We start from the raw sequence: 72,089 nt of genomic DNA on the forward strand, positions 1-72,089 counted from the left end.
TCAACAAAAAATTTGATCTTCAAGTACAAGATTCAAGAGAGACATAAAAAGGTAAATGGGACAGAAAGATACAATATGTTGTTAATAAGGGCAAAATGTTTACATCCCTACAAGAGAAGATAACACTTGAAACTCTTGAGAACTGTATTGTTATTATACCATGTTAAAGGAGTATACATAAAGGGGGTGGATATAAGTTGACTTTGATGTAATGATAAAAAAAAATGTAATCAAGTGGGTTAAATGGATCCAAGTAAGTGGATTAGTCTGAGCTAAGAAAATGTACTGAGAAAGGAGGACAAGGGTAAATTACATTACAGGAAAAGACACAAAAACCTATTAGAGCAGAGGTAAAGAAGGGAGGTGGATGAGCATTGTTTGAACCTTACTCTCATCAGATTTGGCTCAAGAAGGGAATAACATAATCAGTTAGGTATAGAAATCTAACTTGCACTATAGGCAGTAGAAGGGGAAAGGGAAAAGAAAAGGGAGGGGGGATAGAAGGGAGGGAAGAAGCAATAAGGGTAAAAGGGAAGAAAAGGGAAAGGATAATAGAAGGGAGGTGGGACCCAAGGAGGCACTGGTCAAAAGCAAAACACTAGTGAGGGGGGGAAAGAAGAAAGGAGAAAGAAAAGCATAAATGGGGGCAGGGGGAAGGATGGAGAAAAAGACACAGATAGTAATCATAACTGTAAATGTAAATGGGATGAACTCTCCCATAAAACAGAAGCATATAGCAGATTGGATTAAAAACCATAATCCTACAATATGTTGTTTACAGGAAACACATTTGAAAAAGAGTGACACATACAGGGTAAAGGTAAAAGACTGGAGCAAAATATATTATGCTTCAGCTGAAGTAAAAAAAGCAGGGGTAGCAATCCTGATCTCAGACAAAGCAAAAGCAAAATTAGATTTTATCAAAAGAGATAAGGAAGGAAACTACATCCTGCTAAAAGGCACCATAGACAACGAAGTAATATCATTACTAAACATATATGCACCAAATGGCATAGCATCCAAATTTTTAGAGGAGAAATTCAGGGAGTTACAGGAAAAAATAAACAGCAAAACTATACTGGTGGGGAACCTCAACCTCCCACTCTCTGAACTACATAAATCTAACCACAAAATAAACAAAAAAGAAGGTAAGGAGATGAATAGAACATTAGGAAAGTTAGGTATGATAGACCTCTGGAGAAAAGTGAATGGGATAGAAAAGACTATACTTTTTTCTCAGCGGTACATGGCATATACACAAAAATTGACCATGTAGTAGGGCATAAAAACCTCACAATCCAATGCAGAAAGGCAGAACTATTAAATGCATCCTTTTCAGATCATGATGCAATAAAAATTATATGTAACAAAGGGCCATGGAAAGATAGACTAAAAAATAATTGGAAACTAAATAATCTAATCCTAAAAAATGATTGAGTCAAAGAACAAATCATAGAAACAATCAATAATTTCATTCAAGAGGATGACAATAATGAGACAACACACCAAAACTTATGGGATGCAGAAAAAGCAGTTCTTAGGGGAAGTTTTATATCTCTAACTGCTTACATAAATAAAATAGAAAAAGAGGAAATCAATGAATTGGGCATACAACTAAAAAACCTAGAAAAAGAACAAATTAAAAATCCTCAATTAAACACCAAATTAGAAATATTGAAAACCAAAGGAAAAATTAATAAAATTGAAATTAAGAAAACTATTGAACTAATAAATAAAACTAAGAGCTGGTTTTATGAAAAAACCAATAAAATAGATAAACCTTTGGTTAATCTAATTTAAAAAAAAGAAAGAAGAAAACCAAATTACTAGTATCAAGAATGAAAAGGGTGAAACTACCACCAAGGAAGAGGAAATTAAAACAACAATTAGGAATTATTTTGTTCAACTATATGCCAACAAATTTGACAATATTAGTGAAATGGATATATATTTACAAAAATACAAATTGCCCAGATTAACAGAAGAGGAAGTAAAATACTTAAATAACCCCATCTCAGAAAAAGAAATTGAACAAGTCATTGGTGAACTCCCTAGGAAAAAATCTCCAGGGCCAGATGGATTTACATGCGAATTCTATCAAACATTTAAAGAACAATTAATTCCAATACTATATAAACTATTTGGGAAAATAGGTAAAGAAGGAATCTTACCAAATTCTTTTTATGATACAAATATGGTGCTGATACCTAAACCAGGAAGAGTCAAAACAGAGAAAAGAAAATTATAGACCAATTTCTCTAATGAATATAGATGCAAAAATTTTAAACAAAATATTAGCAAATAGATTACAGCAACTTATCACACAAATAATAGACTATGACCAGGTAGGATTTATACCAGAAATGCAGGGCTGGTTCAGTATAAGGAAAACTATCAGCATAATCCATCATATCAACACCAAAACTAACAGAAACCACATGATCATCTCAATAGATGCAGAAAAAGCTTTTAACAAAATACAACACCCATTCCTATTAAAAACACTAGAGAGCATAGGTATAAATGGAGTCTTCCTTAAAATAATAAATAGCATCTATCCAAACCTTCAGCAAGCATAATATGTAATGGGGACAAGCTAGAAGCATTTCCAATAAGATCAGGGGTGAAACAAGGATGTCCATTATCACCACTGTTATTCAACATCGTACTGGAAATGTTAGCTTTAACAATAAGAGAAAAAAAAGACATTGAAGGCATTAGAATAGGCAAAGAAGAAACAAAGCTATCACTCTTTGCAGATGACATGATGTTATACTTGGAGAATCCCAGAGAATTAAGTAAAAAACTACTTGAAATGATAAACAACTTTAGCAAAGTTGCAGGCTATAAAATAAACCCACATAAATCATCGGCATTTCTATATATTACCAACAAAGCCCAGCAGCAAGAGATAGAAAGAGAAATTCCATTTAAACTTACCGCAGACATTATAAAATATTTAGGAGTCTACCTCCCGAAACAAACCCAGGAATTCTATGAACACAATTACAAAACACTTTTCACGCAAATAAAATCAGATCTAAATACTTGGAAAAACACCAGTTGCTCATGGGTAGGCCAAGCTAATATAATAAAAATGACAATTTGACCTAAGCTAATTTACTTATTTTATTCAGTGCCATACTAATCAAACTACCAAAAAATTATTTTATAGAGTTAGAAAAAATAATAACAAGATTCATTTGGAAGAACAAAAGGTCCAGAATATCAAGAGAACTAATGAAAAGAAATGCAGGGGAAGGTGGCCTAGCCATTCCAGATCTTAAATTGTATTATAAAGCAGCAATCATCAAAACTGCTTGGTACTGGCTAAGAAATAGAGTGGTGGATCAGTGGAATAGGTTAAGTATGCAAGACACAATAGTCAATGACTATAGTAATATATTATTTGATAAACCCAAAGACCCCAGCTTCTGGGATAAGAACCCACTCTTTGAAAAAAACTGCTGGGAAAACTGGAAAAGAGTATGACAGAAACTAGGCATAGACCAAAATCTTACACCATATACCAAAATAAAGTCAAAATGGGTACATGATTTAGATATAAAGGCTGATACTATAAGCAAACGGAGAGAGCAATAGTTTACCTGCCAGATCTATGGAGAACAGAAGAATTCATGACCAACAGGAGATAGAGAACATTACGAAAAGCAAAATAGATAATTTTGATTACATTAAATTGAAAAGTTTTTGCACAGACAAAGCCAATGCAACTAAGATTAGAAGGAAGGTAGAAAATTGGGAAAGAATTTTTACAACCAGTCTCTCTGATAAGGGCTTCATTTCTAAAATATATAGAGAATAAAGTCAAATGTATAAGAATATGAGCCATTCCCCAATTGATAAGTGGTCAAAGGATATGAACAGACAGTTCTCAGATGAAGAAATTAAAGCCATCTATAGTCATATGAAAAAATGCTCTAAATCACTATTGATTAGAGAAATGCAAATCAAAACAACTCTGAGGTACCACATCATACCTATCAGACTGGCCAACATGACAAAACAGGAAAATGATAAATGTTGGAGAGGATGTGGTAAATTGGAACACTAATGCATTGTTGGTGGAGTTGTGAAATGATCTAACCATTTTGGAAAGCAATTTGGAACTATGCCCAAAGGGCTATAAAAATGTGCATACCCTTTGACCCAGCAATAGCACTTCTAGGGCTATATCCCAAAGAGATCACACAAATGGGAAAAGGACCTACATATACAAAAATATTTATAGCAGCTCTTTTTGTGGTGGCAAAGAATTGGAAATTGAGAGGATGCCCATCAATTGGGGAATGGCTGAGCAAGCTGTGGTATATGAATGTGATGGAATACTATTGTGCTATAAGAAATGATGAACAGGTTGACTTCAGAAAAACCTGGAAAGACTTGTATGGTCTGATGCTGAGTGAAGTGAGCAGAACCAAGAGAATGTTGTACACAATAACAGCCACGTTGTGTGATGACTAATATTGATAAACTTAACCCTTCCTGGCAAGACAAGGATCTAAGACAGCTCCAGAGGCCTTGTGATGGAAAATGCTATCCACACTCAAACAAAGGACTATGGAAGCCAAATTGTTATTTTTTTTCTCTTCTGTTGAGTTTTGTTTCCTCTTTCTGATGGTTCCTCCTATTGGTTTTAATTTCTACTTACAACATCACTAATGTGAAAATATGTTTAATATGAATGTAAATGTATAGCCTATATCAGATTGTGCGCCGTCTTGGGGAGGGTGGTGGGGTAGAAGAGGGAGAAAAATTTTAAACTCAAAAGCATATGGAAGTGATTATTGATAAATCAAAAGAAATTAATAAAAAAAATTTTAAAAAGAAAGTAAAAAAAATCATAGCAGCTCTTTTGTAGCGGCAAAGAATAGGAAACTAAGGGTGTGCTAATCAATTGGGGAACAGCTGACAAATTATAGTAGATGACTATAGTGGAATACTGTTGTGCTATAAGAAGTTATAAAAGAGACAATTTAAGAAAACTTGGAAAGGATTATGTATGGACTGATGCAGAGTAGAATGATCAGAACCACATTATTGATTAACAGTCAGAATGAGACACGCTTTTGGATACGACCAGTATGGGAATTTGTACTATTTGACTATGCATATTTGTTACAGGGTTTCTTTTTTTTTCCCCAGGGGTAGGAGAGCAAAAGAGGAAAATAAATGCTTAATAATTGAAAATATATATATTTTTAAAAGTAGAGGATATTATAAAACCAGCAGAATTGCCCTAATATAAGAGCTTGCATCAGGCATAAAAACTTGGAAAAAGAGGAGATGAGAGGTTGCTTGTGGAGGGGACGTGAGAGAGGACTATCTTCAGCATGCAGAAAGACAAAGGGTATTTCTGAACAATTGTGAGCAAAGAGTTGAACTTGTAGATAGAAGTAAGAAAAATAGTAATGCCAGAACCATAGGAGTGAACAAAGATTGAAACCTGGTGGAATCCCGATGACCCCAGATGTAAGATAAAATATTTCAAACTTCAGATTGCTCCCCATGAGGTTGGCAAATCTTCATATTGGGCACTGAGAGCATAGTGGAAAATGGACCCAGTTGATGGTTCCTTTAGCCTATCCATGCCTATATACTGAGGGATGGTTTCTCCATCTCCTAATAGGTTTTTCCTAAGAATTTTCGACCTCATACCTCCGTTTTGGAAAGACAAAGGGATTATGCTCATTTGTGTTTGAGTGTAGGGCAAAGAATATCCCTGTTACTTGATTGCTTTCTAGTTATACATGTTTATTTCCTATCTTAATTAAATTATTTTTGCTCTTGAATTTCTGTGTCTCTTATAAGGTCTAGTAACAGATAAATAAACTGGAAGGGGCTCAGGCCATGAGTTCAAATCAGTTGTACTGATGGAGCATCAAGGGATTCCAGTCATATGAGACTCAAAATACATTTCATTCTGCAATAAAAGATAAAATGTAAGTACCATTGAGAGAGGTAATATATGGACTTAAATTACTATTAGGGTTAAAATGACATATCAAATACTTCAAGACTGCTAGTTTTAATGGAAGGAAGGAGTTTAAGATCAGGTGTATTGGCTCCCTAAGCACTGTTGAGGTTGAGGAGACAGTGACTCACATGAAGGGAATAAAGACCCAAGAAAATAAGAGACAAGAAAACAGGAAATAATCTTTGCCTTTTTTACAATTTTACCTAAAGCCCCACCCTGGATTTTTGAGTCTATGCCAATTGCCCGACAGGATATGCTTTCTGAAATTACAGTCCTTCTCAGAGAAGACACATCACTACCAGAAGAAACCACCAGGAAGATATCAAACTGAAGCCCAAGTCCTGTCCCAACTAGCCAGGACATCTGGAGTTGTGAGCTGAGCAGACAAAGAAGGTCAAAGGTGAAAGGAAAATATCTGTCAGTAGTTCCACAAAGTGGAACTTTACCTTTTAGGGAGAAGTATAATAGGTCAGGACAAATGTTCTGTCATGACTTAATCAGGTTCTCTCCAACTCAGCCTGTCCTGGGGTCTGAAACAGTATAGTATGCCACTGTTGTTACATATCTCAGAACAGAAAAGAAGAATTGGAGCAACAACTTTTTAACATTAGAGGAAAAATATAAATTTGCCTACCTCTGAATTAAAGTCCAAACTAAAGTCTAAACTACTGATCAATTATCTAGATCATAGCCAAAGAAAGCAAAAAAAAAAAATTCAAAATAATATCATCTCTCTCATTCATATAGCAATTTGCCATTCACAACATGCTTTCCTCACAACTTTGTGAGGTAAATAGTATGGGTATTATTAACTCTGTTTTACAGATGAGAAAATTTGGGCTTAAGAGGCCTTGTCCGTTGCCACAGATCTCAAAAGTGTCAAAGCCTAGACCCAGGTCATCTAATTCCAAATACAATACTCTTGCCATTACAGTTTTTTATAATATAATCCATATAATAAAATGAATACACCTTAGTTACAGGAGAACCCCTCAGATCTTCATCTAGTCCAGAGGTTTTTAATCTGGTATCTGTGAACTTCTAAAAAATATCTACTGTACTTCAATATAATTAATTTCCTTTGTGCTCCTATGTATTTTATTTTATTTTATTTTATTTCATTTTATGAATTTAAAAAACATTATTCTGGAATCCATAGGCTTCTTCAGACTGCCAAAGGGGATCAGGACACAACAAAGTTAAAAACTACTGATCTAGTCCAACCCCCATCTGAAGTATGAATGCATTCTACAGTATCCCATACAAGTGGTTACCTATTCTAAAGATCTCTGGTCATAGAGAACCCACTATCTCTTCCATTTTAGGACAGCTTACAAAGGTTTTTGTGAGGAAATTGCTTTATAAACTTTAAAGAGCCATAAAAATGTAGGGTTTTTTTTTTCCCATATACTAAGGCAAAATCTATGTCCCTGTTCCTCTAGAAGCTAGGTATGGATAGAATGTGGTACTCGGAGTCAGGAAGACCTGAGATCAAATCCTGCCTCAGACACTTAGCAACTGTGTGACCCAGGGCAAGTGTCTTACTCTCACTCAACCTCAGTTTCCTCATCGGTAAAATGTAGATACTAGTACCTATCTGACAAGGTTATGGTGAGGATCAAATGAGTTGAACATGTAAAGTTCTTTGCAAACCTTAAAACACTACATAAATACTAGCTATTATTGCACCTATTTCTTCTAGTTCTCTCTTCTTCAGCCAAGTAGAACAACACCCCTTTCCCAAGTAATGACCCTTCAAAAATTTGAAGAGAATTATCAGCTTCTCCCTGTGTCTTCTCTTCACACCCTTATGATATATTATACTCTCTGGACCCATCATCATTTTCTGTTAGGGTCTCATAACTTTCCAAAACAGGAACGGCAGAAAAACAAATGAGGAAAGATTCAGAAGGTTGGCAAGAACTTAGCTCCTGGTGACATTATGAAAGGGTTATTATTATTCTAAATGTTCATGATCTCTATGTTCAAAACCTTGGAAGCTTGCAGGATGATCTCGTACATGAGACCTTCTCAAAGGTACGGACACATACTGAACCAAAGATACACAGGAAGGAAAAGACACTTAGAAACATCAGCCTTCCTGGACCTGCACTATTCTGCCATGAAGGAGTCTCACTTGGCACTCTCATTCCCCTCACCCCTTCAAACACAAGCTGCCACCCAAAGTACATTAGGCCGATCTATGAGAGTCCACCCTATTCCTTGGAGCCACGTATGGAAAGGTTGAAATATCACACAACCTTCTTCCATTTAAAAAAGATTGGAATAGTCACAATGTTGAATCCTATGATACCTGCCTTATTCTCCATAATTTCCCATAGATCACCACTAATGGTTTTGTCCTCTTCTGGCTCAAGGACTGATGCTCAAATCAATAGTAAGTACCTCTGCTACTGGTAAGAGAGTAACAATTTACTCCCTTATGGCTTCACTCAGCATCCTTGTGATTCAACCTACTCTGCCTAAGCAGAGAGTTCCCTTTCCTCATTTTTTTTCTCCCTAACTTTCCCCTCCAACCCTTTTACTAACTGTCCCATTTCTCTTGAAAGCACCATCATCCTTTCAGTCACAGAGATCCACTACTTAGGAATTATTCTCAACTCTTCCCTATCCCTCACCCTTCACATCCAATAAATCGTCAAATCTTTTCTATTCTACCACCACAATAAATCTCTTATCCTTCTCCTTCCCTCAGCTCACATAGTGTTACCCTAGTAAAGGCCCTCATAAACTGTTGCCTTTTCTGTTGCAGAGGCTTCGTAACTGGTCCCCCTTCAGCCTCCCCTCTCTCCAAATCATCTTCCACACAACAGACAAATTGATATTCCTTAAGTACAAGTCTGACCATGTCACTCCCTTGCTCAAGAATGTCTAGTGTCTCCCACTTGTCTCCAGGAGAAAAATGCAAACTCTTCTTCCATTTGGCTTTTAAAGCTCTTCAAAATCTGGTTCCAGCCCACCTTCCCAGTATTATTACACATTCCTCTCCTCACCGCACTTTACATTCCAGCCAAACCAACCTACCTGTTGTTTCCTCTACATGACATTTGTCTCCTGTCTCTGTGACTTTGAACAAGTTGTTCTCTTATTAGCTGTCCAGTAAAAGGGTCAGGGGCTATGCCTGGAATGTATTTCCTCCTTGTCTCTAGCTCAAATTATTCACAGCTTCCTTCAAGGTTCAGCTTAAGGGCCACCTCCTACGTGATTACTATCACGATCTACCCTACCACCCCTTGTTTTTTGTTTTGGTTTTTGGTAAGGCAATTGGGGTTAAGTGACTTGCCCAGAGTCACACAGTTAGTAAGTGTCTGAGTATGTGTCTGAGGACAGATTTGAACTCAGGTCCTCCTGACTCCAGGGCTGGTGCTCTATCTACTTCACCACCCTTTGTTAAAGCTCTCCTCCATAAAATTACTTTGTGTGTGCATGTATATTATTTAATTTTCTATGTGAATGTTGTTTTTCCTCCAATAGATTGATAGAATATTAATCTTTATATCCCTAGAACATAGGGTAGTACCTATAATAATAATAGCTAGCAACTGTGTGAGAAGGAGATGAAGTGTTGAGTTAGGAAAAACAGCAAGGCCAATGTCATTGGATCATAAAGAATATAAAGGGAATGAAAGTATAAAACTGAAAACATAGAAGAGGACTAGCTCATGAAGAACTTTTTTTTTTTAAGGCAATTAGGGTTAAATCACTTGGCCAGGGTCACACAGCTAGTAAGTGTTGTGTGTTTGGTCTGAGGCTGGATTTGAACTCAGGTCCTCCTGACTTCAGAGCTGGTGCTCTATCCACCGCACCACCTAGCTGCCCCAATGAAGGGCTTCAAAAGACAAAGAGACAATTTAATATGGATAGTAAATTTCAATTTCAATTTACTATGTGTCAGGCACTGTACTAAGCACTCTACAAATATTTCATTTGATCCTCACAACAACCTGGAAGGTAGGTGCTATTATCATACTCATTTTACAGCTGAAGAAACTGAGGCAGACAGTGGTTAAGTGACTTGCCCAAGATTATAGTGCTAAAGGACAGATTTGAACTCAGGTCTTCCTGACTCCAGACCCAGCACTCTATCTACTGCACCCTCTAATTGTCATAGCACATAGAAACTATTTAACAAATACTTGTTGACTTAATTGTTGGGAGCATAAAAGAAGCGGGGTTAGAATAGGAGAGGAGTTCTCCTGTACACACACATCTGCCTTGGCTGTTGTTTACCCTTGCCGCATACATGAGCATTGCCCCCCTGCCCCTCTTACTGGGCAGTGAATGTGAGGAACGTGAGAAGTAACCAATAAGAGTAGAATAAAGGAAAGACTTCCAAGTAGCCTTAAAGGCCCAGCTGAGTAGATGAGTATTAGCACCATAACTATATAGTGAATGGAATCAGTTTGGCTTGGTGATTTTTTCCAGTGAAATTTGGTGCCTGGCTCAAGGTCTTTCCTCTGTTCTGTTCTGTCCCATCAGCCTGAGAGGCTTCAATATTCATGTTGATAACTCCTCTCCTACCTTCTCCACCTAATTCTTCAAATAGCTCAATTCTATCCCATTTCAGCCACATGTCTGCATGACCAAACTTTACCATCTCACAGAAACTTTGAGATTTTCTTTTATGACTATAACTTCCTCTACTCTCACATCTCAGGCTCCTCCTTCATGAACACTTAACCTGCTCTGTGCCCATATTGTGAGCTCTACACTGTCCTCTGACCTACTCTTATAGTCTCTTGCCTGCTCTGCTGATAGTCCTGAAATGACCCTCAATACCCACTTAATAAAACCATGGTATAGAAGAAAGACCACTGAATTCAGATTCAAAAGACCTGTGTTGGAATCCTGGCCTTGATACTACCTGTGTGATTTTGTGCAAGTAGTTTCATCTCTCTGCATCTCAGTTTCCTCATCTGTACAAAAAATGGGTCAGGGTGTTTAGGGATGGATTAGAGCATCTTTAAGGTCCCTTCAGTAGCTAGATCCTATAAGCCTATGAAAGTCTGAGCTCCTTGACTAGAATTCAAAGTCTTCCACATTCTGACACTACCACACTAATCATCATCAGTAGCATTTATTAAGAACTTGCTTAAGGATAGAGAATCAGGAAAGGCTTCCCTGATATAGAAGGTAAGATTTAAGCTAAGTCTTGAAGGCAGCCAGGACAGCCAGGAGGAGAGAGTAAGGAAAGAGAGTATTCGATATAGAGTAGACAGCTAATGAAAAAAAAAAGTCAGGAGATGAAGTGTTGAGTTAGGAAAAACAGCAAGGCCAATGTCATTGGATCATAAAGAATATAAAGGGAATGAAAGTATAAAACTGAAAACATAGAAAAGGACTAGCTGATGAAGGACTTTTTTTTTAAGGCAATTAGGGTTAAGTGACTTGCCCAGGGTCACACAGCTAGTAAGTGTTGTGTGTTTGGTCTGAGGCTGGATTTGAACTCAGGTCCTCCTGACTTCAGAGCTGGTGCTCTATCCACCGCACCACCTAGCTGCCCCAATGAAGGGCTTCAAAAGACAAAGAGACAATTTAACTTTTGGTCATGGAATTAACAGGAAGCCACTGAAGTTTATTGGGGGGGATGAAGGGGAGGGAAGTGAAATGGTCAAGCTAGTACTTTAGGAAGATCATTTATCCAGCCTTATCTCACACTACTCCCTACACTCTTAACTATATTGGCCTTATTTCTCTTCCCTTTATTCATATAACATTCTCTAGTATCTATGCCTTTTTCCAATTTCCTATACTTAGAATGCTCTTCACCTCATCCTTACTTGTTGAAAATATTTTCAGCCTTTAAAAGCTATCTCAAATGACCCCTGTTGCATGAAATCTTCCAAGATTCTTCCTCATTACTCATTCAGAAGTTTTGGGGCTTTTTTTAAATTATCTTTACTTGCACAAAACATTTTCTACTTTATTTTATAATTATTTTTGAATGAGTTGGATCTCCCACTAAATTTTAAGTTCCGTAGGAGCAGGAATTTCATCTCTCCCTCCCACACTCCACCCCAACACACACTAGTAGAGCACTATGTGCATAGTAGGTAACTAATGAATTGAATTAATGAATTAAGAAGAGACACTAGTTAGACGTATGCTCAGCAGTCCACTGTCCCGTGGGGAAATGTTATATTCTTATTCTCAGGTCATGCTACTCACTCACCTTAACTCCCTTCTTGTCTCTATCTTTATCCTAGGTACTCCAGATTTTTCTACATATAGAACTTCCTAAACTTCTACAATTCTGGATTTCTAGAGTCAATACTCCTACACCCTTATCAGAATACTGAGATCTGTATACTTCTAACCACATGAAAACTATTCTGAATTCACTGGTAAAACAGGAACAGATAACATTATTGACATCTGTAGAAATAATTATATTAATAATTGTAGTGAAACACCACTTAAAAATCTCAATTCATGTTTATTCAATAACATGGAGGCAGTATGCATTTGTTGCTTTAAAAAAACAACTTTGGGTTTTGATATTTGCACCAAGAATTTTATTTGTTATTGATAATAGCTGTCCAAAATACACAATTCATATATACGCCTGTCATGCGATAAAATTCCCCCCGGGATTTTATTTCCAGTTGGGGGGGGGAGAAGAGAGAGGAGAGAATATTTGACAGTCTTCCAGGTTTTGCAACTTTTAATGGGGTGAAAATCAACTGAGTGACAGGCAGATGTTCTTGGGCTGCTCAAGAGGTGACAAGACCATAATAGGAATCATTGAGATTGACAAAACAGTCCCTTTAATAATCAAAAGCCTTTCTCTTTAGAATGATTCCTACCCATTGGCTCCTGATATGGAGATACTATTCCAGCTGCCTGGCTGCAGACCTAGTCATTTATTATGACAGCACTATCATATTAATCCTGAAGCCACTGATCATCGCTTAGAAAGGAGAAATCATCCTGAAAATTTGCCTTTGAATAGTCGATGAGTGGCACATTATAGAGTCCACTAGGCTAAACTCTGTGGCTATGTTTTTATACTCAAATGAATGGAGCATTTGCAGGTCAATCTTTGAGTTATGAATGTATCTCATCACTAAACACCTGATACAATTTGGTTGGTAAGATGCCTGAAACAACCAGAGAAAAAACACTCTAAATCTGATCAAGTATTTGGCAGTTCTATATACTTCTCAGTGAATGACCATTCTGGCAGAAAAATTTACCAAGCAGGTTTTGATTGATTTAATGATTTATGTAGCAAGAGTGAGGAGTTAACAGATGGCTAGACTGAGTATGGCACTGGTATCCACAAATTACTAAAAGACCTAGAGAAAGGCCTCCAACACAGTGGAGAGATCCTCTTTGTAGGGATTTATGGGAAGACATGTACAAGAACCGTAGAGGATGAGGAGGCAAGGATAGCTTGTGCACATGTAAGAGCACCCACACTGATGAGATCACAGATTCATTAAAGCATCAAGGTAACAATTAAAACACTTTGATTTTCTTGCCCGTCCTGCTATTGCTCTGTGATATTAGGTATTTATTGTCTCTCTCCTTTCAAAAATGCCAATGGCAGGTATGTCTCTATTTAAGAAAAGTCAACATTTAAAAAAAAAAACTTTAACAAAACAAATAAGTATTCATTACTCCCTTTACAAAAGAGTTTTCTTTTTTACTTTAAAAAGTAATTCACCATAGGTTTACATCAAATAGCCTCTTCTTGTAGTACATTTAAAATATTATTTAATTAATCAGAGAAATGCCAATCAAAACAACTATGAGCTTTTTTTATCTCACATTCACACAATGAAAAGGATTTTTAAAAAAGAAACTTCAGAGGACTAAGGTGACACATGCTTTGGATCTCTCAAGAGAGGAAGGTAATTGTCAAATGCGTATTTTCAGATACAGCCAATTTGTTTATTTCAGCTGACTGCATTTTTTTCCTGCAAGGAAGAGTTAAATTAAATGACCAGTTTTGACTCCAAAGGACTGCTTGATGAAATAAACTCTGTAGTAATGAACTTCATTTCAGTTCAGCAGTGAAATTAAACATATACTGTCAAATATGTTCAGTCAGTGAATAAAAATTAATTGTGCACCTATTATGTTCCAGGTATCCTGGTAAGCATGGGGATACAAATACAAATTTAAAAAAAGATAGTCCTTGATTGTAAAAGCCAGAGGATTTTATATCTGATCTTAGAAGTAATAGGGAGTGATTGGAATACCTCAGGAAAGGGAAAGACACAGTCGGACCTTCATTTTAGGAAAATTACATTGGAAAACAAAAAGAGAAAATTCCTGTCTCAAGAAGCATACATTTTATTATAGGGATAGAATATGTACATTTGTAGGTATAAAATAAGGTAATTTGAGGATCAATATTGTAATACATTTTTGTTCTCTAATGTAGCGAATAAGAATTCTTTAGATAATAGACTCTGGAGTCCTTTAATTGAAAAGTCCAAGAGTTACACAACATTCTCCGCACAGTATTCTTCACAGTCATAAATACCTACAGTATCTATTTCACAGAGTTGTTCTGAGGCTTAAATGAGACAGTTTATGTAAAGTGCTTTGCAAACTTTTAAAGTGCTACATAAATCACTTATTATAATATAATTATCAGTATGAAATTTATTCACAGAATAAAGATAGCTTTCTGATTTTATTTGCTGCAATCTCTTCATTCTACTTTTTATGGATAAATTTCATGTACATCATTAAATGATTACGTTCATGTGTTGAAACATAGAATAAGGAACAGATTCTATTTACTGAAATAAAGAGCAAAAGATAGAGAAATGGTACAGGACTCACCACTAGATGGCAACAATGTAAATACATCAGTCATGTTCAGGACTTGTTAGCAAAAATCTGACAGGCAACCAGGAAGAAGATGACTGCAAATATAGCAAAATGGAAACAAGGACCTCGTGAGATAGAATCAAACAATAATTCTTTGAAACATAGTTATGATAGAAACAAAATTAAGATTAACAGTCAGGGAGAAATCAGAGGTAATTCTGAAGAGGGTGAAATCAGTAATTCTGAAGAGGGACAAAAAGAAGATATGATAGAAGAAAAAGATGCATAATCCAAAGAATGGATAAGAGAAACACGCCCCAATGAACTACAGACTTGGAGAACAACGGCCCAGGTTCCTGACCTCCAAGCAGAACTTTCCAAGGGCTCTATTCCCTCTAACCTACTTCCCTTTACACATTCCCTGACCTCTCCAGTTGCTGTGTAATTCAAATGAGATAAAGGAAAACCAACTGGATTTGTCCATTGACTAAATTCTAAACAAAATATAGCTATTTTGTTGCTGGCAAATATTTTTAAGGCAGAAATTATTGACCTACCCGTTTTATTCTTGCCCCTGTATTATTTATATGGTATCCAGGGACATTATGAGTCTTTGAGCCTCATCATCCTTGGCCTACACAATTATTTGGGTTTGTTGAATGAAGTCCTAAAATTGTTGAAACAGATACCGACTGAAAAAATAGGGATTTGAAAAGAGCTCTAAGGAATTTCTAATCCAAACTCAGATAATTGCTGGGGACCAGGGACTTTCGAGCATCAGTTAGAGAAGAGAAAAGAATAGTAAGATTTGATATTTGTACTTCAGATTTTTTCTGGTTCTCTAGCTGGGTTCAGATCAGAGCTATGCAAATTTACAGATTTTTTAACCCTGTTTTAAACATTAAAGTTACCAAGAGTTGCAACCCTAGCTAAAAGTAACACAGAGCTGGTAATGGCCCCAAGAGGCTGAATAACTGAATACCAGCAGATGGCAGCAGAAAGCAGCCCAGCAAATACCCCAGCCTAAAACTAGTAGAGCCATGAAGCAGAAATGACACAATGCCCAGCAAAGAAGCTATAACACCCCAAGAGGAGCAGCAGAGAATAACATGATGATATCATAAGAAGAAATTGATGGTTCTGCATCATCAAAGGTATGAATTATTCCAGCTTTGTGTGTCTCTTCCTCACATGTGCTCCTATAACCAAGCTACATGTTTACCCAATGTGTGCCCTTTGCATGTGTTCTCTGACCATATATGTTCTGTATATGTAACTTCTACACGAACACTCCCTGGCCACGTCTGTTCTCTGCATTTGTGTACTCTCTCACCAGGGCTGTAGAAATGTATGACAGAAAGTAGGAACTGAGTCTCAGTGTGTGTGTGTGTGTGTGTGTGTGTGTGTGTGTGTGTGTGTGTATTAACTAACTGTATCAACCAGTGAATCAGAGACCACGTGAATGCTTACTATGTGCCTCGTGTTACGTTAGGAATTATAGGGAAGAAGGATGGTGTCATTAAAATGATATGTTTCCTATTACAATAAACAAGGAGAAGCAGTTTAAAGGATATCATCAAAGAAATGTATAATTTTAAAAGAAAATGGAGCAAGAATAAGGAACTGATGCATTGGCCATGCCCTTTACTGACATTCTCATCAGATCAAGAAAAAGGGAATGAGGCCACTGGATCATGGGGTTAACACCTTGTGTTGTGAACTTGTGGAAAGATACAAATAAAAATTAACTAAAATAAACAAGTATGGATAGGTGGTGATGTGCATTGTTGGAGGGAAAACCTGAATCAATGAGATTATAGATCCATTGGAGTATGATAGTACATTTCAAATATAAAATAAATGTTTTTAAAAAAACACATGTTACTAATAAAAAATTTTATAGTACTGTCCAATTAGGATAAATAATGAATCCTGTGAAGTGGTCAAATTATTCAGATTTGCACTACATTCTTCCATTGGGCTGGAACCAATTACCATATTTTACATAATTATAACTTCAAATAATAAAAATTGGAATATACATGATCACTTAGGGGAATTCATTATTCATACTAATCAGGACCTACCTAGCTGTATTTCACACCAATTTATAAGAATAAATTACAAATAATGAAGAAGTCCTATATTTTTGTACAAAGCCATAATCTCATCAATGTGGATACTCCATTCAATGACACGGATTGCAATCCATCTATACCTGACCATCTTGTGCAATCCTAATCCTTGTCCTCTGGTAAATCCTCCACAGGGGCTGTCCCCAATGTGCTCGAGGCCTTCCTCAAGAACTCATGATATAGAGCATCTGACTGATTGTTGGAAGAGTTCAAATTATTCTAGAGTTTTCAATTAATTACACAACACTACACCTTTGATGATGGATATCATCATTATGTTTCATTTCATTGTTATTTTATAGCGGCTATTAACCACCATGAGAAACACATAGCAGTAACTATATAAGAAAACGTTACAGAGTATTAGCCATGGTCATTATCCAATACTTGAGAAGTAGGGCAGCAGTTTTTTAAAGCCCACCAAATAACATTAGTAATTAAAGACACTCAAAATACCACTGCATAATTGAAATGCTATAGGTCTGAGATGTCTTCAGCTGATTACTACAAATACAGCTATTTTACCACCCAGGGAAAAGAGTGCATGAAAAATAAATGGGATTGAATGTTTTACTCTTTACCGGAAAAAATGAAAAACTTCTACAAATGAAATGGGTTTATTAAAAAAATTCTGTTTCTTATAGAGAGGATCATGGGGAGTAAAATGGACAATTTAGATTTTTGTTGTTGTTGTTCAGCCATGTACAACTCTTTATGATCCCATTTGGAGTTTTCTTGGTAATGATACTGGAATGGTTTTCCATTTCCTTCTCCAGCTCATTTTACAGATGAAAAAACTAAGCAAACAAGATTAAGTGACTTCCTCAGAGTGACACAGCTAGTAATTGTCTGAAGCTGAATTTGAACTTAGGTCTTCCTGACTCCAGGCCTGGCTTTCTATCCACTGTGCTACCTAGCTGCCCTAATTTTGATGACATGAAATTAAAAAGGTTTTACACAAATAAAATCAATTCATTCAAAATTAGAAGGAAACCGAAGATTTTTTTTACAACAAATTTCTTTCATAAAGGTCTCATTTCTCAAATATATAGGGAACTGAGTCAATTGTTTTAAAAAGAGCCATTTCCCAATTGAGAAATTATCAAAGGATATGAATAGACAGTTCTCAGAAGAAGAAATCAATGCTTTCTATAATCATATGGGAAAAAAATGCTCAAAATCACGAGGGATTAGAGAAGTGCTCATTAAAACAAGTCTGAGGCAACATCTCACACCTATCAGATTGGCTAACTGACGGAAAAGGAAAATAACACATGCTAGAGGGTATGTGGGAAAATAGAGACACTTATGCACTGTTGGTGAAGTTGTGAACTGGTCCAACCATTCCAGAAAACAATTTGGAACTATACCCAAAGGACTATTAAACTGTGCATACCCTTTGACCCAGCAATACTACTAGTAAATCTGTATCTCAAAGAGATCAAATAAAAAGGAAAAGGACCTATATATACAAAAATATTTGTAACAACTCTTTTTGTGGTGTTAAGGAATCAGAAATTGAGGGGACGCCCATCAATTGGAGACTGGCTAAACAAGTTGTGGTATGAGATTGTGATGGAATACTATTGTACTATAAAAACCATGAGCAGGATGGTTTCAGAAAAACCTGGGAAGACTTAAATGAATTGATACAAAGTGAAGTGAGCAGAACCAGGAGAAGATTGTACACAGTAACAGCAGTATTGTAGAGATACTAATCAACCATGAAAAACTTAGCTAGTCTGATCAAAACAATGATTCAAGACAATTCCAAAGGACCCATAATGAAAAATGCTATCTACCTCCAGAGAGAGAACTGATGAACTCTGAATATAGATTGAAGCATAGTTTTTTTACTTTATTTTTTTTTTTAGTTTGTGTGTGTGTTTTGTTTTGCAACATAGCTAATATGGAAACATGTTTTGCATGATCACGTGTAGAATCAATATCATATCACTTGCCTTCTGAATAGGTGAAGGAAAGGCTAGAGGAAGTGAGAGAATTTGGAACTCATTTCTAAAAATGAATATTAATTTTTTAACATGTAATTGGGAAATATTTAATGAATTCTTATATATACATATTGTGTTTCATATGTATGTGTGTATATATCAAATGACAAGGGGGATAGTTTCAGAAAAACCTGGAAAGACCTGTATAAACTGATGCAGAATGAAGTGAGCAGACCCAGATCATTGTATACAATTAACAGCAATAGTGTAACAACGATCAACTGTGAAAGACTTAGCAACTCTGATCAATACAATGATCCAAGACAATTAGGAAGGAGTCATGATGAAAAATGCTATCCACCTCCAGTGAGAAAACTGATGAACTCTGAGTGCAAATTAAAGTGAAATTTTTTCAATTTCTTTATTTTTCTTGCTTTTATGTTTGCAACATGGCTAATAGAGAAATATGTTTTGTATGATTTCACATGTATAATTGATATATTGCTAGTCTTCTCAATGGGTGGGGGAGGGGCTTGAGGAAGGTAATTTGAAACTCAAAAATGTTTTTAAAATGAATGTTAAACATGATTGTACCCGTATAACCTATATCAGATTGCTAGCGGTCTTTGGGAGGGGGGAGGGGAGAGAGGGAGGGAGAAAAATTTGGAACTCAAAAATCTATAAAAATGAATGTTGAAAACTATCTCTATATGTAATTGGAAAAAATAAAATACAATTAAGTGAAAAAAATGAATGTTAAAAATAAATTAAAAATTGTAAAAGAAAATGTGTCTTGGAATGCCGTTGGGAAGGAGGGGGGCTGGGGGGTTCCACGTGTACATGCGCGCGTGCATGCGTGCGTGTGGGTGTGGGTGTTTTACAGAGGGCACAAGGAAAGGAAGTGCGTAATGCAGCAAACTGCACGAGTTCCAGACACTAGGGGGCAGCAGCTCGTCTCTTTCCAGAGTTCCCTCACGGGTTGCTGCAGAACGATCTTTTCCCCAGCAACAGGTCACATGACCTGGGCTGGGAAGGAGAAGAAGGGGAAGAATGGCGTCTGTTACCCTTGGGAGGAGGCAAGAAGAGGAAAACAAAAACAAAAACCTACCATTTCCGTCTAGCCCAGTTGTTATTATTATCGGGATTTCTCTTAAGTAGCCAATGCTTATAGAGGCAATGCAGATTCTGTAAAATAACCCTGTCTTCGTGAAGCTTTTTTCAAAGGACGACATGCTGTATAAAATGAGAGCGAGAAGGGAGGGCGAGTGAATTGGACAGATAATGGAGTGATGAGTAGCTGAGGAAGTCTCGTTTGTAACCTTTTATTAAACATAGCCCTTAGCCTTTCTCAGTCCTGCCACCCACTCGGGTTCACCAGTTAATTCTCTATGTAACATGTAGCCCCTGGAGCTGTCGTCTCTGGCCAGCCCACACTTGACCTAGCCTCTGTTCCACCCCAGGAAAAAAGTGCTTCATGAACTTGGTTTCCTGTGCCTTATATTTTATATCTCTCTCCCTTCCTCCTAATCAGGATCCTTTCCTTTTTCCTTTTATTACTGCTTCCTACCACTTCTATAGAAACACCACTGACTAATGCATCTATCCTGGGGTTTTTATCCTGCAACTGAGGGGGCAGGGATCCATTCACCAATGAACAGAGCTGGCATATAGTTCCTATGTGGATCAAAAGCATGCCTTTTTTCTCTTTCGTGCAATTTTAGTTACATTATAGATGTAATACATACTTTTCTACTGAAGGTTAATAACCACATTTCCAATATGTAGATTAATTCCTTCAAGTAGATACTGACATAAGATAGAGTTAGAAATAATATTTTGAGTTTCAAATGGGTTAAGTACTCCTATTATGTTCACGAGAGTAAAAGGCGGTTTTTTGGGTTTGTTTTTTTATTAAGTTTGTCTCTTAATAAGCAGGGCTAGATTTAGGAACCAGACTTTGACAGTCATTGGTTTTAATTCACTCCCAAAATAAAGGTAGGTTCCAGAAATGTCAGAGCTGTGACATAAATTATTTTAAGCAGAAAATATAAACCTGCCTCAGCCACATAAATAAAATGAGCAAAGGCAAAATTAATCTAGGGTCCATGTTAATGTGGCATTAACCAAAATCAAAGCTGCTCTCTGTGGCTTGTGTGCCAAATTCCTGCTCTGTGAATGGAGTAGGAAGAATGTGTCCATTGATGATAGCCTGAGAATTTTTCCCACCCCTATTTTCATTGCTCTCAACCTTTTAGGTAGGGGAATAGCTGGAATTTGTGAAACAGTAGAATCAATCAGTATGAAAGTTTCAATAAACCAGATTGTTCTAACTGCAGTGGTGTGTCTGGAATAAAAGAAATGCTGCAGATTGGATATATGTTTGTGGTATTGAATGTAGTTAGAACTGGAGCTAACAGCCAAGGCTTTCTCTTTCTGTAAGTCTGTTTAGGTTCCTGCCTACTCACTGGTGAGACCTTAGGCAAGTCAATGAAATAATCTATGATTGCCCAGTGTTCAACCTGTTTCTCAGAGGTTTCCTGAGCTTTAATTAATGACTGTTTACAAAAATACAGTGAGGTTCCAAGATGAAAGAGGCTATAAAATGACAAAGCCACATGGAGAGAATGATGCTTTTTCTCAAAGACTTTTTTCAGGGGGCTAAGTTTAAAAGGAGTGTCTTTGGTTCCCACCCTCCAATAGGTATTTTTAACTCCTATGCCACAATCAAAACTACATAGCTCTTCTTTTCCCTGGCAGACAATAAAACTATCATGTGAACAGAATTAGATAAATGAAGACTTTTCAGAAGTCTAAAACATAGGTCTTTGACCCAAAAGCAAGGAGCTTAGAAAATTCCCCTTCTCCTTTATTATCTTTCTCTTTTAAGGTCCCATGTAAAACTCCATCCATTATGTGTCAAAGGTCAGGACCGTATTTACAAAAAGGGAAGTCCACCTAGGGTGGTCAAAGATGTTCCCTTCCCCCAACAAGGAAGATAACTTAATGTCTTCAAACTATTGTCTAGCAAGGAACCTACCCTTTATTGTCCTTATGTCATCCCTGACTATCTTCTTTAGTCATGGGTGCCTTAGCTTTTACTTAATTTTGGCTAAAACACCTGGGAAGTTTTTCTTCATGTTCAACTAAAGCACAGAAACACAAGCACTTTTGATTGCGTCTTCATCCATATTTTTCCCAAGTTAAACTATTTCTGATTTTGGGTACTATAGGGCTAACAATGCTGCCTATTATATTTATTAAAACTCTTTCCTGCCAGAACTTTTTTATTATAGCCCTATCCAAATCTCATCCTTCTTGCTTTTGAGCCTCTGCATTCTTTGGTTTTGCTTGTGCACAATAAAGAATATTCTACTTGATCTTATGTTCTCAAATCTGTGTATAATAAATATTTTAGCTAGGAATTAACATTTAGTCAATAAATTTAAAAGTATAATCCCACAAAAATTCCTTTAACTTTTAAAAATTTAACAAAAAAGTCTTTACTTTTTTATTTAGCACAATGCCCCAGTCTGATATGTGATAAACAAAATACATTTTATTATAGAGTATATTTCCAAATTGCATAACACTATACAAACGGTGTATAGTGCCAAGCACATAGTAGGAGCTTAATACTGCTGTTGTCTGACTTACAAACCCTACTGTAGCTTCCACAATCTAATTGTTAAAACTGATGAAATAATTCCACTACCAGTCAAATAACTCTAAATACATTTTTTCATGCTTGAGAATAATTTGATAGCTATTTTTGACACCTAAAAAAAATTAGTATGGAGATGCTGATATAATTTTACTAACATGAATGGGAAGAGTGACATTGTTGAAGAGAAAAAAATAGGACAACTCTAAGGTTTCCTCCATGACCTAGTGAGGACCAACCAGAAAACTGGTTAATGTATTTTTTTTTGTTCTGACCTGTGATTTCATCAATAGAGAAAACTACCATTAAAGAAATTCCAAATGCCAACTTAAATATGCAATTTTTCTGCAATTTATCCTTTTAGAGAATTATCTATAGAACTAGGAAGTTAAGTGACTTACCCAATGTCACCCTGCTAGTACATGTCAGAGATGAGATTTCAACACAGGTACAATTCCAGTGCTGGCTCTCTATCCACTGTTTAGGTTGCCTCAACATACTTAGTTGATCCCAAAATTGACCCGAAATTACTGTTACAACTTAAAAAAAGTTTTTTGTTATTCTGAACTTGAAAAACATTAACAAATGAATGTTTCCACATATACAGAATAGAAAAAGACCGAAGCTCTGAATCCATCATGTACAATTTGCATTTTCAAAATTCAACATACAAGTTTCAAAGCTGTCATTTTTGTCTTTGTTTCCTACTAAACCTCCTTCTGTTTTCTTCTGTGTATTTTTAAAATGCTCTATTACCCTCTTTTTTTTTTTTTTTGGCATCACTGTCACTAGTCTCCCTCTACCTCCTAAAGTAAGCAAAACAAATCCACACATCATCCATGTCCAAAATGCATATTTCAATCTAGGCCTCCAGTCTCCCATCTTTCTGTCAGATGTCAAGTGAAATGTTTTGTCATTGGTCCTCTAGAATTGTGGTTGGCCATTTCATTGATAAGTCTTTCAAAATTTATTTTCTTTACAATATTGTTATAGTAGAAATAGTTCTGTTTCTACTCATTTCATATATTTTTTCCCAAGTTTCTCTGAAATAATCCTTTTTATCATTTCTTATGGCACAATAGTATTACATCACAATTCACATATCATATTTTTTCAGCCATTCCCCAATTAATGAGTATCTCTTTATTACCTATTGTTTAGCAACTATTTGCTAATTTAAGATCACTACTGCTACAAATGATTTCTTAAAGTATACTAAACCTGACTGAATACTCAAGGGGAATAAAATAGACTGGAGGGTTGCCAAAATGTATCAAAATATAACAACATGACATTCTCATCCTAAAAGAGTCCCAAGCTAAAGCAGTTAGCACGTAACTATCGTCTTTCCTTTGGTAAGACCAGTTCTGGCTTGTCCGCTACATTTTGGACAATCTCTTTTAGCCTTCTTTAGAAGGAAGTAGGGGCAACTAAGTGGCACAGTAGGTAGAAGGCTGGACCTGTTGTCAGGAAGGCTTATCTTTCTGAGTTCAAATGTGGCCTCAGACACTTACTGGCTGTTTGACCCTGGAACCCTGTTTGCCTCAGTTTCCTCATCTGTAACATGAGCTGGAGAAGGAAATGGTAAACCACTCCAGTATCTTTGCCAAGAAAATCCCAAATGGGGTCAAAAAGAGTTGGACACGAAGGAAACAACTGAATAACAACAACAAAGAATGAAGAATCACACCACTAGTCTAGATAGTTAGCTTAATTGAACTTGAACTTTTAAGAATTGTATGACAGCTGTTGGAGACCTGGAATTGTGTTCTTTAAGGAAATCATTCTTATCCTGTTCAGCTGTTTTTATTCAGCTCAAAAACTTAAAACAAACCTTTGCTAGAGTTTCCAAAATATGTAACACTGATATAAATTTAGTATATCTTGCATTGTAATGGGTTTTTCTAAGCTTCACCAGGATTGACATCAGAGATTAGAAACCATGTTATCAAAGACTCACTTTGATAGTTTGAAAACAGCTCTAGGTTTTTGTTTTATCTTTCAGATTAAATAGCTGGTATCCAAAGCAGCAAATGGGATGAATATTTTATGTTTCAGTCCTTTTCAGTGACAATAGACTTTGAACAGCTTTGAAAGCTCCAACTCTTAGAAGCTTATCTCCTAGGAGTTGATTTTTAAAATCTGCCTCTTACTAAGGAAGTATGAGAGGTAAAAGAATTTTATAACTCAAGTGCCTTTGAAAATACTGCATTGCCACTCCCAGGTTCAGACATGAAAAGATCGGGAACCTCCCAAATTCATTCACTCAGGCTTGCACTGGAGTCAAAAAGAGGCCCTACTGGCTTCATCTAGAAGGGGTATCTACTCTCTGTTACATAGGCCATCTAATCTTTCTCCTGCATAAACTTTGTATAAATACCCTAAGGGTATACCTTCTCTTCCTCTGCTAGAGAAGAATCCAATAGAAAAGTCAATCAACAAACATTTATTTAGTGTCTACAAAGATGGAGATAAAATTACAAAAATGAGACCCCTGCCATCCTCAAGAAGCTTATGTTCTACTGGAGGTGGGGATAGAAAATACTCGTAGATAAGTAAATATTGATGTATAAAAATAAATACAAAGTGATTGTGGGAACATTAACAAGTGGGGGAATCCAGAACAACCAATCAATAAACATTAATTAAGTGCCTAGTATGTGTCTCAAACACTAGGGACACAAAGAAAGGTAAAAGACAGTCCCTCCTCTCAAGGAGGGCAGCTAGGTGGCACATTGGATAATGCCTGGCCTGAAGTCATATTCCTGAAGACTCTTCTTCCTGAGTTCAAATCTGGCCTTGGCCATTTACTAGCTGGGCAAGTCACTTAACCTTGTTTGCCTCAGTTTCCTCATCTGTAAAATGAGCTGGAGGGAAATGGAAAACCACTCCAGTATCTTTGTCAAGAAAACCCCAAACTGGGTCACAGAGTTAAACACAACTGAAACAACTGAACCTCTCAAAGTCTAATGCAGCCACAACATGAAGACAAGATATATAGAGAATAAAATGGACATAATCAAAAAAGAGAAGACGCTAGCTTAAAGAGAGATCAGGAAAGGCTTCTTGCAAAAGATGGAATTTTAGCTGAGACTTGAAGAAAGTCAGGGAAGCCAGGATGCAAGATTAGGAGGGAGAGAATGACATGGAAGACAGCCAATGAAAATTCACAGCCAAGGAGTGTCCTGTTCACAAAATAGCAAGGAGGAAAATGTCACTGGATTAGAGAATACATGGGGCAAATAAAGTATAAGAAAACCAGGAAGGCGAGGAGGGGAAAGGAGAATATGAAGGGTGTTGAATGCCAAACAATGAATTTTATATTTGATCTTGAAAGTGGTAGAGAGGTACTGGATGTTAAATGAGTAGGGGGTGTTGGGGTCAGACTTTCACTTTAGGAAGATGGCTTTGACATCTGGTTGGAGGATGGACTGTAATGGGGAGAGACATGAGGCAGGAAGACCAACCAGCAACCTATTGCCATAGTCCTGGTATTAGGTCATAAGGGCCTGCACCAGGGTGGTGGCAGAGTCAGAGGACAAATAGGAGCATATATATGTTACAAAGATAATATCAACAGGACTAGACAACAGATTAGATGGAGGGAGGTATGGAGGGAAGAGAGCCTTGAAGGGGGCTAAGGATTCCAAAAGGTAAAGGTGAAAAGAAAGAGCAAAGCCAGGGAAGGAAGTGGAAGACAATGTCATTTATAGGGGACAATGAAATAAACCAATTTAGTTGCCACTAGAGTGATAGAGTGCATGAGGGGGGAATGATGTCCAGCCTGGAAAGATAGGCTGGAGCCAGATCAAGAAGGGCTTAAATGCCAAACAGGAGTCTATGAATGAAATCATAAAAAACAAACAAAAAAACCCTCTCATGTATTCAGCTTGTCTTTCCACCAAGATTCTAAATATTTCAGGACCAAGAGCCTTATATATCCTTTTTTTGTTTGTTTCTTTTTTGGTGAGGCAATTGGGGTTAAGTGATTTGCCCATGGTCACACAGCTAGTAAGTATCAAGTGTCTGAGGTCAGATTTGAACTCCAGTCCTCCTGACTCCAAGGCCAGAGTTGTATCCACCGTGCCACCTCTTCTGCCCCAAGCCTTATATATTCTTTTCAATACATTGCACAATGCTGAACACAGTCTTGGTACTCAGATTTATCATTCTCACTTTTTTGGACCTCAGTTTCCAACTTGGCAAAATGAGGGGATTTACACTAGGTGATTGCTAAGGTCCCTCCCACCTCCAACATTCTATGGGTCTGGGAATGGTACTTTTCCCTGACTTGACTGCACTTTACTATCCTCTATTCAGTTCACCACAGTTCAGTCTTTGTTTAGTACTTAAAATGAAAGACTTCAGAGCTTTGTTTATCCCCCTATTCTGAGTAGAGGAAACCTAAGAATTCATGTACACAGTGTTACAGACATATCTCAAACAGGGCCAGTTATGAGTAGCTACATGGTGCAATGGATAGAGCCCTGGGCCTGAGTTCATATCTGGCCTCAGATACCAACTAGCTGTGTGACCCTGGGCAAGACGCCCAACCTCTGTTTGCCTCAGTTTTCTCACCTGCAAAATGGGGATAATAATAGCACCTACCTCCCAGGGTTGTTGTAAAAATAAGATGACATAGTAAATTGTTAAATGTTTTGCACAGTGCCTGGCACATACTAGTGATATATAAATGTTAGCTATTATTATTAGTATTACTAACTACCACTACTACCACCACCACCACCACCACTGATGATATTTGGGGGTGCTGGGACCCCAAGAATGCCAAGGCAGAATTGCCTGGAATGAATTCACACACTCAAGCCTTCTCTTAGTCAAGTGGCAAAAAGTTTATTGTAACACTTTAGTAAAAGCGGGCAAGGGTCCTTAGGGAACCTTAGAGATAGTGAGGATGGTGCTGGGGGCTTATATGGAAAAGGGACAAGGGCAAGGATGCCAAGGATTCTAATTAGGTAATCTAGGGGTGCAGGTGTCTTTAGGAGCTATGGATGGGAAAATGTAGGGAGTTTTGCAGAGATAACTTTGTTGATACCAGACACTGAGGGAGTTGTCAGAGGCATGGACCATGGGGATCTGGCAGGAGGGAGAGTCCTTGGGCCAGCCGGGGAGAAAAATCCTTGGGCCAGGTACCCCTCTGTCTGTTCTGATAAGAGAATGTGTTCTGCAACAAGAGAAAATTCTTTAGGATAGGGGCCTACTGAGAAATTGGGAGGCTTCCAGAGATAAGATCTTAGGGCTGGGGCCCGAGTACCTCATCACCACCACCACCACCACCATATTATACTCAAAGGCCAAACCACCAAAACTGTATCTTGAAGTCATTTTGCTCCCTCTGCCCTCTGGTCAGACCCTTATATCTACTTCTTATCCCCTCATCATTTTCAATTAGGAACAAAACATCTTGAGAATAAAATTCTTATTGACATACAAATTAGTCTCTCCTTTGTTTCCTCCCTCAATTTCCCCATTTGCTATTTTTAAATATGAAATCAGCATTTATTGTTGCTCATCCTCTTTGGCATCTGCCAATAGAGCTGGAGCTTTGTCTAGAAAGTCAGATTATTCTTTCCACCCAAAGACCTATCCTCCTGCTATATGCCTTGCAGAACCTGAAAAACATCCCTAGAATACAGTAATGTGGTACCACAAAAGGCAGACACCAAAGTTCCTCGATCATAAATAATGAAGTACTGTGATATTGTTAAGAATAGCCACCCCATGCAAGTGACCAGCTGCTATCTAGACAGCAGGCTTCCAGGTTCTTCTAGAGGGTTCCCTGTGGCAGCCATTTTGTGTTATTATGGGCTATAATTTCTCCTCAGAGCTTCCAAAACAATTGTTAGAAATTGCATCCAATCTGATAGGGGCAGCTTCAGATTTCAGCATCCAAGCAGTGGTACATGATTACTTCTGAAGTGAAGAAGGCAGCTACCGCAGTTACCGTATATATTTGTTTAGAAAGTAGCGTGGCCAAGAAAATAATCACGTTTCCTTGCAGCATTAAAATGGAGGACAACTCTAAACTAAGAGCACCTCCGATTTTTATTTAGTTATTCTTCCCATAGCTTAAACCAAGGATTCTTAGCTTGGGATCTGTAAACTTAGGGTTTTTGTTTGTTTGTTTTTCAATTTTGATAACTGCATTTCAATCTAATTTATTGTCTTTATAAGCCTTGGTATTTCATTTTAATGTATTTTGGAACATTATTCCAAGAAGGGGCCCATAGGCTTCACCAGACTGCCAAAAGAGTCTGTGACATAAAAACAGGTTAAAAGTCCCGGGTCTCGACGGAAAAAAGGGTTTTCAAATGTAAGCCTCTGACAGTAACACCAAAACACAGGCAAAAGGCTGATTCAGCTAGTTAGACTCAAACTACTTTGTGTCCTTTTCAAACACTTGAGCAGCTCAATGAATAGGAAAAGAACAAAACTTGTAAAGCACTGAAAACAGGTCATTAGGAAGTTAGGGAATGACTTTTTTTTTAAAACGAGAGAGGCAAACCGAAGGACAAGTCAAGCCGTAATTTAGCCAAGGAAAGCACAAAGTAGAAAAGTTTCGAGGTGGGAAGATTTTAGGGCTTAGTTTCTAGAGAAGAATATTGACTTGCCCTAAGATTACAACAGAAACATAATACCTGCATACAATCGAAAAGTCTATCCTAGGACCGGTAATGATGTATAATGGACCCTCTAACTCTGCTGAGAGTGAATAGATGTTTCCGTCTTAAAAGACATTGATAATAGAAAAAAAGAGAAAAGGGGGGGGGCAACCTCCCAGACTCCCAAGCCTAAGCACTGACCTCCAAGTCGAGAGAGAGAACACACAGGAACTAACCATTCTCTTTAATGTTGTGCAAGCGGATAACACGGCAGAAAAAACTGATGCAGAAGTAAAATAAGCAGAGGTTTCTACGTACAAAAACCAGTATTTCTCTAAATCTGATTGCTTCAAGTGCGGCTTATATTAAGTATTGTTTGGTAAAGGGAAAGTTTACCTTACAGATCTGTAATATAATATAGCCCCAGAAACCAAGAGAATATACGTACGTGTGTGTGTGTGTGTATTCTTTAAGAACTATTCAGCCGCCAATAAAACCTACCTTAAATAGAAACTAGAATAGCTCTTAATCTTTAGGGGCAAGAAAATCTCATTCTTAGAATCTTTCTTTATAAATAGAAGATAATTGAAAATATTTAGGATGAAACACTAAATTATTTCTGATTCTTATCTACTTCTAGACATACACTGATGATCAGTGAATCAGTTTTTTAGCAACAGTCAATCCTCTGTGCTTTGCCAGGCTTCTTTTGGCATTTTTATTAAGCAGCACTTGCAGATTTGTCAGAAATGTGTCATTATAACTTCAGCACACATTTATGGTAACTGTTGCAGGACAGTAAATATGACATTGTACATGAAACTGTTTATTTGTCCCCCTCATAGATTCAGTAGTTTCCTTTTTTTTTCCTGTCAGAACCAATGTTTTAGCATTTCTATTTTATGTAGGGAAGACTTTTATAAATCCATTTAAACATTATTTGCCCATTTCATAGGTTTATAATGATTTGGAAATTGACTGAAGGATAAATTTGACTTCCTCTAGGGAAGTAAAATGAAGAGGACCTTTCAGATTTAGGTTTCTAGTTGATTTGAATAGAGACCAGAATCACTCAGAAGCTTCTAGTAAAGAAGGTACTTTGCCCCTTTAAGAAAAACCCTGCAGTAATTTTCCATTACCCTGCACACTCCTGCCTACGTGGCAAGAATTGTTGTAAGGCTGATGCATCATGGGTGAGGCTCTGATCTTTCCCCGTTGCCTGGTTACCACTCTTGGTATGCAGGCTGTCGGCCAAGCTCCAGGGAAGCACCTTTGTTTCCAAGATGGGATTTGAATTCTGTTTTCATACAGCAGGAACAAAGCAAATTGCACCCCATTAAGCTTAACATAAAGCAGGAAGTGTAGAATAGGGTTTTAAAGTATATTCAACTTCAATATTTATTTACTCTTCTGGAATTAAAAAAAATCCTTGTAGTTACATTGTCTGGATGGTCAAAGAAAATCAGAGGAATGCCTTAGGGCTTGTAAAATATTCAGTTTTCTTATCCATTTAAATAGATAGCAGTATCAACAATCTCACATCTCAGAAACTCCAGATACAGCCACAGTTTCTTTTAACAAAATATTCTGGCTTTACCTGTTAAGCTAGTTCTGGGGGGGAGCAGTCTCTTGACTCTAAATAGACTATGAACATTTATTTACTACAGGGTTAAACTATGAACACTAATTCCCTTCTTCTTTATACTTGGTTTATCTGATAAAAGAGTGAGGTCGTAGGAAATAAAAGAATGCTTTTCAAAGGGGTCCTTCTTCAGCTTTGAAAAATATGGGGATCCTTTTTTTTCCTTTGCAAGGGCCAAGTTATATAATTAGGGTTGGTCTTAGGCAGAGATGAAAGTCTTGGACTCCAGATTGGGAAACTAGGAGGAGGGAAGAGAATTTGCAAGTGGCACCTGGAAATTGCTCCCTCCCCCATACTATTTAATCCAATATCTCCTTTTTATTTCTGGATATTTGGAACCTATTTATCCAAATGCTGCCCCTCTTTAAAATAGTTTTGTAAAGTCACATAAGGTTGTACCCACACAAATAGTTAGCCCTGTTCTGAATAGAAAAAAAAAAACCTGTCTTTTTTTTTTCTGCCTTAGAGTGTTTTGTACATAAACTAGGCCCATAATGGTCCAGTTTCTGCCACTTCAATTGTCCTTCTAGTGTGGTGTGGTGGAAAGAGCTAGCTTTGGAGTTAGAAGAGGGGATTCGAGTGACGGAATACACAAGTGGAAATCCAGTTTTGGTGCCAGAGGACTTGGGTTGGAATCCTAGTTCTGCTACTTATCATTTGTGTCACCTTTAGCAAGTGAATTCCCTTTTTTGAGCCTCAGTTCCCTAATCTAGAAAATTAGAAGGTTAGATAAATGATTGAATAAGTTACTTGCTATTTCTATGATTTATATTTGTGCTTTATATTTTCTTATTGACTTTCAGATTAGGTGGAATGGATATCTTGTAATTTTAAATAATTTGTCACCAGTTCTGTTAAATTGCCAGACATTACTAGAGGCAGAATATTTAAATGATCCTCCTTTTTTTCTGCAATGTGATATTAGAAGGTACAAACTGTAAGCTATTGAGATATGTAGCATTACCACCAGATCAACATTATAAATTGCCTTAACTATAGTGATGATGATGATGATAATGATAATGATGACAATTCACAAATGTACAGTGTGTTATAACACATTTACAAAACTTTTATTTAATAACAACCCTATGAAGTGGGTAGTACCATGTTATTTGATAGAGGAGAAAAGTGAGACAGAGAATTTCAGTCACCTGACTAGGGTCATAGTCTACTGTGAGAGCTGGGATTCAAATTTATATCTGATACCCATGTCCAGAACTCTCTCCGCTGAAATGTACTGCTTCTTCCATGACAATATATTTTTGCATTCAAATTTTCACTCAGCTTTCTTATATTTACCAAGGACAAACATATAGCCTGCTCCCCCAGGCCAGCATTAATGCTTCAGGTGATAAACTAAATGTCATGAGTTTAAAAGGCAGTGTGGATTACTAGAATGTCTCATTTTTCAGATTAGGAATCTGAGGCCCAGGGGAATTATGTGAAAAGACCTAGGCTCTTCTACTAAGTGTAACTTAGATGGGTAACAACTTTGGTGGCTCTCCAGATCATTTTATGTAAATGTGAGAAGTTGGAATAAATATAGATTGCTTAAAGTAGGCACTCTATAAAGTCACTTCTGGCTTTAAAATTCTGTTATTCTAACTGCAGTGCTAGTACTCTTAGGTTATAGTTTTAATTTTAACTCAAATTCTTACTTTTGATTACTTTTAAATTATCTCTAATTTCTTTCACATGCTAAAAGAATTTGCCTGGCTGCACTAGATGGTTACCTTGAGCCTAAAATTCACCATCTAGAAAAATGATTGCAGTTAAGGTCAGTCTCTAAACTCTAGACCAGGGGTGGGGAACCTGCTTTCTAGGTTGTTGGATGCAGCCTTTTGACTGAGTCCAAGTTTTGTATAATAAAACCTTTAATTAAGGGCCACATGTGGCCTCGGGGCTGCAGGTTCCCCCTCCTTGTTCTAGATGCTAGGTCATCAGTTTTGTTGGTGTCAAGGAGAAGGAAGGTTTTAGGGAAAGGGGGTAAAGGATTTAGGGTAGAGTTCTTTCTTAATAATCTAGATGCCACAAAACTACATCTTTTAGCCCACTAGGATCTTAGAATTAAGAAACCAAAAGTTATCTCTGAGATCACCCAGTTCAGTTTCCTGTTGTGTAGAAGAGGGAACTAATACCCAGAGAAATGAGCTGACTTTTCAAAATGACACAAGTAGGAAGGAGCAGTCGATTAATGTCCCAGTCATTTGACTTCATACTGAGTTCTCTTTCCATTACCCCATGCTTCCTTTCATTCTTCCTATGCATGCAGGCTGTACTCCAAGTTTCTGGGATGCATCTTTATTACCAAGATGAGATTTGAATTCTTTTAGCATATACCTAGAAGAAAGCAAATTATACCCCCTCCATTAAATTTAATATCAAACATGAATTGTAGAAGAATATTTTAGAGGATGGTCAGTTTCAGTAGTTATTTACCCCCCTTTGTTTTTCAAGGACACACACACACACACTCACATACAAATCTTGTATCTAGGATGTCTAATTTTTTTTAAAGGAATCAAGATAATTTAGCCTACTCCTTATCCTACAATGCCCTATTCTAACATTTATTAAATTAATACCTAACATTAGATGTCTCTAACATTTACATTCATCATGGAAATCTGGATTCTAAGCAAAAGTCATTTCAAAAGGTAGATATTCTTTAAAAAGAGAGAGAGAGTTAGACATTCTTGATGATTCCAAAGAACTTGATATCATTAATACTTATTCAACAATTCAGGGAGATTGATTTCATCACTGTAGTTACTTCTTTTACCTACTAGGGTAGATCAGTCTCTATGACTTGGTAGTTGCCCTTTGAAACCTTTAAAAACATCCACTAATCTGTGATGAGCTTCTCCAAATTTAGGTAGGCTGATCATCAGCCAACAGACAACAAGACTGTCCCCCTAAGACCAGTATAAATGATACAGTTAAATATAAGGGATATGAACACATTCTCAAAGCAGAGAAATCCTTTGCAAAGGTTTATAAGCTCCAACCATTCAAAGGAATCCTTTCCCAGCAATCTCCATCAATACTTATGTGACTAGGATGTCTAGTTATTGTCTTCCTTTTTTTCTAAGAACTAGAAATAAGAACATATGGTTGCAACAGAATAACTAGGATATCAAAGTTCTGTTGTTTGGCAAACTACTAAGGATGGCTCTGTAAAAATTTACTAAATTAACTGAAGATTATTTCATCATATTTTGCCTCAAGCACTCATTTACTGTCCTGTTGAAGGTAGAATCAGGAAAATGATGGTAAAATTATAAATCAGTCGCCCCCTTCCTTACCAGAATTTAGAGAAGCAATGGAGCTTAACTGATGGTTTATCAGACTTGGAAATAGTCCTGGATTCAAATCCCACTTCTGAAAAGCTGACAGGATTTAGAGACAGTTCAAATCCCACCTCTGCTGCTTTTTTTTTTTATAATTTTTAAAAAATTCTCTCCAATCACATTTAAAAACAATTTTCAACATTTGAATTGTTGTTGTTTTTTAGTTCCAAATTCTATCCCTTCCTCTCTCCCCTCCTCCCTCCCTGAGATGGGTAAGCAATCTGATATAGGTTATATATGTGCAATCATGTAAAACATTGCCATATTAGTTTTGTTGTGTAAGAAAATTCAAAAAAGAAAGAAAGTAAAAAATAGCATGCTTTGGTTTGTATTCAGACACCATCGGTTCTTTGGAAGTGAAAAGCATTTTTCATCATAAGTCCTTTGTAATTTTCTTGTATTGATGAGATAAATACAGTGGTCAATGAGAAGCCTGTTTGGAGTTCCCCTGAACCTCATCAATATTGCTGAGAATAGCTAAGTCATTCCCAGTTTTTCATCGTACATGAATCATACTATTTTACAGTGTTCTCCTGGTTTTGCTCACTTTACTTTGTATCAGTTCATATAAGTCCATATTTTTCTTAAATCATTCTGCTCATTTCTTATAGCACAATAATATTTCATTACAATCATATATCACAACTTGTTCAGCCATTCCCCAGTTGATAGGTATCCCCTCAATTTCCAATTCTTTGCCACCACTATAAGAGCTGCTATAAATATTTTTGTATATATAGATCCCCTTTCCTTTTTTTTTTTAACCTCTTTGGAACACAGAGCTAGTAGTGGTATTGCTGGATCAAAGATTATGTACAGTTTTATAGCCCTTTGGGCATAGTTCCAAATTGCTCTTCAGAATGGTTGGATAAGTTCACAACATCAATAATGCATCAGTGTCCCAATTTTCCTACATCCCCTCTAACATTTAACATTTTCCTTTTTGTCATATTAGCCAATTTGAAAGGTATGACGTAGAACCTCAGAGTTATTTTAATTTGCATTTTTCTAATCAATGGTGATTTAGAGCATTTTTTCATATGACTATGGATAACTTTGATTTCTTTGTCTGAAAACTGCCTGTTCATATCCTTTGATCATTTCTCAGTTGGGGAATGACTTGTATTCTTATAAATTTGACTCAGTTCTCTATATATTTGCACCTCTGCTACTTAATAGCAGTGTGACCTTGGTCAAGTTATTTCACTTCTCTGGGTTTCAGTTTCCTTATTCGTAAAATATGGGGGTTAGACTAGATGGCTACCTTTCATTTCTAAATTAATATTCATCTAGATTGAGAATCTTATCATGCTGTTATCACAAAAAAACCACTTTCCCTCTCTATACCCCATTTTTATCTGTAAAATGGACAAGCAAGATATTGCTTGCCAAAATCTAAATCCTTTTATTTAAGAAAAAAAAAAAGCATACACACATAAAAAGGACAATGGCCCAATGAATCTTTTAATATCAGAAGAAAGTTGTGCATATTTTTTTTCAATTCAACAAGAAACATTTATTAGGCACCTACTATGTGCAAGGCTCTATACTAGGCACTGGGGATACAAGATAGAAATTTAAAATCTCCCCTTCTTCCCTAGTGGAAATTCAATTCTACTGTGGTTATACAACTTATAAGTAGATAAATAAATGCCAGATAATTTCAGGAGTAAGTAAAAATAAAATAGCCTTAACACTTGAATATAAGTAATTTTCAACCTGTGGTTGCCTACCTGACAAATTTAGAAAACTAGGGCCTCTCCAACATCTGAACTATCAACCACTTTGAAAGATAGCAATTTACTATGCAAAAATTGTTATCCTAGATTTGATAAACACAACAAACAAAATAACCCATTAGAAAGTACCAGCCTAAATTAGTTTCTACGGAGAAACAATAAACAAACCCTAGTTAGCTATAGTTAGGGTCCTAATGGTCTTAAAAGACTGTAAATGATTCTTTCATTCCTGAATTATTAATAGGATTTAGAGTAATAAGCAACATTATAGGTCTTCTACTTATTGGTAGAAGTGTCAAACTCACAGCCAATTCTGTAGCAAAACTACCAAGTGTGGCCTAAATCAAATTAAAATGCAATTGGGAAATGTTTAATAAATGAAAATACACAGAGATAATGTTAATTTGTGGTCTTCTAAGTCAACATGCAGCATGCAGGGATATGTTTCTATTTGAAATTGACAACATTTCTCTACTATAACCCCCTTATTTTGCAGGTGAAGAAACAGATTCTGGGAGGTCTCAACTCATTTACCTAAGGTTACAGGCCTATTTTTTGAAGCAGCCTAGCCAGGACCTAGGTTAGAGCCACCGCTATTTACATGGAAAAGGTGAGACAGTCCTAAAGTTAGCAAACTCTCCTTCTCCCAGGACACTGCAATTCACAGTTGAAGGCGATGGTCTAAAATCCCCTTCTACCACGGTTCTCCACTCCAGAATCTCTATTGACCTAACTCCCTTGTGGGCTCTAGCCCTCCTTTGTTTCCTACGGAAACCCATTATACTGTTAACAAATTCCCCTTTGTATTGGATCTGACCCTCTAGTCTTATGCATTCCTGAAAACCTCTCCCTCTTCACTTTGTCCCCTGCCCTTCAAGATCATGCTTTCCTTTATTATCCTGGATGCATCTTTGCTCATTTACCCAGATATCCGCGGACCAAGAAGAGGAGTTAAGCTTACTCCTTGCTCCTCTTTGTCACTTCCAGACCCTCTTTCTGTTGATATTACCCATCAACCTCTCTTTCTCTGGGGTTCACTCCATTATCCAAATCACCCTATCCCAGATTGTTGCTGAATCTGGTTCAGTCTTCCTCTCCATTCCATTCCCTGAATTTGGAGGCTTCAGAATACATATTGAAGTCCAGGATCTATACTTTCCCTCAACTGTTTGATCACTCATAACCTGTGGGGTGCTGGAGTCAATTCATACTGGCTCAGGAGAGTTGATTATTAAATGTTCAGTGTAAGCATTTACACCTCGGAAATGACAAATGCTCAGATTATAACTTGGTTTATTGCTTTGTTGCTTTGTAGACCTAGTAAGGTGATGGAGAAAATGTTAGTCATGCAGATTAGACTTAAAAGTGTGCAGCACATAAATTTTTTTCAGAGAGTCAGTTGTTAAACTTTTACCAGCACACCCCTCCAATAACTATTCTACCTCCATGGTTCCAATGGTTCTTCTCTCAAATCATAACCTTTTCTGCCTGACTCCTCTTAATCCTATTCTCGATCAACCAGTAAACATTTACTAAGGGCCTACTATGGGTCAGGCACCATACTAAGTCCCTCCTCTCAAGGAGCTTACACTCTAATGAGGGAGAAAACATGCAAAGAAACATACAAAGCAAGCTGTGGATAAATAGGAAATAATTAAGAGAGAAAAGGCACTGGAATTAAGTGGGGGTTGGGAAAGACTTCCTGTAAAAGATGGGATTTTAATTGGGATATAAAGGAAACCAGGGAAGTAATCAGGGGTGTTCGGGAGGCAGAGCATTCTGAGCATGGAGGACAGATGGGGAAAATGCCTGGAGCAGAGACAGAGTGTGTCTTGTTCATGAACCAGACAGAATGCCATTGTCACTGGATCAAAGAGTAAGTAAGTACCAGGAAGGTGTAAAAGTTTTGAATACCAGGCAGAGCATTTTGTATTTGATCCTGGAAGCAACAGGGAGCCACCAGAGTTTATTGAGCAGAGAAGTGACATGATCTGACCTTTACTTTAAGAAAATCACTTTTGTGGCTGAATGGAGAATGAACTGGAGTAGGGAGAGACTTGAGGCAGGCACACATAGCAGTAGGCTATTGCAGAGCTTGAGTTGATGAGGGCCTTCACTAGAGTGGTGGCAGTGTCAGAGAAGAGAAGGGGGCATATTTGAGAGATGTTGCAAAGGTGACATTGACAGGCCTTGATAACAATTTGGATAGGGGGTAGGGGGAGGGAAGGTGTTTAAGAGATATTGAAGAATCCAAGATGATTCCTAAGTTGTGAGCCTGAGGGACTGAGGGAATGGTGTTATCCTCTTGTAATAGGGAAGGTAGTAGAAGGGGAGGGTTTAGGGGGAAAGATAATGGGTTTCTGTTTTGAACAAGTTTGGCTTAAGATGTCTACTCTTCATTTTCATTATGATTTCTAGTCACTTTACTCCTCCCTGTTTTCCAGATTCATTTCCTCTGCTTCGGCCTCACTTTCCTCAGTCTTGACCATATTGTTAACTGGTTCAACATTACACTATCATCCTTGAATCTCTTAACCATTGGTTCTACTTCTATTTATGCTTTATTAAACCCTAACCCTGGGTTATACCCACTATCTACTTTCTCTGCTCCTCTTAATGTATTTCGAGATACCTCTGGAAGAAGTCACACAATTGTCCACTACACATTTACAGTATCTAATCTATACTGGATCCTCACTGCTGTGATGCAAAAACTTTTACACTTCTTTTTTGACTCTCTGTACAACTTCACACAGTAGCTAAGACAAAGTTCTCTTTTCTCCTTAAGCTGCCTTGCCTATCCTTGTCCCACACTGCTCTCAGCAGAGGACCTTGCCTCATACTTTACTGAGAAAATAAAGGCATCTGTCATACATAACATCTTCTCCATAACTCCATACTTCAAACTCCTCCATTATTTCCTCCTATACTATAGTCTTTAAGGAAGAGATTATTATTATCTTTTCCAAGACCAACCCCTCTATTTGTATTCTTGATCCTATCCCCTACTATGTTGTTTAGGAATTTGTCTCATAGATCATTGCCTCTTGTTAATTCTTTTTATGTCGCTTTATCTATAGGTTGCTTTCCTGAAGCCTATAAATATAACCAAGTCTCTCCCATCCATTTAAAACAAACAACAACAAACTTTCACTTGACCCTTTCATCCTTTCAAGCTACCATCTTAGATATTTCCTTCCTTTTGCAAACTCCCAAATAAAGCCATCTACATTTGTTGCCTCCACTTTCTCATCCCTCTTTCACTGCTCAGCTTCTTGCCACTGAACTTATGTCCAGTAACTGCTCTCTCCAAGACTACCAATGATCTCTAGTAAGAGATGGTCACTAAACAAAAATCTCATATTTAGAACACCAACACCTAAGTTTTTGTTTTTAGACAGTCTAAAAACTGTGTGACTCATAGCACCCTCTGCACCTTTTTCTATCACTGCAGAAGCAACAGAATGACACATAGATTGAAAGGTCGATTTACAGTTTTCTTTTTTCATGGATTGCCATGGACAAATAATCTATCAACAAGTGCCCAGACTATTGGTTATGAGTTTCTATGAATTTAGTTAGGCTGGCCCTCAGAAAGCAAATTTAGTTCGTTCCTGAGACCATACTGAAAATCTTTCAACATGGTAGAGCCTCAGTCACTTATTAGCTGTGTGATCCTGGGCAAGTCACAACCTCTGTCTGCCATAGTTTCCCCAACTGTAAAATGGGGATCATAAATCTGAGGACCTAATGAGATAATATTTATAAAGCTCTTAGCACAGTGTTTGGCACAGAGCAGGCACTTAATAAATGCTTGTTCCCTTCCCTTCCCTAGATCCTGCTAGAGTTTATGGTTTACTGGCAAAAACCTTGAAAAGCTAGGGTTCCCTCAGTGCCATGGTGAGAGACTGGAATAGAACATTGTCAAAACATAACGGAAGAGATCATAATAATTTATTTGGGTCCTATGATTTTTCCCAAATGAAGTATTCCGAATTTGATCATAGAGTCATGGAGTCTTTGTTATTACAGGGCTTTCCATCTATATTTTAAGGCAGTCACATATATTACATTGCTTTACAGATCTTATACAACCAACTAAATACAAAGTCATTTTCTTACTTCTAAAGTGAGAAATGGAATTTCTATAAAATAAAAGATATTTGCTATTTCTCTAGAAAAAAAAATAGTCCTACCCTCTAATTGGAATAATAGTGTTATCTTTGACAGATACCAGAAAATGGAATAAGGTGGAGGGAAAGGTACTGTCAAATATCTAAAGATCTTTCCAAAGTGTTTACTAATTTAATATATCCAAAGTCTAAGCCTGGTTCAAGAATGAGAGGAATATTGTACTCTAGGTTAGCTCTAATTTTAATTAGTACCCCGATCTTAGATTTGGAATTAGAAGACCTGGGTTTATTCTAGTTCTGGACCTTTCTAGCTACATAATTACAAGTAAGTCACAACTCTAACCCTCACAGGTCATTGAAAAATAGAGATAATACTTAGACTAGCTACTACTTGCAATTGTGAGGAAAGTAATTTACAAATCTAAGAACATATATAAATGTGAGCTGCTATTTTCCTTTTCTCTCTTTTCTGCCTCCCTCCTTGCTTGTATCTTCTTAATATTTTCTTTAGGGTAAGAGGAAGAGAAAGGGATGAGACCAAAAAATGACAATTAGAATATAGGTTCTTCATACAGAGTCATAGGGGATGCTTCAACCCTTTCATTGTACAGAGAAGTAAAGGAAGGCCCAGGGAGAGTTAATGAGATGCCAGAGTCTTTTGAGGATCCAAGTCTTTTGAGTTAGAGTCAGTTTCTTTCCATTATTCTATGTTGCCACATGTGCTGGATAGGTATAGAAAGGAAGAAAAATGCCTTCCTAGCAAAGTGCTTTCCCTTATTTAGATACAAGATTCCATAAATTCCCAATGGGGCCAATGCTGCTTAACTTTTATTCTGTGTAATGTAGGTAAAGGCACTATTAAACTCCCAGGAAGTTTCTTTTTTAATGGGGGAAAGGTGGTGATGGGAGTCAAGAAGAGGTAATTTAGCACACATTTTACATCAAAATTCACAAGCCTATTACCATTTTACATCTTGTTACTAAAGCTTAACGATCGGGCTGAATCTTGAAACTAAGGTTATAGGACACTTCTCAAACACTAAAGAATGAAATCCCTAATTTTAGGCTTCTTTAAATGTGCATCTCTGTAGTATAAATTCCTTGTCCTTTAAGAGCTGTGAGGCAGTCACGAGGCTTACTACTTATGTAAGGTAAACAAATACGAGTTAATTCTCCTTTTGCATTCCTGATCATTTTTCCTGATTATGTCCAAAGACAGTTAAAAAAATTAATTTTGCCTCTTTTATAAACACCAAGAGCACAGCCTCCCTTAAATTTTTCAAAAGGGAAACAATGATTCATTTGTCCAATTAGGAAATGGGTAGTGGTTTTAAAGTGGCAGTAAACCAAATGAGTTGACTTTCCGTCACACCTACAAGGAACAAGTCTATCAGGAAGCAAGCAGAACAGGAACCCATGCCTAGAACTGATTGCAACTGAAAAAAAAAAATGGGTTTGCACAATCAAAAGCATCAGAAGAGGTAGTATTTGGCTCTAGACGTTTGTTTCTATTTTACAGATGATTAAATACATATTTCAAAAATTACGTACTTTTAAAGACATGCAAAGGTTTTGCGTTTTCAAAAAGTTAACAGTTTTGTTTTCTTTGTATTTCTTCCTTTGGAAATAATGTGTGAAAGAAGCACTGTAGCTCTGGATAGGCGCTGTTCACTCTAAACAAATATTTTAGTCTTGTAACTAGGGCATTGTTACCTCTGCATTGCTTGTCCCAAGGGACCCCAGCACTGTTTGTTAAAATGTGATTGGTTTAGCAAAGGGGTGGAGAAACGAAACACTCTTCACAGGATATATTTAGTGAAAGCGCAGCCCTGGAAGTGCTTGAACAAGAGAGCTTTTGTGCTGCCACCAAAATGTTTTTCATAACTCCATATGGGTCAAAGACTTGAAGCCATTTTGATTTTTCCATTCTATTTTTTCCATTTGCATTCTTCTAGTCTGTAAGAATGCTGCATTTTCTGGGAGTTCATTTTGTATCAAAATTGCTGTTTTTAACAATCTTTCAAGCTCTGTTTTAAACAACCTTTGATTAGGAATTCCACGTGGTTCTTTTAACAGTGCATAAATCTGCATTTTTGCAACAGTATAAATTTGGTCTTCAACTTAAATGTTTAGCGTCTGTACTTGAAGATTCACATTTTGACACAATATTAATTTTCCAGCAAATATTCTAACACACTATAAGTTCTAGCAGGAGTCCGTAGTTAATTGATTGTAGCTATACAGGCTTCTGCACTGTTAAAGAACGGTAGTTTTAAAAATAACCAGTACAAACGTACTGATAGGTAGCCAGTTTTCCTCAAGCTAATTCATAATCTCCAACCATGAAAGATTTATTTCTGCACTAGTTACTGTAGTTTCTTTGCAGCATAGTAAAGATGTACTATGTAATAATGGCTTCTCTTCCTTTCCTCCTTTTCAGAAAATGCATTGGAAGCTGTAATCTTAATCACCTGGTTCTTATACTTTGAAGGGATCCTTGATTTTATGCGTGAGTACTCCTGAGTATTACTCGCATGGATGCAGATTAAACCCCTCTACACTTTCTTATCCAGGATGATTTTTGGCCATGTTTCTTTCATCCATCCTCCACATGAACAAGAGACCTTGCTCCTTTTCTCTCTTAGAATTCCAAAGGTATCCATGTACCATGCAGGCAGTCTGTCTGTTTTCATTACCTGAGATTTTTTTTTTTTGCAATGACTGTGTATAAGGAGAAAAATCACAGTGTTACTGAAAATAAAGACCACATATTAATAGTATATTATGGACTACTTTGCAACATTAGAATAAGTGTGTGTGTGTTTGTGTGTGTGTGTGTGTGTGTAGAAACTTCAATTATAGTATGATAACTGTAATTACAGTAGAATCTCATTTTGACATTGGAGTCTGGAAGAAAAGATAAATACACATGGTGCAAGTAAGCTATTTTCTAGTGGGGTAGATGTTGATACAATACTACGTGCACAACAGAACATGATTTGACCTGCATTAAAAATGATTCTGCAATACAAATAATAAAAAAATTTAATAACTTCTAATCAGTATTTATTTTCCTTAGATTCTTTTTTTTTAAGAAACATGGATTCTTTTTCTGCTCTCAAAGAAAGTTTGAACAATATAGTACACAGCAAAGTCAAATACAAAATGTAGGTATTAATTGAAAGTGAAATGGCATCCACAGGAAACATTCAGAGACTTAGCTAATGAGTCTTTTAGAGTAACTTCTGAGGTCTGGGAGATAATTTCACTTAGCATCCCTTGTAAGCAAGTTATAAGGAAGGAGTTGTGTTTTGTTTTTTTGTCATCTTTGCATTTGAAAGAGGTAGTGAAGTTTTATCACAACTCAATCTGATCAACTTTTAAAGGAAAAGAGAAAGGAGAACAAAGAAATAGTTATTTGATGAAAGATTTTTAAAAATTATACATTTGTCACTAAGGACATTAAAAGCAAACATTAGCATTTAGGAGGTCTTTCACATGCTTTTTATTTGAAAATTTGAAGTTCAATATTTTCTAACTGTATTTCTCTCTGCTACAGCAACTGCTTATGTCCCAAACCTCCCAAGTAAAATCTAGCAAAAAAAAAAAGTCATTCCTTTATTTATATCTCATTTGCAATTTTAAAAAAATCACCCAGCTTGAAAAAATTACTTACATTTATGTGAAACTTTAAGGTTTATAAAGAGTTTTCTCACAATAATCCTGTGAATTAAGTAGTACATATGTAATCCCTATTTTGCAAATTGGGAGAGGCCAGATGGGGTATTGGTTTGAGGTTACAATCTTTAGAACAGGGGTTCTTTACCTTTTTTGTGTGTGTCTTATTCCCCTATGGCAGTCTGATAAAGCCTATGAACCTCTTTTTAGAATAATATTTTTAAATGTATAAGATACATAAAATTACAAAGAAAAACAATTATATTGAAATATAGATACTGATTTTTTAAGCTCACTGACTCCAAGTTAAGAAATCCTACTTTCGAGTATCTACACAGGAGAAAAGCCTTACAGATATAAGGAGTGGGAAAAGTTTTAATCAGCTCTCAAAACTTCAATTTAAATATTATATTTATGGGAAGAAATTTATTATGAGCACATACTTTAAAAAAAATATCAGAAATTTCACCTTGAAATGAAAGCCTATAACTTTTCTGAGCTACACAAATCTTTAAAACTTCTTATTCACAGAGAAATTTAAATGCCTATAACTTGCAACAAGATAGAGAGCCAGTTTTGGTTTAGGAAGACAAGCTAAATGACCCTGGGCAAGTCATTTAACTTCTTTGTTGTTGTTGTTGTTGTTGTTGTTGTTTTAGTCACATCTGACTCTTCCTGACCCTGTTTGGGATTTTCTTGGCAAAGATACTGGAGTGGTTTGCCATTTCCTTATTTTACAGATGAGGAAACTGAGATAAACAGGGTTAAGTGACTTATTTTACAGATGAGGAAACTGAGGCAAACAGGGTTAAGTGACTTGCCCAGGGTCACACAGTAAGTGTTTGAAGCCTGATGTGAACTCCGGAAGATTAGTCTTCCTGACTCCAGACCCAGCACTCTATACACTGTGTTAACTTGTCAGGGCCAATTGCAACACACCAAGATCGTAAATTGCAGAATAGAAGCAGATCCACATTGGCTGAGGTAGCTTCCTTACTGGGGATTCCCTACTACAGTAACAAAATCATGGATCTAGAGTAGACCAAAAAAAAAAAAAAAGAAAGAAAAAAGAAAAGAAAACTGAGATTCAGAGTCACCCAGCTAATAAGTAGTATTTCTAGTGACTGTACAAAGTGTCTTTCCACTATATCTTTTTTACTAACCTTTTCTCTTCATGACAAGAGGTAGTAGAGGTATAGTGGGTAAGATGACCACCATTGGTTCAAGTAGATTTAGATTGAAGTTCTGCCTCTGACACGTATTAGCTATGGGACACTAGACAAGACTTTTAACTTCTGTGTCCCCAGGCTACTCTCTAAAAGCCGAATTACATTTTTTTTGAGGCAGTAAGGGTCAAGTGACATGTCCAGGGCCACACAGCTACTAAATGTCTGAGGTTGGATTTGAACTCGGGTCCTCTTGACTCCAGGGCCAGTGCTTTATCCATTTCACTACCTAACTGCCCTTAAAAATCAAATTACATTTTAAGAACTATTGAGATAACCTTCTTGTTGGTCTCTCTCCTTTAAGTCTCTCCGGTGTCCACTGTGTCCTTTATTCAGCTGCTAAACTGATCTTAAAGTATGTCTAACTATGTCACCCTTCTCTTCTTCTCTACCTATCAATAAACTTAATGTTTATTTATTATCTTATTATTTCTAGGATCAAATATAAAATCCAGTTTGGTTTTGGAAGCTATTCATATCCTGGCCTTTTTCTACCTTTTAGTTATCTTATACCTTTCTCTGTGATCCAATGACAATGGCCTCCTTGCTGTTTCGTAGACACGACACTCCATCTCCTAACTCTGTGAATTATCATTTGCTGTCCCTTTTGCCTAGAATTCTCTCCCTCCGTAAGTCTTCTGGCTTCCCTGGCTTTCTTCAAGTCTTAACTAAATTCTTACCTTTCCTGGTCCTCCTTAATGTTAATGCCTTTTCTCTGATTATTTTATCTCTTGTTTGTAGTAGCTGTTTGCACATTGTTTCTCCCATTAGATATGAATTCCTTGACAGCAGGGACTGTTTTTTTTGGCCTATCTTTGTCTCCCTTGTATTTAGCACATCACCTGCCCAATAGTAGGTACTTAGTAAATGCTTATTGATTTTAAGGAATGACAGCATACTTGGAATAAATGAATAGCCCATGAAGGGTACTACTCTAAAGGGGATTTGATCACAAGTATGAGCTTAAGTATGTCAATTAAAAAGGAGTCATTACTTTAACACCATGTATGACCAGCCCATCCATGCATGACTAAAAATAATTAAAATCACATTTAAATTTTTATTTATAATTACTTGTATTTGTTTTTTTTTCCCCAGAAGAAACCTAGGTAGATGATTAGTATTTACATCACCCTTATTAGTGAGATTAAATACCTCACCCTAATGTAGCTAATCAAGTCTTTGGCAAAGCTAAGATTAAACTATGGCACTCCATAGATCTAGAGCTCTCTTACCTTCATATTTACCATCATATTTTTTGCTTAAGTGTTTGAGTACACCATTGAAAGATTTCTTATGTACTTATACGGTTGGTTAGTTGGTTACAACGTTGTTCCTAAGTAAAAGGAAAATACCCTACTTCTAAAGTATTAGAACTGAAGAATTTCTACTCTCCCTTTCTAAATGAGTAAGGAAAGCATGCATTACCAACTTTTCCATCTACCTTCCCAACACACATACACAGAAATTTACACAGGTACACTTCAAAACAAGAACAATAATAAACACCCCACCCTTTGAGTTGCATCCATATTCTGAAACTGCTTGGTTCTACATAAGGTGTTTTCCATGTTTTTCCTATTCTTTTCCTTTTAATTGCATAGGCAGAAAGGAAATATTTGGGACCAAATGGTATAATGAAAAGCACCATGGACTAGGAAAGAGAAGCCTGGAAAGTAGCAGGGTTTAGAAAGTTTATGGGATTTGTAGTCAGAAGATACAGATTCAAATGCTGGCTCTGCTGCTTACTGCCCATGAGACCTTGGCCAAATCACATGATTTTTCTGGGCTTCAACTTGCTTCCCTATACAATGAGATGTTTAGTTTGCCTGATACAGCTTTCAAATTCTGTTATCTGCTACTGTAAGACAATGAGTTACAAGTCAGACTTCAAGCAGTAGAGAGGTGGCAGGGAGGGGAGGAGGAAACAACTTGGTTGATGCCCTAGGAATCCAAATAATACCTACACTTAAAGCAGAGGCTCTTAAACTGCAGTCTGTGATTTCCAGGCATAAAATATTAAAAAATATTTTAATAACTGTATTTCAATATAATTGGTTTCCATTGTAACTGTGCATTTTATGCATTTAAAAACATTATTCTGAATAATCCATAGGGTTCGATAAACTGCCAAGGGGGTCCATGACAGAAAAAAGTTTAAGAACCCCTGATTTAGAGAATGAGAGGTTTCTATAATATCTGAAACTCTATTTTAGCAGTTCTTATTTTTGCCCATCCTACATCCTCAAGGCTACCAGGTTGCTTGTTTGAGAACCTCATTTATACAATACAGCCTAACTCAAAAATATCTTTTAGGTGAAGGGTCTTCCAGACTATAACTGCAGACCAGGCTACCCAAAAGTATCCCTGATATATGAGCTACCTTCTCCAGTACCTTCGAAGTCCTACTCCTTAGGTACTCGAGATTAAGATCATCGCCCAAAAGGCTAAAGAAGGAAACAAAGGACAGCATGGAGACTGCCGCCCTGGCACTGCATTCTAGAAGACGTTTTAATTGAAGAACTACTCGGATTCAAATTGCTCATGATGGTTAAGTAAGATTTATAATATGACATCTGTTAGCAAAGAAACGTTTGCATTGCTTTTTGAATCAAGTCAACAGAGATGCTATCCAAAAGATTAAGTGACAGGGCTGCTTAGCATAGGTACCTGGGTGACAACACCAATGCCGAAAATCCTTTATTTCTCTATTGAATAGCCGTCAGTAAGGAAAGCTGCACTGCAAGCTACCTACCAACATGACTCAGCCAAATGTGCTGTCAACATTTTCTGCAGTATACTCGGTGGAAGGGATTTTAGTGATGACAACTTTAGACATTGTCCTTTGATTTATTAGTTATGATAATGTGGACCTAAGTAGAGAAAGCACTGGCTAGAAGAAATGGAACTCCTTTGTCCCAACAGCCTGTTATGATTTGGTAAGTGATTCCACACTTCAGTTCTTTCTTTCCTGTCTTCTCAATTCTTCCTTTCCTTATCTCTAAAATAATACAGTGTTACACTGAGCACTTCTCTCAATCTCCTACATTTAACAATGTGGAGATGAATGCTACTGTTTGTAAACATGGGAATAAATTGTAAGTAGAATTGTTATGTCTTTCTATATATTCATTTTAGTGGTAAACAGGAATGAAATACTTTTTTTTTTTAACAAATCTCAGTCAGTTAATAGGCAGAAAAGTTAATAATTGTTAGGCTCCAAAAACCTCTGACAGAAATACTTCTTGAAGAAGGTAAAGGGCCCAGGAAATGTGTTCAAGGACAGAGCTACAAGCTGACGTTGAGACACAGTTATCATTTCCCCAGACTGGTACATTCTGTGCCTGAAACTTCCAGCAGTTTATCCCAAAGGCAAATGCAAAAGACTCCTGGGGACAAACCACATATGTAACAAACCTCCCCAGAGTTGCATTGCTTTGCCACAAAAGAGTCTCACCTAGCTAGTTATTTTGCTCCTTCTCCTTCTAATATAATCGTATTTGCAGCCTTTGTATAAAGGCCAATTTCAGGAGCATCAGCCTAGAGGCCTATGAGCTCTGCTTTTAAATGCTACCTAAAACCAGCCTAGGAATGGGAAAGCAGCTGGTGCCTGCATTAATGCTCCTGGAAGGAGCTGCTGTATTTCCTTTCTTTTATAGTTCAATTTCCCTTCTTCCCCAATTGTAGCAACAGTAGGAAAAGGTGGACACACTACACATAGAGTAGGATAGTAGTAATCACAGAATTTGAGACCTAAAAGGAACAACATCCAATCACATTATTTTACAGATAAAGAAAATGAGCTCAGGAAAGATTAGTGACAGCGCCCAGACTATAACCCAGGCTTCTTGTTCAATGATTTTTTTTTTATTCCATCACCCTAAATGCAATGAGAATAATAACATATTTTTATTATAGTATTTTATATCATATCACATATCTAGTGCCTACCCCCACCTATTACCTTATATTTCTTTTATTTTAGATATTTTGCATCTATTTGTATGTATACACTTTGTTTTCCTCAGTAGAATGTAGTACCTTGAATGCAAGGACTGTTTCATGTTTGTTGTTGTATCCCTAGTACCTACCATTTTTGTACCAATAGTACCAATTTGTTCATCAACTGTTTATTGTGAATAGTATTTCAAACTTGCTTCTGCTGATCAAATAATAATTATATGCTGACTCTTACTATTTGTGTGACTTAGGGCAAGTCACTTACCCTCTCTGGGCTGGGCCTCAGTTTCCTTATCTACAAAATGAAGAGCTTGAAGAAGTTGGTTACTTAGGTCCCTTTCTTCTCTAAATCTATCATCCTATTATTTCCTTTTCACTAAATGAAAGCTTTTTTGATCCTAATTAGACTAGCTCTTCCACCTAAAGAAAGCTAATATAGTTTTGAGCCTAAAAATGTATGATTATTTCAGCAATTTCACTCTTTAAATTAAAAGTTATTTTCAACAGTTTTGGGTCTTACCCACTTTATTCACTCATTCATTTAAACATAGGTGGTAAGCACCAAATGAAATCGCCAAAAATGAAATTGATTGTAATAAATTTTAACAGACAGTAAAAAATATAACCAATGTAGGAATCATTTCAGATTCTACACTCTGGGTGCAGTCAGACCACTGACTGAATAAAGCAAATATTAAAATCAATACTTAGCTAGAAGAAAGAATAAAATTGAAAAGATATGGCATTCAGTTGAGGTGAGGCAACTCCAATCTAACCTGTTTAACCCAGCTGTTGTCACTAACAAATAGGAAATGGATAGAAAAATAGACATTGACAGAGACTATTCTCATTTCCAAAGGAAGATTAATTACTATAAATGAATCATCAGAATAAGGAGAATAAGATAGCCTAAAAAAACATCTCAGTCAACAAACACTTGACTTCTTTGTCAAGTGGAAAGATATATGACATCTAAATGCAAAATCAATTTAGAATATAAACTTATTTGAAATGTCTTGGAGAGAAAATCAGCAGAAAATGACTAATATTTTTGTTCAATAGTGAGGAAGCATGGCCCCAAAGTCCTCAAAACACAGATTTATCAAATGCTTGGCAAAAGGCCAAACTAATCAAAACCACCCCCAGGGCATTAAATTATGAAAATGGAACGATGACAATTGGGTGAAAAATGAAAAAGAAAACCTGTACAGTTTTTTATAGCAAATTCTCTTCAACATCAAATCAATGGAACTAAATGCATTTAACATTGAAGCACCTGAAGTGTTATATGAAAAAATGGAAATGAGACTGAAGAAAAACAAAGATAGGGAAATCAATTGGACTATTCTCAATATGTTGTTTCCACTATGATTATTGTTTGTTGATTATGAAAAGCATTTGATTTGTTAGAACAAAACACTGCTCTTACAAAAAGGTGCCTCCCATCTATACATTAAAATCACTCAAGATTTTTTGAAAGCTGTAACCACAGAAATAACTCTATTCAATAACCCTTGGATGGTAAACATCAGGCAAGGCATAAAATAGGAAGGGTTATGTTTGCCAAAGGTGTTTGCCACTATGATGGAGATGATCCAGGGAAGAGTCTAAGTTGAAAAGGAACTCTGTGAATGGTGAGATCCTCTGGATGCTTCTGTTTGCAGATGACATTTTGTTGACTACATTAAATCTAGAAAACACTGAATCTATGATAGAACTGTAATCAGTCAAAGTAGTTTGGCCTGACCATCTATACAAGAAAGTCAAAGTGAATAAAGATTAGCTATTGCCCAGATGACAGCATGTGTTTGGATAGACAGCCTGTAGAGTTCCTCCATCAGTATCTCTAGAAGAAGCAGTATCAATGGATAGCATATTGGGACCCAAGTTGAACAGACCATGGAGCATGGGCTAATTTATCTTCAGGAAGTTTTGTGTGTGTGTGTGTGTGTGAATGTGTGTGTTTGGCTAGGCAACGGGGTTAAGTGACTTGCCCAGGGTCACACAGCTAGTAAGTGTTATGTGTCTGAGGCTGGATTTGAACTCAGGTCCTCCTGAATCCAGGGCCGGTGCTCTATCCACTGTGTCACCTAACTGCCCCCCTTCAGGAAGTTTTAAAGCTTTTCTAATGGTCCCAGGCTTCCCGTGAAAACAAAGGACCATCTTTTTCAACAGGTTTTCTGCCAGTGTTTCTATATGGCAGAAAAACATAAAAATTCAATAATCTCCAAAGAATTAACAATGAATGCCACATAAAGGCACCCACTTGGTGGGAGTGAGTAGGCTGTAATGTGATCCATGAAGAACTCCAAAATATAGGAATAAAAGATATCATCAAATAGTTTTATGATAGAAGAAAAGATGGATTTTTCATGGGGTGTGGGTTAGGATAACAGGTAAATAGTCAGAATATTCCGTTCATACCCACATGACATTAGGAGATGTCAAAGTAGGGCTTCCTTGCCCCAGACTTTGTATAGCTTTTGTGGGGTCTTAAGGAGGACAGAATCCATAAAACAGATTTTGGGGACACCAGAGCCTAATCAAAGATGTAACAGAAGTTAAAAGGACTTTCTTAATCCTAAATCAGTTATTTGTTTGGGACCATGGACTTCAAATAAACGTATGATACAGTTAATAAAGAGAATATAGTTAATCTTAACCTGAGATACAGAGTTAACTTTTGTTGGTTGCTGCCTGGATTATAGAGTTTGACTAAATTTTAAAAGAATAGACCTTCCTCTGTCAGGTAGAAACTTTCTAGCTACTGCAATATAGCCTACAGTAGTAGAGAGCAGCAATCAGCCTTGAAGAGGCTAAATAGCTGAGGCTGTGCAGATGGTAGCTGAGAAAGCTTGGAGACCAGGACACCAACAGAGATACCTAGAAGAGATGACAGGATGGAGATGTGACATCCAGCTGAGATGATAAGCCTAGCAGGAAATGGTATAGTCACATAAAAGAAGGGCAGTGGCAGTTCCGCAAAACTGGAGGCTTGAATTGCCCTGACCATATGTGTTCCTATCTGTGTGCTCTCAGATGTTCCTGTTCCCTGACCACCTAAGTTCCCTCCATGAATACATGAATGTTCCCTGGTATTTTGTGTTCTCTATGTGTCTTTCCTCTCCTTTTTCACCTATAAAACTGAAACAATTTTACATATGCTGTCTATATTAAAGAGTTATTGTGAAGATCAAATAATCCAGTGGATGTGAAAGCCCTTTGAAAACTATAAAGTGATATCTCAATATGTCACCACCTTAAGAACCTGTGATTTTTCTTAGTATGGGGAATTCACAGTGGGAATTTTCTCTGCTAACTACAAATTACAGTCTTAGGAGAATTAGTGGAGGGTCAAAGAGTTAAGTAAGTTGCACATGGACATACGGCTAATATGTTTAAGAGGTGGGATTTAAACCTAGATTCCTCTAATTCCACTAAACATAAGGATCCCTACAGGCTGTGCATTGACTTCGCTTTGACAAGTAATATTATCTATATTTATTGTATTTTTATTTATTTTGTTAAATATTTCCAAATTACATTTTAATATGTTTCCAGTCACATTTGGGAGTGTTGTGACCCATGCTTGTGTGGCCTGTTAGCCCAGTTTGACTTTTCTGTACCATATGACTTCTGAGTTCCTCTACAATTCTAATCCTATCACCACTCTGCTGCCTGCAACCAAAAGTCAGAATCACTCCTTGTCTAGCAACCTTATGCATGTGCCATTAATTAACTCTGTGACCCTGGCCAAGTCACTTCCTATCTCTGGACCTCAGTTTCCTTGCCAGTAAAAAGAAGAAGTTGGATTAAATTATCTCTAGGCTTCTTAGCAACTTTTGCATTCCATGACTATAGAAATATAACCCACTTCATTCTACATGAGAAAAAACTGAGGTAAAATGACTTCTTCAAGGCCACACAGACAGTAAATGGTAGTGAGATTCAAACTCAGGTCTTCTTCCCCCAAATATGGTGTTCAATCCATTATACCATGTTGTCAATTTTCCATTGGCATACCTGACATTCCAAGAAAGGAATACTGAACTATGCTGAACAACATTACCTTTTCTGTCTTTGATGATACATTTATTCCAGGTAATTCACTACAATTTAGTGCTTTAAGATTTTATTTTTACCCTTTTTTGATTGACAGTTCTGCTCTTCTGCTTTTACTTTCATAACATACAAAAGAATAATTTTGCTATCATATTATCCATCACTCCTTTGAAGACCTATGTAAGAAAAATGGAATGATCATTATAAAAAGACATGGAACTTTAAAAATGAAATTTGTTTTCAAAATATAAAGCAAAAATATTTTTAAAAAAAGTTTATTACCTTTGTGATACTCACCTCCTTCTTACCAGAGTGGTTGATTGAATAGACCCCCACTATTATGTCCACATCCAACCATTTTTTTTCCATAGAATATTAGAACTGAAAGGAATCTGAGAAATCATCTAATTTGGAAAAGGAAAAAAAAACATTCCCACTACACATGAAGAAAGTGATGCCTAGAGAACTGGGGATTTGTCCAAAGTCACATAGCACATTAGAGACAAAGATGAGAACAGAACTTGACTCTTCTGACTCCTACTCCCATGTGCCTTCTACTACACCAGATTTTTCTGTTGGTAATGTTAAATCCATGAAGAAACATAGGACTGAGATCAATGGGGGATGAAATTTGGACAAATAGACTGGAAGTAGGGTTGGGAACTAGTCTCAGTTCAGTCTCAGATAAAGTAATGACCTTTTGAAAGCCAATTGTCTAATCCAGGTTTTTTTTTTCTGTTATAGAAGGAAGATGATAATGACTACTTCTGGAATAACACAATTTTAGAGCTCAAACAGACCTCAGCAGCCTTCTGGTCCAACTCATAGCTAAAAAAGAAATGATGATGTGAAAGATGTATAATCATGGGTTCTTATGATTCTATGGGACTTAAAAAAGTAATCTTTTTTTGGTACACTTGCATATTTTAAAGTTTTATTGATGTCTTTTGCATTTACATTATATTAATTTCTGAATATACCTCTCCTGTCTTCTATCAGTGAGCCTTCCCTTATAACAAAGATTGAAAAAGGAAAAAAAAAACAGTTGAGTAAAACCAACAAGCAAGTCATCTGTATCTGACAGCATATGTAACATTTTGTATCTATAGGTCCCCACCTCTTCAATGAAAGGAAAGAGGTATATTTTCTCATCTATTCTGGAGGTCAAGCGATTGTATAATCTTCATTTTGTTTATTATTCTTTCTATTTATTTTGTTGTAGTCATATATATACACACATATATGTATATCTATTTTTGCCCCTTTCTGTCTCCCTCCTCTCTCTTTCTCTCCTTAAGTCTCTCCACCCCACCCTTTTCCCCTTTCTTGTTCTCCTTCATCAGAGATTGAAAAAATTAGTCACCAAAGTCTTTATATTTTTGAAGATCATCACAGAGTCTTCTTTCAATTTCTTTTCCAGGATATACAAATACAGTTCCTTTAATATTCCTCACAACAAACACTGGTAATTTCTGTTCCTGTGTGTTCAAGTTTGCTGCACAGGTGTGTCATGTTTCTCTCAGTACTTCATTATCTCTTTCCTAAATGTGAAAGTAAATTTGAAGTTATGGCAACTGCTCTATGTGTAAGGGCCCATGTGCTGATTTCCTCTTCATATTTATAATGGTTTGCCTCACCATGTCTCATGATCTCTTCTCATACTTGCTGTTAAATTTTTTTTCATGTGCTTTTTTTTAGCTCTCCAATTTTTGAGTGCTCTTCAGATATCAGAGAAACATTTTTCCAAATACTTCATTTTCTTACTTTTCTGCCAAATAAAAAGTGGTAAGGATTGAATCAACACAATAAACTATTCCCCATCAATACTATTTCCTCTTAGATTTTTTTTTTTTTAGGCAATTGGAATTAAGTGACTTGCCCAAGGTCACACAGCTAGTAAGTGTCAAGTGTTTGGTCTGAAGCCAGATTTGAACTCAAGTCCTCCTAACTTCAGGGCCAGTGCTCTATCCACTGCGCCACCTAGCTGCCTCTTCAATTTTTACCAGTCTACTTTCTCTGTGCCTCTATTTCCCATGCTCACATAGCTATGTATTCTTAGACATGGAGCTCTAATGAGTGATGTTACCAGTATTGTGGGTTTGATTTTTAGTTTTAATTAAAATTTTGTTTTACCCCTAGTCTGATTTCTTTAGCAAGAGCTAAATCTAAAGTAATGAAGATGTTTCAGATCCTGCCTCTGATACTTACTAGTTGTGGGACCACAGACAAATCATAGAGAGGCATCAGTAATAACACCTATAATGTACCTATTTCAATGGTTATTATGAAGCTCAAATGTATATAAAGCACATTGTAAAATTTCAAGCCCTATACAAATGACATTATTGTCTTATGTGTGGCCAACTTCTTTTAGTTGTCAGTCCCTATGCTGGAGCAAATTTGGAATAAATTGTCACCTTTTGGAACTACAAGGTCTTCTACTTGTTTACTATATTTTTTTTTATTGAGTTTTGTTCCAGTCTATCTCTGTGCAATTGACTTTATTAAATTACCCATGTAATTGACTTACACCTATAATGTTTACTCAAATTGAACCAACCTTTTCTGGAGGCAGTTTCTTTTTTTTTCTAGAGGGATCTGAAATGTCTGTTAGCATGTTGAAACATCTTTAAATTTCAGAAATAAAAAATCTGACCAGCTGTTCAAAATATGGTTGATATTGAAGATGCTTGCCTCTATTTCCCTGCATTGCTCTTTGTTACCCACTCCTTCCTTTGTATAAAATGTCCTTGCCCTCTGAGACACAGAGATGTAGAGTATATTATGCTACACAATGCAGAGAATGCAATTTCTTGTCATCTGAAGTTGCTGGCAGAGCAAAATAAAATACTGCATTTCAGAAGCTTCATTTATTCCTACGGTGAAATACAGTTTTTCTTGGTTGCTTGCCAGTTCATTTCCTTAAAAGTAAAGTAAAAATTTTTTGGGGGAAATCAACATAACTAAATCATAGGCCAATTTAAAGAGGTTCTGAAAACTGACACTAGTTTATCAAACCAGATAAGAGGAAAATACCTTATTTAGTGCAGAAGAACCAAATCTCCCCATAAAAATAGTTTTCCTATTTTTCTTCTATAGGAAAGACATTCTCATAATACACTTCCTTTCTACTATAATTGATGACATAAGAATTAATATAAACATTCTAAACTGTAAAAAAGACAACAGGTAATTCCAAATATAACTAAGCTGCTAAAAAGTACCTTTATTAAAATTTCTACTTCGTATAAATGATCGTAACTATAAAACAACCTAAAACATTGTCTTTCTTTAATAGTTGTAAATCTTTCAGACAAATCAACTGATCACTGAACATCACATTTAAATCTGGCCTATTTACTATTTACTTACGGAGCATCTACTATGTGTTTAGTGCTCTATGGGGGGAGAGAGAAGGAGGCAAAAATAAAGAGCAAATATAGCCTTTGCTCTTGAGGAGCTTGCAATCTTGATGGGAATATTAGTTCATGAGTAAAACAATTTGAAAAAGATTGTATTCATATGGAAGCAAGAATAAAGAATCTATTTTAAAAGGAGATTTATTTAGTATATGGCAATCAGACATTTTCCAGTGTTTGGTGAAGGTAAACCTACCTTCTCTAAAACAAAATAAAACAAAGCAAACAAACAAAATAACCTTTTCCTGGGTGGGGTATGAGAGATACAGAAGAAACAACAATACTTTTGAAATTCTGCCCCAGCCCTGGTAACAAGAGAATTTTCCCAGCATGCTTTGTAGAAGCTGACGGATCATGACACTTGAAGCTGGAGATAGGGGAAATGTCACTACAACTCCTTGAACAAACCTTTATTTCATTTCTGCTCAGCCTCTTCTGCATGAATGACTTATGATGATTCAGAGGGCCCGCCTTTTTTTTTTGTTTGTTTGTTTCAACCTGTTTCTTCTTCCCATTCTTCCTTATTGCCTGGATGGATGAATAGTTTGGGCCATTCTCGCTATTCTAAGTCTGCACCTCTCTTTCATTCTCCACATAGAATAAACCTAACCTCATTTAATCCAGTTTTGCCCACCCCAGATTTTCTCTTATATGGTATAACCTACAAAACATTTGCATTTCTCCAAAGTCTCCTCCCATATTCTGTAGTATGTGGTGCAAAATTTCATGCCATTTAAAGTTTTGATGAATATTCTGAAAGGAAACCTCTATAGAATCTGAGTGGTCTGAGAAGTTGTATGAAAGGATCTATAATTCTGTCCATCTTTTTTTTTTAACCATCAAACACCCAGCCAGCAATTGGCAAAACCCCTCAGTTTTAGATCTCTTTCTTTTCTTTGGCAAACTTAGGAAACTGTAAATATGGATGGACATATCAAAGTAATTAAAATCTAGTCTAAGCAATATTCTAGAGGAGGAAAGACTGAAAGTTTATTTGTTTTTTGACCAATGTCATCATTATTTTCAGGAGTTTCAGTTATGGCATACTCCTATCTATTTTGGAGGAAGAAACTTTTCATTTTCCAAATCCTTGAGATAATCCTTGGTTTGGAGGTTGGAGCTGCTGCCTATTAACAGTGAAGTCCTTGAGTATGTATGTAGGGAACAAGCTGTTACCCTGCTGGCTACACAGACTTTGAGGAGAGGGAAACTGAATGGAGAGGAAGTTATAGTGATAGAGACTGGCTAGAGAGCATCTTGGGTGGGAAGCTCTGTGTGCTATGTTGATGTTAATTTATCTAAAAGACATGTATATAGTTTTCAGTCAGTTACGTTTTCAGTTTATTACAGTTGGAAATTCATCTTTTAAATAAGTTTTTAAAATTATTTTCTATTTATATCAAATGATTGTTAATATATATGGCCAAATATTACATGCTTGTCTCTTCTAACTAAATACAAGGATTTAATATTGGTTTTGCAACACTCTTAGTATGTAATAGTGCTGGGGTATGGTGGTAAGGAAGTTTTTCATTCCACTCCTATTTGCCCTCTTCATCTGACCATCCTGACAATCATATTTATTACCTAGATAAATATAAACTGTCCTTTGGTCTGAGAAGTTGTATGAAAGGATTTATAATTCTGTCCATTTTTTTTTAACCATCACCCAGCCAGCAATTGGCAAAACCCCTCAGTTTTAGATCTCTTTCTTTTCTTTGGCAAAGCTCCCTTTTCAATTGCCTGCTTTCCCCCCCAATACAGTATACCCAGACTAACAACAACCTGTATTTATGCCATTTATAAAGATGAGGCAAACATTTAAAACAACATTAAAAAAGGTAAACAGTCTTTGTAGTGCCCAAAGGGAAAGATTTCAAGCTATTTAGGGAGCCCTTCGTGAGAAAGTAGATACAGGATTATCCCTTTGGGATCTGTAGGGGGAGGATGAGGAGGTAGTTTCTAACAACACAGCTTTTGTCCCAGTACTCCAACCAGATCTGCCCAAGCAACCTTGCACTCAAAGTCCTGGCTCTTTCCTTGGCAGTGGAAACTTCTGTCGTTTCTTTTCCCTTAGCGCTAAGCAGCTTCTTAGGGCCTCCCCTTCTTCAGCACCAAGCATCTTCTATGCACCTAGCAGAATCTGCTTACATTTTCAAGGTCTCTCTCTTGGATTCACTGACTAAACTTGTAAAAAGGCAGGACTTCTATTCTTCATCCTATGATATTTTTTCCTTTCTCATTCACTTAAAGGACTTGTTTGTATATCATAGAGAGGTGACAGCATGGCCCTAATTTTACAGTTAGTTTATGATACGGGACCCCTTTTCTATGATTAGGCTTATGGTATTTATTATCTTTGTATTTATTTTGAATATATTTTTACATCTATATTGATAGCAATATAGCTATAGCTATATCCTTTCTGACTTCCTCATTAAAATGTAAGCTCAATCATAGGGATTACTTCATTTACTGTACTTATATCTCTAGCATCTAGCATAATACCTGGGAGTAGCTAGGTGATGTGGTAGAGTGCCAGGCCAGGAGTTATGAAGACCTGAGTTCAAATCTGGCCTCAGACACTTACTAGCTGTGTAACTCTGGGCAAGTCAACTTAACCCTCAGTTAAGTCTCAGTTTCCTCATCTGTAAGATGAGTTAGAAGAAGGAAATGGCAAACCACTACAGTATCTTTGCCAAGAAAATCTTACATGGAGGTTAGGAAGAGTCAGACAGAACTAAACATCAACAACAGCAAGACACTTAACTAGCTGTGTGACCTTGGGCCTGTCACTTAACTTCTGTTGCCTCAGTTTCTTTAACTGTAAAATAGGATAAAAAATAGAACCTACTTCCCAAAGTTGTGAGAATCAAATGAATAATATTTGTGAAGTACTTGACACAGTGTCTGGCACTTAGCAGGGTCTTAATAAATACTTGTTGATTGGTTAATTGTGAAAGACCAACTCCTTTACACATACTATCTGTCTGAGCCCCACTGTCACCCAGGCATGGGTATCAGTGATAAATGAGGTTAACGTTAGAATGAGTCCAGCGCTCATGGAGCAAAAAAAGCTTTGGGATTTGTTCCAATAAGACTAAGCTTAGAGTTTTCCAAGTTCCTCATTTCGTAAATTCTCAGCCCTGTACTTGCTATTAGGTCTGGGGTATGGACCTCTGTACTGGTTCTGAATCTACATTCCCACTTCATAGATTGTTTTGAATGATGCTCAGACTACTGATGTTTTGTGTTACAATAAAGTCTTAGACTCCATTCTGTTTTGAACCATGAGAAGTTTGGTGTTACAACCATTTTAGCATTATTTTTAGAACATGAGGAGATTTGGTAGTGCTGTAGTCCAGCTCCCTTACAGTTGAGGAAGATAGAGCTCGAGAGGTTCAATGACCTATCTAATGTCATAGCTGTTAAAGATGCCCAGCTAAAGGCACTCATATGGAAGCATGTCTTGTAGACCAGAAATCATTTTTTTAAAATGTAGAATTTCTCTTGGAAAGAGTTTTATCTGCTTTTTTTTTAGGTTAGAAAATTCTTGCTAAATAAATATACAGCTATGATTTCTTTTGATTTCACAAAATGGCTGCAATTTGAACTAAGAATTACTGCTTTATTGGAATAATATTAAATATTTTTAATAAGAATATTCAAAGATGTCATTTGAAATGAGCTAATATGATTTGTATATTTTGCCACAGAACAGAAGATGACTAAAATTGATATGGAAACCCTGAGTCTTTCCAGTGTGAGACTAAAATTAGGCATTAAAAATGAGGTAAACTTAATGACTTCATATCCTTTTATGACTGGGATTGGAAGGAGAACTCAAATCAACATCCACATTTTCTTTTTTCTAGACAGAATTGCTTTCTTTTTGGTTTTATTTTCAAGCCCATTTCCCTGAGAATAGCCATTTTAAAAGTTATATCATAATTTCATTTAATTAATTTCACTTTAATTGTTTAAAGTGCAAGAATATAACAGATTAAAAGTCTTTCTCCTACCACATGCTCAATCATAGCCTGCAACAAACGAATGGGGAAAACATTTTTAAAAAATTGTAATTTAACAGAAGTCAATAGACACATTACAAAAACCAATTAATCAGCATATTCTTTGTGATGAAGCCTAATTATGAAGAGGTTAAGATAATTATTAAATCCTCTTTGAACCCAGCTTTGGAAAGTTTGGATAGCCATTTATGTCAGTCATTTTAAGGACAATTAATATAGGTAAGTTGGAACCCACAAATAATAGCAAGTATAAATGCTAATGAGGAGCAATATCTATTAAAGCTTCCTCTGAAAAGTTACCATATATTCACATATTTTGATACTTCAGAGTTGTTTAATTTCATCCATGTAAATGTGCCCTCTATAGATACAGACAGCAACCTCTCCCAGTGCTTTAGTAGATGAAGCTTAGTTCAATTCAACAAACATTTATTGAGTTCCTACTATGTGCTAGGCATTGTATATACAAACACAAAAAGGGCACAGTTCTAGGCATCGCATATATAAAAACAAAAAGAAAAAAGTCTTGATCTCATTAAATTTATATTCTACCTGGGAGATACAGCATGTTCATAAATGCCTAAGTGTGTAAATGCCAAGTCTATACAAAATTATGTAATGCCTAGAAGAGAATAATAATAGCTAACACTTCTATAGCACTTTAAGCTTTGCAAAGCACTTTACAAACATCTCATTTTATCCTTATGACAACCCTCAGAGGTAGATGCTATTTTTAGCCTGATTTTATTGATGAAGGAACTGAGATAGAGGGAGGTTAAATGACTTTCCTGTGGGTCACAAATGAATTCAGGTCTTCCTGGCTTCAGTTCCAGTGTTCTAACCACTATTCAACCTAGTTGTATCAGTGCTAATAAGGGTGGGGTTTGGGGGAACAGGGAGTGGAGAGGGCTCAGGAACAGTCTGCATCGGTCTGCGGGGGTGGGGAACCTGCAGCCTCAAGTCCACATGTGGTCTCTAGGCTGCACTTGAGGACCTGGCGGGCCACATGTGGACTCGAGACCACAGGTTCCCCAGCCCAGGTAGGGGCTGGCACTTTTAGCTGTGCTTTGAAGGGAGAAAAAGACTCTGTTAAGGCAGAGGAGGGCGTGCGTTCCAGACAGGTAATACATGAATTGATGAGGCCAAAAACTTCCTTACCTGACAGCCCACCTGTTAATGACACTTATGAATTTAGCTGAGGTGATCTTTAAATGACAGAAATGCAATCTGTTACCAGTTGAACTCAAAGCCTTTCCAACTTGGAAGGAGCTGGCAGAGTTTGTGTTTTGCTGACATAGCCTATGAGAACTCAGGGTTATCTTCATGCTGTGATGAGGCATGATCAGAGGCCTTTAAAACATATCCCCACATTCCATAAATTCAAAGGAAGAATTGAGTTCAGTGGCCCAGCCTCAGGGTAAAGTATCAGAGTCAGATGCTTCTAATATTACCAAGATTTGGATTCAAGGAGGTCATCTATGGGCTAAAATTATAATCACACTACTAAAAGATTTTGAGTAAGAATTAGTATTCCTAACTTGGCATGTGTGTGTATTTTAATTATTTGATTACATAAAAGCACATATTAGTCTTAGCACATTTTTATGAGGATAGTTTCAGTTATAATTTTGTTGAATAGTAAATTCTTGCCATACTTAAGATAATTTTAGTTACTGATATTATAGATCATCACAAACTAATCTAAATTTACAAAGATGACTAGAAATCTGCTACTAGCTAGCAAGGGAATGTAGTCAACCTCATTTACACATGAGAGTTGCTTGAAAGGTATCTCTTCTATTTATTACCTACTAGAATTTACTGTTTGCTCTGCCACTGCTAGAAATATACTTACCTAAGAGTAGAACAGAATCTACTATAAGAAAAATAAATGGTACTAAATCTGAGAGGCAACATATTGTAGGAAGAAAGCTACGTTAAAAGTCAGGAGAGAACTGGATTGGAATCCTGCTTTTGACCCTTATTATTTTGTGACCATGGGAGAGCCACTCAACCTCTCAGCATTGTCTCAGTTTCATTATTTATTAAATGAGGTAGTAATGAAGTTAGTACTACAGATAATAACCTGTATTACCTGACTCACAAGGTTTTGTGAGCCTCAAGTAAGATGATGTATACAAAATACTTTGTGAACCTTAAAGTCCTAAAAAAAGTCATTATTATTACATGCGACCATAAACTTCTTAGGATCCACCTTTCTATTTTTAAATTATGGGCAGCTGAAATTCTTAAACAGGAAACATTTATGAAAGTGATATTCATCTTCATTGTAATCATCAACAATGTGGAATGACCTAATGAAAAAATGTGCTGCCCATAGATTTTTTTAAACTCTATTCAAGGATGATATATTTTAGCTATTTCATATTGGGGTATTTTGTACTAGTCCTGTGATAATATTATCGAGCATTTATTTGTACTTTAAGGTTTGCAAAGCAATTTATATGTATTATTTCACACAACAACCCTGGGAGGTAGGTACTATTATTGCCCCCATTTTATAAATTGGGAAACTGAGACTGAAAGAGATTAAGTAAATTACCCAGCCAGGGTAAAAGATCTAGGAAACGCCTAAGGCAAGATTTGAACCAAGTCATAGTTTGAACCAAAATGATAGGTCTCTTCAAGGACTTAAGGGTCTGTCATATGGAGCAGGAATTAGGTGAATTTTGCTTAAAATTTTCAAATTTTTGTCATTTGAACTGAGTTATTTTCTGATTCCAAATCCAGTGCTTTATCTACCTTATTTGTGATAAAACTTTTCATTCTGGGGGGCAGCTAGGTGGCACAGTGGATCGAGCTCTGGCCTTGAAGTCAAGAGGACATGAGCTCAAATCCAGTCTCAGGCACATGACACTTATTAGTTGTGTGACCCTGGGCAAGTCACTTAACCCTGACTGCCTCACCAAAAAAGCAAAAAATAAAATAAAAATTAAGGGGCAGCTAGATGGCCCAGTGGCTAGAGTTCCAGCCTTGGAGTCAGGAGGACCTGAGTTCAAATCCAGACTCTGACGCTTTGTGACCCTGGACAAGTCACTTAACCCTGATTGCCTAAACAAACAAACACAAACCAAAAAAAAAAAACCAACAAAAACAAACTTTTCATTCTGAGTTAAGAATCCAGGTGTTTTAGGTACTATTCCCTTTGGCTATTTGTCTGCTAGAATAAGAAGACTGTGTAATTTTTTTTTTCATGAAGAAGTTATTAACTCTTGGTTGAGAAATTGTGAAGTTGGCATAGGGCATAATCTGCTCACTATTTAACCTAGGAACTGCATCCAACCAATCCCTTAATTTCTCTTAAGTATATCTCCTCAGAATAGGGGACCAACCATATTCATTGTTTCCCCCACTTTTCTCGAGGGAGAGACTCACTGAACATACTGGAGGAGGGGCAGGGAGAAATGCTACCCTATGCTTTCCAGCCCTTTCCCCACCCCCAACTCCTTGTGCTCCTCCCCCTCCCCCCATACAACTAGGAGCTGAGAATGCCTCTCTCTCCTCTCCTGTCAGTGAAACAGCTGAGAACTCATTTTACTCACAAAGAAGCTGAGTGAAAAGGAATGGAGGATACTGCTAAGTTTATGCCTACACAAAGCATAGTAAAATAAGATATCCTGGCTGTCGCAAAACTGATGAACATGACCAAGTCTTGGAACAAGTAGTTCCTTAGGCAAGTCAAGTTGGGACCTGATGAGAGACAAAGAGCAGAGAAAGCAGGTAATCCTAGACACAGACTTGGCCCTTTACAAGTTTTCAGCCCCAGGACCCAGCCAAGAATACACTGTGGTTGCAGAGAGACTTGGCCTATAGCTTTCCCTATTCTAGCACAAGCCTTTTGAAAGAGCTAATTCCCCAAAGGCAGAAGAAAGGGAATGAAACTGTACTTATACAGAAAAATGACTGATGGTATTTTCTGTTGCTTTCTTATTCATTAATGTTCCATTTAAATGTGTTCTGGTTCAGATTCCTGGATCTGTTAGCATGATGAGCAGCTGAATACTTAGACCTGAATTTAGTTAGATTTTTCCAGGTATTTAAAGCTTGGTGGCAGCTAGAGATCCAAGATAGGTAAATCGACACAAAAATCCCTCATGATTGTAACTTAAATCTTTGAGGGGCCGGAGGTGATAGTATTTGTAGATCACATTTCCATTTTAAAAAGATTTAACTTTAAGAATCTCATAGGAAAGTGGGGTGTAGGGGTATAGGGAAAAGAGAACAGAGAATTGTAAAGAATACTTGGTGCATTTAGAGAAACTCTTAAGTTCAGAAAACATAAGGAAGTTATAGAAAAGATTACTGTCTTGGTCCTGAGTAGGGATTTGGGTGCCCAGAAAAGAGAAAATGCTGAGCATGGTAGTCCATACCTGTAATTCCTGCTACTGGGGAAGGTGGAGGCTGGTAGATTCCTTTGAGCTGAACTATGTTTGGGATAAATTAATTAAGTACCTGCACTAAGTATGGCACCAATATTAAGACTGGACAGCTATGATTCATTCTGTCACAATTCCTTGGTGTCAAAAGTAAAGTCAATAGCAGGGTCCTATTTATATAATCATATATTATGTGTTTAGAAAAAAATTAAATACAATACAATCTCCTATCTGAAAATCCATTATGAGAAATATTAAATGACACTCTCATAATTTACCATATAAGTGGTTATATTCAGTCTTTGCTGAAAACTTCCAGTAATGGAAAACCCAGTGCCTCTAGGGCCATTCCATTCCATTTGTGGACAACTTATAATTGTGAGAAAGTTTTCCCTGACCTACAGTCTTATTCTGCTTCAGTACAACTTTCACCCATTGTTCCTCTGGGGCCAAGCAAAATTCACCTAATTTCTGTTCCAACATGATAGATCCTTAAATACTTGAAGAGAACTATCATTTCTCTTAAAGTTTTTCTTCTCTAGGTTAAACATCCTCACTTTCTTCATCTGATCCTCATGGGGCATGATTTTCAATCCCCTTTACCTCCTGAGCACTCTCCTTTGGACATGCTGCACCTTGTCCAATCCTTCAGCAAATATACCATCTAGAGCTGAATACAATATTCCCAGCTGTGGCCTGACATGGGCTGTGTGTGGCCACTGATCTTCTGTTCAATCTGTCCAAGAGGCCATTAACTTATTTTGCTTGCTGTGCCATATCATTGACTCATATTGAACTTAGAATTTACTTAAAACTCCAACTTTTATTTTTACATGAACTCTTGTCTAGTCACAGTATCTCCATCAGAGCCTTGGAATCTTTGACTGTCTCCTTCCATCTCCTCTCCACATTCAGTTTGTTGCTGAGTCATATTCCATGGCTTCAACACCTCTAGAATTCACCTCTTGGTTAGTAATGACGTCCTTACTGGCCTCCCTGCCTCTCATCTTTCTCTCCAGTCCTTTATACTTCTTCACTAATCCATTGATCTGTGGGTTTGCCAGTATGAGTATTCTCTCTATCAAAGCAGATCAACATCTATCTATGTAGATGTTCTTTAGAGAAGCTTTGGTTGAAAAATTCATGATCCTGTGATCAGCCTTTCTGATTTTAACTAAGCTGGTCTTTAGATGCCAGTCACACACACACACACACTAACACTGATTAGTACTAAAAGTCTGTCTAGCAAGGCAGCTAGGGGGCGCAGTGGCTAGAGCACCAGCCCTTGGGGCAGGAGGACCTGAGTTCAAATCCAGTTTCAGACACATGATACTCACTAGCTGCGTGACCCTCGGCAAGTCACTTAACTCCAATTGCCTCGCCCCCCCCCCCCAAAAAAAAGTCTGTCTAGCTTGGTAGGATTTACCTAAGTTTGTACTTAGCTGGCATAGTTTTTTTTTTTTTTTGTGAGGCAATCGGGGTTAAGTGACTTGCCCAAGGTCACACAACTCGCATGTGTGAAGTGTTTGGTCTGAGGCCAGATTTGAACTCAGGTCCTCCTGACTTCAGGGCCAGTGCTCTATCCACTGTGCCACCTAGCTGCCCCTCAGCTGGCATAGTCTTTGAGAAGACCAGGTCACCTCCACACCATGATGAGGCTGGTTTTGAATGTCACTGGAGGATACTACATATTTAGCTGCCAACATAATCTCCCAAAGTGTAGATCTGACCGAGTCAATTCCTTCCTCAAAAACTCTTAGTGTTTCCCTATTGTCTGTAGGATAAAACACAAAGTTCTTAGTCCGGCATTTAAGGCCCTCCACAATATGGCTTCAATTTATTTTTCTAATCTTATTTCACATTAATACCTTTCATATACTTGATATTTCACCCAACTTGGACAACTTGCTGTTCCCAGGTCTCTTTCACAAATGCCATCCCCATGCCTAGGATACAATCTGACTTAACCAATGCCTATTGAAATCCTTTTCTTTTCTCAAGGCCCAACTCAAGTGTCACCTCCTTCATGAACTCTTCCCTGATAATGCCAGATGATAGTCCTATCTTATACTTCATTTTCCCTAGATGACTTGGTCTGGGTCTCTTCTTTCCTCATTCACATTTTATCTTGAATTATTTGTATGTCTGTAATATCTCTTTAGCAGATGGTAATCTCCTAAAGCACAGAGATGATGTTGTTGCTTTTCATCTTTCAATTTGTAAGGCTTAGTATAGTTCCTTACACATAGAAGAATGAAATAAGTGTTCACTGAATGAATAAATGAGTAAATCCTAAACTTCCACAATGGATTTTTTGAACTTAGATAGAGGATTTATCCCTATTAAATTAATTTTACTAGATTTGTCTCATTCTATCTTATCTGGATCTTCTTTAATGCTAATTTTTTCATCTAGTATATTCCTTATACCTCCCAAATTCAGGTCATCTATGAATTTTATCAACATGTCATCTCTACTTTTATCCAAGTTACTGATAAACATGTTGATTAGAGCAGGACCAAGGACAGGTTCCTGGAACACTCCATTAAATACCTCCCTCCAGGTTGACCTCAAATCCATTAATCACTTTTCTTTAGGCATCATCATTCATTCTAGCAGTTCTGAATTCACCTAACTGCATTATGTACTCTACATCTCTTTATCTAATCCACAAAAGTATTGTTAGAAACAATGCTGCAGTCACTTATGGCTCAATGATTGTCCCTCTCCCATGTTGGACCCTATTTAAAGACTGACACAGAACACATTTGATCCTAGGGAAGCCTAACCCCAAGAGAAGTGATTGACTTTTCTTGTACTCTTTGTCCTATTATGTTCCCACCTGGAGTTACTACACAAAAAACTCCTTAAGTAAAAATAGGTTCTTCTTAAAAGGGATTGACAGGATCCCTTATAGAAAAGTTGCTCAGTGTATAAAATGGTAGCTAATAAGTACAGGATAGCCATTTATTTCTTTTACTACAAAAGAAATACATAAAACTCACTAGACTCATAAGTGGGTATTGACAAATATTTAAAACATGTAAACAATAATCTTTCACTTCTAATATACTCCACTGGGAAATTGATGCTTAGAACATGAAATGCTTTATGGGACTGTTAAATAGGTACCCCACTTTCACTTTCACTTCAGAGGAATACAGTCTAATCAGTTCTTTTAACATTCATATCTCCTGGCTAGGCAGATATGTTTAATTTATCTTCTTGGTTTTGTGTTGATCATCTTTTTTTTTTAGATGAGGACCTCTCACTGCATAACAATGACCCAGACCTACCAATAATCCTTGACCTCTTACAGTAACCACCAAGGTAGCCATTCATGTTAAAGTAGCTGTACAAGGGAGAAACATGAAGCATATGAGGGAACCAGGGACTTTAGGTTCAGGGTCAAGTTCATCTAGATAAGCTGCCATGTGCTTACAGTTGTCATTGCTTTTGGAGGATAGGGGAAGGAAATCCCTTTCTCCTCCACTGGAAGTCTGAGTATTGGCCATGTCCCAAAAAACAAGACAACCTTGAAAGAAGGAGGCTCTTTTCTTCGGAATCTTTTATTGTGCCTACTGAAGGGGTAGTTCTTCCTGGCTGAGTCTCCAATCATCTTTGACCAGTGTCCCTCTCCCCATCATGAGATCCAGGGCATCAATAAGGAGGAGACTCTAGCTGCCCATGCCCTTCAACAAGAAAGCAGAGTATGTGTCCCTGCTTATGAAGCCAGAGAGAATGCTTCATGAACTACCTCCTATTATATTTTACAGTAAAAAACATATTGTATCTAAAATTAGAGGATCTGAGTTTAAATCCTGGCTCTATTACTTTATAGTATTAGACAAGTTATTTCCCCTTTTCAGGCCTCAGTTTCTTCATCCCTAGAATGAGAGATTTGGATTAGATGATCCTTAATTTCACATTCTGTATTAAATTCTCTATTCAAATCCAGTTCTATTGTATGTATGCAATTCCTCTGAATTAGCAGTCTAATAATCCTATCAAAAAAAAAAAGAAAACAAGATTAGCCTGGCATTTTCACAGACTCATTCACCCTTCTTCATATCCTGAGTTCTGGGACTAATTATGTCCCCAGAGGGTCTCACTTTTCCCATGCAAATACAAGTGAAAGGATAAGAGGAGGCGAGTGTCAGAAAATGCTGATTCAGCCATTTTTGTTCTATTTTTTTTTTAGACAAGATCATTTTCCTTCACAGAGAAAATAAAAATAGTTGATTTCTTTCTGTCATCTTTTATTATCACCTTATCCACCCCAAACAGCAGGCACATCTCTTTTTTCATTTTTCTATTGCCCATAACTAAATACCACTATCACCACCAAATACTGGGGCCCTCACTAATACTACCACCACCACCACCACTACCAGCAACAATACCAAGCACACCACCATCAACAACCACAAAAACCCTTTTTGTTGCCTTTAGCATTCATTGCCAATCTTAACATCTCTTGATACTGTTTTTTTTACAGGATCATATATTCATCATCAGTTATTTGCTCTGGTTTCCATCTTCTGTACATGTCCTTTTAAAATCAGATTTGTTTGATGTTTCCTGGGTATCCATATTGGCCTCTTTAAGCAGCACCACTTCTTCTTCTTCTTCTTCTTCTTAAGAATTGTTTGTCCTTTGTTGGAGCATTATTTTTTTCAAGTTTGGGGGTTTTTTTTGTTGTTTTTTTTTTGTTTTTTTTGTTGAGGCAGTTGGGGTTAAGTGACTGGAGCATTATTATTTTTTTATTTATTAATTTATTTTAATTGATCAACAATCACTTCCATAAGCTTTGGAGTTTTAAATTTTTCTTCCCCCCTTCCTCCCCACCTCCCCACTTCCCTCCCCAAGACGGCATGCAATCTGATATAGGCTATAGATATACATTCTTATTAAACATATTTTCACATTAGTGATGTTGTAAGGAAGAATTAGAACCAATAGGAGAAACCACAAGAAAGAGAAAACAAAACAAAACAGAAGGAAATAATAGCATATAGTATGCTTCGATCTGCATTCAAACTCCATAGTTCTTTCTTTGGAGGTGAATAGCATTTTCCATCATGAGACCTTTGGAGATGTCTTAGATCCTTGCTTTGCTGAGAGGGGCTAAGTCTATCAACGTTAGTCATCGCACAACATGGCTGTTACTGTATACAATGTTCTCCTGGTTCTGCTCACTTCACTCAGCATCAGTCCATACAAGTCTTTTCAGTTTTTTCTGATGTCTGCCTGCTCATCATTTCTTATAGCACAATAGTATTCCATTACATTCATGTACCACAACTTGTTCAATTTCTTAATTGATGGCCATTCCTCAATTTCCAATTCTTTGCCACCACAAAAAGAATTGCTATAAATATCTTTGTACATGCGTCCTTTTCCCATTTTTATGATTTCTTTTGGATTCAGCCCTAGAAGTGCTAATGCTGGGTCAAAAGGTAAAGCATTATTCTTAAGAAAATCTCAATGATAGCATTGATTAAGTACTATATATTCAGCAAATTTCTTTTCCACCAGTGACTAGAAAAAATGAAAAATGAAGTACTGCTGATTAGTTGTGTGACCTTAGGCAAGTCATACTAGACCTATTTTCTAATTTCTAAAATGTTGTAGTGAACTAGATCAAAGGGATCAAACATGCAGCCCATGGCCCCACTATAGTTGCAACACTCTCAACCCTGGTCAGATCACAACCTCTCAGCCTCAGCTTCCTCATCTGTAAAACAATGATAATAATAGTGTCTCTCAAAACTGTTGTGAGGATCAAATGAAAAAGCATAGGTATGGTGCAATAATTTTAGTTTTAAGTGTACTGAATTTGATGTGGGGGGTGGAATAAAGTGGATATATACTGAAGGCAATTGGTCTGGGGCTCAGGAGAAAGATTCCATGTAGATATGTAGGTATAAGTTATCTGGATAGAGGTGATAGCTGAAGCACTGGGAATGGATGACATTGCTAAGGGATACTGTAGAGAAAGAAGAGGACCGTGGACAGCATCCTGGGAGATCCCCAACATTAAGGAATCATGAAGAGGAAGATGGGCCAGTAAGGAATACAGAAGTAGTCATTGAGGCACGGGGACACATGGTGTACATGGAAATATTTCTGTCACATTGACAGATCTAATTAGTGATCATCTACTAAATATTAGGAGTGCTCTAGAGAGTCAAGTATACTGCCACATATATGCCACACTGTCAGCATGAGGCCACAGCACTCAAGGGCAGCCCAATCAAATTTAAATGTAATTGGGAGGGGCAGCTAGGTGACGCAGTAGATTGAGCACCAGCCCTGGATTCAGGAAGACCTGAGTTCAAATCCAGCCTCAGACATTTGACACTTACTAGCTGTGTGACCCTGGGCAAGTCACTTTACCCCATTGCCATGCCCCAAAAAATGGAATTGGGAAATATTTAACAAAATAAATAAAAATAAAATGGACCATAGACAATGTTAACATGTGCTAGCAGGGATCCTTAGATACAGTTTGTTGTTGTTGTTCAGTGAGTCCTGTGACCCCATTTGGAGCGTTCTCAGCAAAGATACTGGAGTGGTTTGCTATTTCTCTCTCCAGCTCGTTTTACAGATGAGGAAACTGAGGCGAACAGGGTTAAGTGACTTGCTCGGGGTCACACAGCTAGTAAGTGTCTTAGGCCAGATTTGTATTCAGTTCTTCATGACTCAAGGCCCAGCTCTCTATCTACTGAGCCATCTAGCTGCCTCAGATATAGTTTAGTGGCTCCATTTGTATTTGAGTCTGGTTCCACTGCTGTAGACCTCTGGCCTTCAAACTCTTCAACATTCCTGGATCCTTCTAAGTATGGAAAAATGCCTTGTGCTCTATTTTTCCCAACTGATCCTAGCTGTGACTATAAATAGTGACTCATCAAAATTAATAGGAAGAATGTTCATAGTCTTAATACCAGTGAAATTTCATACATTTATGACCTATTTGTGCCAGAAACAAAATAAAAAACATAGTCATCTAAATTACTGTTCCAAGAGACCAACCTACATACTATTTGGAGGACCACTGCTAGTGATGGACAAATTACACTTCATTTAATCTATATATTAAAACATTCTAAAAAATAAACAAATGTAGGGAGCATTGTCACATTGATGAGAGTGAATAGAGAGCTGGTCTTAAAGCCAGTATGACCTGGGTTCAAGTCCTGCCTCTAACAATACACTGGCTTTATGACCTCATGTGAGTCACTTACACCTCTCAGTGCTCTTGGTAACCCT

General features: G+C 36.9%; 2 long non-coding RNA genes across 2 annotated transcripts; one reads left to right on the forward strand and one right to left on the reverse strand.

The window, feature by feature from the left end:
• Positions 1–14,821: 14,821 nt before the first annotated feature.
• Positions 14,822–29,436, reverse strand: LOC114035790. Its single transcript, XR_003568258.1, has 3 exons — positions 29,379–29,436; positions 20,002–20,126; positions 14,822–14,901 (listed from the first exon to the last, which is right to left on the reverse strand). It is a non-coding gene; the product is annotated as an uncharacterized LOC114035790 (long non-coding RNA).
• Positions 29,437–41,425: 11,989 nt separating this feature from the next.
• LOC114035729 lies at positions 41,426–53,945 on the forward strand. Its single transcript, XR_003568248.1, has 3 exons — positions 41,426–41,525; positions 42,485–42,553; positions 53,715–53,945. It is a non-coding gene; the product is annotated as an uncharacterized LOC114035729 (long non-coding RNA).
• Positions 53,946–72,089: the final 18,144 nt, after the last annotated feature.

Source organism: Vombatus ursinus, unplaced genomic scaffold (genome assembly GCF_900497805.2).
Source record: "Vombatus ursinus unplaced genomic scaffold, bare-nosed wombat genome assembly UNPS02009205.1, whole genome shotgun sequence".
Lineage (NCBI taxonomy): Eukaryota > Metazoa > Chordata > Mammalia > Diprotodontia > Vombatidae > Vombatus > Vombatus ursinus.